Below are 72089 nucleotides of genomic sequence, written 5' to 3'. Positions count from 1 at the left end.
AGGAACATGTGAACTCTGAAGATTTTTTGGGCTGTGGTTGAAACTGCAATGGTGAAAATGTTCTTTTTGCAAATATGGCATGTGAGAATCACTGGTGCATGGTATAGGTGTTTTGGGGGATGTTAGGGATGGGGTTCAGCTGGAGTATACTTCTATGGGATATGGATGGAGACCCACACAGTAAACAAGAAAATATTATACTCTCATCCTGGGGAGTCCTGCTACATTCTCAAATAGAGGGGCAAGAATCTCTCAAGTACATGGGCAGTGCCTAATAAAAGAAAATAGACCAGTATGTTAAGTCCTCAATATTAATGCATGTGAAATGGACAAGATGAGTGAGTGCACCTCACAATCTCTGCTGCAAAGTAGCAGCTGAGTGGGGTTGGAGTCTTGCCAGAACAGGCTGTTTTGGGGGCTTGCAAGGCAGGAGGTGTGTGGATGTTGATTTGGAGAGACAGTGACAGAGGTAGTGCTTGCTAAATGTAGAATTGCAGGTTGCAAATACAGAGGTAGGAGGCTGTGGGGAGGTGGGACCCTTCCCCCACGGCTGGCTGCCACGGTGTTTCCTGAGAACTGTTGGTTGTGCGGCGGCATTCCTGGGCCCCATGATACCCAGATGCATGGTCCCCTGGTCTGTATCCCCTAAGTGCCCATAGCCCACATTCCACAGATGGACATACCGTGAGTCTGCAGTATTCTGGACTTCCTTTTCCTGAGTCCAGTACTCCTGGAGGTACAAGATTGCCTTAGCCCTCCAGTTTTGGACCAACTCTGTGAGTGGGAGGGATTCAGTGGGGGGTGCACCTGAGGGACTGGGCAAGTGCAAGTTCAATTTTCTGGTCCCCCCACCCACTTTTTTGCACTTGGAGGAGCATACCACCTGGTTTGGGAAGACCCTGGGAAGAGAGGAGTGGCGAAACTGCTGAGAAAGTCCAATTCACCTAAATACCCTGGGATAGGAAACTTGGTCTGGGAGGAAGTGGAATCAGAAAATCAACTAATCCTCCTGTAGCATACCTAAAGGAAAGGGACTGTAAGAGGTGCTTTTCAAGCTTCCAGTAACATGCTTGGAGTTCCCAGTGAGGTATAGGTGCTCTCTCACTGGAAATTAAGAGTCAGTGTTTTATGGTGGGGCTGGTTCAACAAGGACCCACTTGAATCACCTACTGGATCTCTCAGGCAGCTTTCCTGCTGCCTGGGAGATAGGGTAGTGAGGAAGGGAGAAAGGGGGAATGTCAGATCCGTAAGCATTTTATTTAACTACAAAGAGGATTCCTTACTTGAAACTTTGTCTAGTATTTTGTTGGTTTGTCTTCTTGTTTTTCCTTCCTCTTTATCCCCCCAAACTTTTTCTTTCTTCTTTCCTTCTTTCTCTTTTTCTTTGTCTTGCTTGCTTCCCCTTTTCTTTTGAACCTTTTCTTTCTTTCTTTCTTTTTCCTCTCTCTCTTATTTTTTATTCTTTTTACATTAGTAGCTGCAGGGAGCGCTTCACATACGCTGTATTTCCTCATCCTCCATTTCCTATTTTCTGTGTGTATTGATTTTGGCCACCAACACTATCCCCTTTTGTCTACATCTTTCTACCCTCCATCATTTATTGCTTCTCTTACATTACTCCTCTCTGTGTGTGCTCCCCTATTTTTCTGACTTTTTATTTCTAATACCTTTATTCTGTTTTCTGTCTTATATTCACTCTTTATATTATTGTCATTTCTCTTCTCTTTCCCTCTCTCCTGAACACACTGGCCTTTGAATTCACACTATATTCCTCCCCATATCCAGTTTACTGTCTAATTATATGTACTCTATTTTTCTTAATGCTATAATTCTACATATGTTACATGAGTCTAATATCCATTCTCCTAGATCTCACATGGTACTCTGTTAACATTTACTATCAATACTACTATTATACTTTTTTCTTTTCTTACTCATGTTGTTTTCTCTGGCTCTAATATTTTCTTTCAAGTGAAATAGCCAATAACAAGGAAATAGAATAAGAAGAATAAAGTGAAAAAGAGAAGACTGAACATGCAAGCAAAAACAACAAATAATTAAACCTCAAACTAGACAAAGAACCTAAGCAACTGATTAAACTGCTCAAGATAAAATAATGACCAGACAGCAACAAAAACTGCAAAGAAAACCAATAATCAGGAAAGCATGCCCCAAACTAATGAACAAATTAAAAACCAGGAAGAGGAGCAGAACATTGAACAAGTAATTAAAGCTCTCAAAACATATATTAGGGACAAATTTGATGAAGTGAAGGAAGAGATTAAGAATATGAAGAAAACACTTGGAGAGAGTACAGAAAAAAATTGTAATCATAAGCAAAAAGATAATGGACATGATAGTGATGAACAGCACAATTCAAGCAAAAAAACACACTCTCAGCAAATAACAGCAGACTCAAAGAGGCAGAGGAGAGAACTAGTGATTTGAACAACAGTACATATGAAATCAAACAGATAGTAGAAATGACTCATAAAAAGATAGAAAAAATCCAGCAGGTACTTGGGGACCTGAATGACAATAAAAACGCACATATTCATTATATGCATCCAAGAAAGAGAAGAGAGGGAAAGGGGACAGAAGAGGTATTGGAGGAAATAATGGATGAAAACTTCCCAAACTTATTAAGGGAGATGGATGTACATATCAAGGAAGCACAATGCATCCAAAGAGCATAAATCCCAAAAGGCCTACCCCAAGACATATACTTGTCAAATTACCCAATGATCAAGACAAAGAGAAAATTCTAAAAGCAGCAAGAGAAAAGAGAACCATCACATACAAAGGAGGCCCCATAAGATGAAGTGCTGATTTCTCATCTGAAACCATGGAGGCAAGAAGGCAGTGGTAGGACATATTTCAAGGTACTAAAAGAAAAACCTTCTTTCCAACCAAGAATATTCTATCCAGCAAAGTTAGCATTCAAAAATGATGGAGAGTTCAAAATAGTCACAGATAAACAGAAGCTAAGAGAGTATGCCAAAAAGAACTATGCCCTTCAAGAAATACTAAAAGGAGTTCTTCAGGAAGAAAGAAAAAAATGAGAGGCAGAGTTGGAGGAGAGTGTAAGTGCAACTACAAAGACAAAAAGAGAAAAAGAAAATCAAACAAAATATGACAAACACAAATCCCAAGAAATTATGGCTAATATAAGTAATTCCTTGGAAGTAATAACACTGAATGTCAATGGATTAAACTGTCAAGAGACTCAGACTGGAAGATTGAATAAGGAAATATGACTGATCTATATACTATCTGCCAGAAACACATCTTAGACCCAGGGATTCAAGGAGGTAAAATCTTATAAGCAAACAATAACCAAAAAAAAAAGCAGGAGTAGCTATATTAATACCAGGCAAAATAGACTTTAAATGCATAACAATTGTGAGAGACAAAGATGGACACTACATATTAGTGAAAGGGATGCTCTTTCAAAAAGAAAGAACAATCATAAACATTTATGCTCCTGACAATGGTGCCTCCAAATACGTGAGGCAAACACTGGAAAAAATAAGTGGGGGACTTTAATACACCACTATCATGTTTGGACAGAACATCTCAAAAGAGTATCAATAAAGAAACAAAGACTTTGAACAATATATTAGAGGAGCTGGACCTAATAGACATATACAGAAATTATACTCAAATACAGCAGGATGTACATTCTTCTCAAGTGCACATGGATCATTCTCCAAGATAGACGACATGTTAGGTCACAGAAAAAGTCTCAATGAGTTCAGAAAGATTGAAATCATACAAAACAATTTCTCTGACCACAGTGGAATGAGGCTGGAAATCTGCAAGGGCCAGAGAACCAGATTTGGCACCAAGATTTGGAAGTTAAACAGCACACTCTTAAAAAAACAGTGGGCCATGGAGGAAATCTCAAAAAAAAATTAATAACTACCTTGAAACTAGTGAAAATGATAACACAACATATACAAACATATGGGATGCATCAAAAGCAGTATGGAGAGGGAAATTTATAGCCATAAATTCAAACATTGAAAAAGAAGGAAGAGCTAAAATTGAAGAACTAATTGCACACTTGGAGGAATTAGTAAAAATCAATGAACTAAACTTAAAGGAAGAAGAAAGAAAGAAATAACAAAGATCAGAGAAGAACTAAATGAAATAGAAAATAAGAAAACACTTGAAAAAATAAACAAAACCAAAAGCTGGATCTTTCAGAAGATTGATAAAATTGACAAACCCTTTGCTAGACTAACAAAGAAAAAAGGAGAGAGATGCAAATACACACAATAATAAATAAGAAAGGAGATATCAACACTGACCTCACTGAAATAAGGACTATCATAAGAGGACAATTTGAAAAACTATATTCCAACAAAATGACAATTTAGAGGAAATGGAAAAATTCCTAGAAATACATAAGCAGCCTACATTGAAAAAAGAAGAAATTGATGATCTCAACAAACCAATCACAAACAAAGAGATAGACTCGGTCATTAAAAACCTCCAAAATATGAAGAGCCCTGGGTTGGACAGCTTCACAGGTACTAAACATTCTCGAAAGAGCTAACATGAACATTGCTTAAACTCTTCCAAAACATCGAAATGGATGGAACATTGCCTAAGACATTCTATGATGCCAAAATTACTCTAGTACCAGAACCAAACAAAGACACCAGAAGAAAGGAAAATTACAGACCAATCTCTCTAATGAATCTAGATGCAAAAAATCTTCAACAAAATACTTGTTAACTGTATTCAACAACACATTAAATGAATTATACACCATGACCAAGTGGGATTCATTCCTGGTATGCATGGATGGTTCAACATAAGAAAATCAGTTAATGTAATACACCATATAAAGAAATTGAAGGAAAAAATCAAATTGAGAGTTCTTATATACATCCTCCTATACACAGCCATATGATATTTGACAAGGCCACCAAACACTCTCAACTGGGAGAGTATGACCTCTTCAACAAATGGCACCTGGAGAACTGGATATCCATATGTAAAAGAATGAAAAAGGATTACCACCTCACACCCTATACAAAAATCAACTCAAGATGGATCAAAGACCTAAAGGTAAGAGCCAAGATTGTAAAGACCTTGGGAAGCCACATTGGGAAGCTTCTGTTGGACCTGGTAATAGGAAATGGAATCATGAACTTAACACCATGAAGACAAGCAGGAAAAGAACAAATAGAAAATTGGGACTTCCTCAAAATTAAAGCCTTTTGTACTTCAAAGGAGTTTGTCAAGAAAGTGAAAAGAGAGCCTACACAATGGGAGAAAATGTTTGGTAAACATATATCTGATAGGAGGCTTATATCTTGCATATATAAAGAACTCCTAGCTTGAAAATAAAAAGAAAAACAACCCATTTAAAAATGGGAAAATGATTTGAACAAACACTTCTCCAAAGAAGACATACAAATTGCTAAAAAACCCATGAATATATGCTCAAAATCACTAGCTATTAGGGAAATTCAAATCAAAACAACAATGAGATACCACCTTACTCCCATAAGACTGGCAGCTATCAATAAGTCAGAAGACTACAATATTTAGAGAGGATGTGGAGGAATGGGAACACTCATCCACTGCTGGTAGGAATGCAGAAGTATCCAGCCATTCTGGAGGACAGTTTGGCAGTTTCTCAAAAAACTAGCTATAGTTTTGCCATATGACCCAGCAATTCCTGTGCTAGTTATATGCCCAGAAGAACTGAAAACAAGGACAAAAAGTGATATATGCACCAATGTTCATAGCAGCAATATTCACTATTGCCAAAAGTTGGAATCAACCCAAATGCCCATCAACAGATGAATGGATAAATAAAATGTGGTATATACATGCAATGAAATACTACTCAGCTATAAGAACAAATATAGTACAAACACGTTGGATAACATGGATCAATCTTGAGAACCTTATGTTGAGTGAATCAAACCAGGCATTGAATGAATAATACTACATGACCTCTCTGATATGAAATAAGTAAACCAAGCTGTCTCAGAGCTAGGGAATGGAATGGATGATAAAACTAAAAGAATTTTTTTATTTTTATATTTTTATTTTTATTTTTTTATTATTTTTTTCAAGTGATTTTTTGTCTTTATTTGTTTTTTAATGCTACATTCAAAAAATATGAGATCCCCATATATCCCCCGTCCCCCTCACCCCACTCCTCCCCCCATAACAACAACCTCCTCCATCATTATCAGACATTCATTGCATTTGGTGAATACATCTCTGAGCACCGCTGCACCTCTTGATCGATGGTCCACACCATAGCCCACACTCTCCCACAGTCCACCCAGTGGGCCATGGGAGAACATACAATGTCCGGTAACTGTCCCTGTAGCACTACCAAGACAAATCCAACCCCCAAAAATGCCCCCACATCACATCTCTTCCTCCCACTCCCTACCCCAGCAGCCACCATGGCCACTTTCTCCACACCAATGCCTCATTTTCTTCAATTACTCCTTCACTTTTCATGGGAATATAGAATGGTGAAGCCACTGTGGAAATTTGGCAGTTCCTCAGGAAGCTAAATATAGAACTGTTGTATGATCCAGCAATCCCTCTAGTAGAAATATATCCAGGATTACTGAAAACAGTGATGCAGACATTTGAACACCGATGTTCATAGCAGCATTATTCACAATTGTCAAAATATGGAAACAACCCAAATGTACATAAACCAATGAATGGATAAACAAAATGTGGTATGTACATAGGATAGAAAACAATGCTGCTGTAAGAAAAAGTGAAATTTTTACACATATGATAACATGTATGAACCTTGAGGACATTATGCTAAGTGAAATAAGCCAGACACAAAAGGCAAATATTGTATAGTCTCATCAATATTTACTAAATACTAAGAGTAAACACATTTAGTTTAAACCTAGTCTACAGGTTACTAGGAGATAGGATGATGACTGAAAAGGTGTACTGATGCTTAGTGTATGTAGAATTTTCAAGTAGCTTGACTGTAAAAGTGTGGAAATGGATAGAGTTGATGGTAACACATAATAGTGAGTGCAACGAACACAGCTAGTTTTAAATGGGATTGTGGCTGAAAGATGTGGTCTAGCATGTAAATGTCAATTGAAAGAAAGCTAGAGAATAATCACGGGATTGAATAACATAATGAACCCAGAGGTGGATGAGATTTGTGATTAATAATACAAATGCAAAAATGTTCTTCTATAAACTAGAAAAAAAAACGTATGTCAGTATATTGCAGGGACTGAGGCAGGACATTATATATATACTGTGATAACCCACTAAATGGACTGGGAGAGAGTGTAAACTACAATATAAACTATAATCCATGCTGTGCAGCAGTTTCCAAAATGTGTTCATCAAGTGCAATGAATGTGCCACACTGATGAAAGAAGTTGTTGATGTGGGAGGAGTGGGGGGAAGAGGGAGTATACAGGAACCTGTTATATTTTTAATGTAACATTTTGTGTGATCTATGTATCTTTAAAAAAGATAATAAAGGCTGAGGGCTTGGCCCAGGGTTAGGGCGTCCGTCTACCACATGGGAGGTCCACAGTTCAAACCCCAGGCCTCCTTGACCCGTGTGGAGTTGGCCCATGCACAGTGCTGATGCGCACAAAGAGTGCCTTGCGACACAGGGGTGTCCCCTGCGTAGGGGAGCCCCATGCACAAGGACTGCACTCCATAAGGAGAGCTGCCCAGCACAAAAGAATGTGCAGCCTGCCCAAGAATGGTGCCACACACACGGAGAGCTGACACAAGATGACGCAACAAAAAGAGACAGATTCCCATGCCGCTGACAACAACAGAAGCAGATGAAGAAGACACAGCAAATAGACACAAAGAACAGACAACTGGGGTGGGTGGGGGGAGGGGAGAGAATAAATAAATAAATCTTTAAAAAATAAAAAAATAAAAAAGATAATAAAAATTTAAAAAAGAATGTAGTGAGGCATGGGAAAATACAATTAATGTAACTTATAAACTGTATTGAACAGAAATATTGTAATATTCTTGCATCAGTATCAAAGAAGTACTTTATCAATGCTAAGGGTCAATAAAGGTGCTATGCAATTTTTTAAAAATTTGAACTAAAGAAAACATTCATATGTTTACTAGGGTGATGACTGCACCAATCTTTGATCAATGTGAAAGCCCTGAGTACACACTTTGGATAGAATATACAAGGCATGGAACTGTATAACATGGATAGAATGCACAAAGCATGTGACTGTACAACACAGTGAACCATGTAATGGAAGATGACTGTAGTTAACAGTACAAAGATGAGAGTATTCTTTCATGGACTATAACAAATGTACAATACTAAACATAGTGTTAATAATTGGAGGAGTATGGAAAAAATATACCAAGGATATGCTATGGACCATAGTTAGTAGTAATAACCTTATCATATTCTTTCATAATCTGTAACAAAAGTTCCACAACAGTGTAATGTTTTGGTGAACACGTGATGTACAAGAATTTAGCACATTATGCATGATTTTTTGTAAGCTCACAAATACCTTAATAAAAAAAATAAGAAAACTACATATTAAAATGTTGGATTCCAAGGAGGTCTGAGTAAGATGGTGGACTGAATTCAGGAATTTAAATTTCATCTTTCCAAGAATACCACTAAGGTACAGGAAAATTATTTTTTAAAGGTATAATCCCAAAAGACTGGGAAGAACTTTAGAAAAAATAACAGCAATGCAATTTTATGAAATGAAAAGCAGATGGATCCTTGCTATTAGACTAAGCACACCTTAGATGGTGAAGCCATCAGCTAGCAGTGGGGAAACCCGAGGGGAAAAAAATCTAATTTATAATCCAGTATCCTCATAAATCTCAGGTATTGGCCACCGGGTAACTTAGGAAGGGAAAGTTAAGAGGAAGGGAATTAAAATTAGGAAGTTTGGGTGAAACTATTTGAAAAGCAATTTAATCCAGAAATATACCCTCCTTCATTCTAGAGCTGGGTGACTCTGTTTCCCCTACTTTCACAGAAGTCTGGATGTTTATTCTCCAGCTATGGGTAAAAGGTATATAGTTACATTGAATTACAAGACTTTAGGCACAGTGGACCTGAACACTTTAAAAAAAAAACAAGGGGAATAAGAAACCATATGCATACCAAAGTGAAGACTTCCCCGACTAAGCTTTCAGAACACTGGCTCCTAGTCTGCCATCCTCCAGGTAAGAGACTGAGAAAGTCTCTGGAGAACCTGATGAGCCCAAGAAGAAATATTGAAATATATGAACATCATGGTTATCAATTAACGTTCCACACACTCTTTAGAGAAGTCAGAATAAACAACCTACACCCATGGCTGTGAGCATACAATCAGCTTTTTTTTTTTTATTTTTATTTTTTTTTAAGATTTATTTTTATTTATTTAATTCCCCTCCCCTCCCCCGGTTGTCTGTTTTTTCTGTGTCTTTTTGCTGCGTCTTGTTTCTTTGTCCGCTTCTGTTGTCATCAGCTGCACGGGAAGTGTGGGCAGCGCCATTCCTCGGCAGGCTGCTCCCTCCTTTGCCCTGGGTGGCTCTCCTTATGGGTACACTCCTTGCGTGTGGGGCTCCCCTACGCAGGGGACACCCCTGTGTAGCAGGGCACTCCTTGCGCGCATCAGCTCTGCGCATGGGCCAGCTCCACACGGGTCAAGGAGGCCCGGGGCTTGAACCGCGGACCTCCCATGTGGTAGATGAACGCCCTAACCACTGGGCCAAAGTCCGTTTCCCACAATCAGCTTTTTAGTTTAGCACTCTCAAATACGAACAGAGAACCAGGGATTACCAACATATTAGAGAGAGAGAGAGAGAGAGAGAGAGAGAGAGAGAGAGAGAAAGGAAGGGAGGAAAGAAGGGAGGAAGGAAGAAACTTGAAGGAAATGGAGACTAGAGAGGGAAAAGACAATTTTTTAAAATTATAAATGATACACTCAGAAAGATAAGGTACTGCATATGCATGAAGAAAGAACAGTATGTTTTAGGAATATTCAGAGAACAAAATCAGAGAACTTTTGGAAATTAAACAAACAACAGCATATAGAGATGTTCTAGGTATTTTTCTGAATTTTGTGAAGGAGGTGGTATTTTTTTAGCTTTTTAATATTTGTAAATTTTGGGATTTATTCTCTCATTCTAAGTAAATATTCCCTTTTTACCTAGTATCCAATTTTTCTTTTATAATTTTGCCTTCATTTTCCTTAGGAGATTACCCAAATTCTATATAAGATGCAGACCCCTCCAAATCTGTCTACCCCTAATGGCAAGTCCATATTTCCAATTGCTCTCATCTAAACCATTGGAGTTATTCTTCACTCCTCTCTCTCTTTCATATCCTATGTCCAATCAGTCAGGAAATCATGTTTACTCTGCCTTCAAAATATATACATAGTCTGAATATTGTTGCCACCCCAGTCCAAACCACCATCATTGCTTGTCTGGATTCCTACAATAGCCACTTGACCAGTCTCCTTGCTTTTACCCTTGCCACCTACTGTGTATTCTCATCACAATAGCCAGAGAGTTATCTTCTTAAAACCTAAAGGCAGATGACATCACTCCTCTGCTCAAAGCCCTCCAATGCATCTCTATTTCACTTGCACTGGTTCCACATTTCTTCTCTGACCTCCTGCGAAGTGACATTCTCTTTGTTTCACTGTGACCCAGTCACACAGACCGTTTTGCCATTCCTACAAGATAGCAGGCATGCTCATACCTTTGGGCTTTTGGAGGGGCTCTCCCTTCTTGGAATTCTTCAGATATCTGAAAGACAATACTCCCAATCTTATCAAGGCTTTGCTTAAATGTTAGTTTCTCATGGAGACCTACCTTGACCATTCTATTTAAAATTCCATCTAAATCCACCCCTGCTACATGATCTAGCACTGTCGACCTGGCTTTGTGAATATTCTGTTTAAATAGAACTTTTCACCTCCTAACGTATTATACAATGTATTTGTTAGGCTTACAGTTTATTGTATGTCTACTCCCATTGGAATGATAGTTCCATAACAGTAGGAATTTTATTTGTTTGTTGATATATCCCAATCACTTAAAATAGTGCCTGGCATATACAAGGGGTTCAAGAAATATGTGATGAATTTGAATAAAATATACATATATTTTGAGATACATACATAAATAGATATACGCTGTGAAGGTATGTCCGCACAAGCACAGACACTCGCACACATGGTGTAAATGCATACAATATCTCTGAAAGGATATGTAAGAAAGAAAGAACATTATATCTGAAAGGAGGAGTGGGATAACAGGGGAAGAAGGTAGAAAGAATGTTTTTCATTGTATTCCCTTGTTCACAGTTTGAAATTTTTTATTATTATTATTTTTTTTAAGATTTATTTATTTTATTTAATTTCCCCCCCTCCCCTGGTTGTCTGTTCTTGGTGTCTGTTTGCTGCGTCTTGTTTCTTTGTCCGCTTCTGTTTGTCTGCTTCTGTTGTAGTCAGCGGCGTGGGAGGTGTGGGCGGTGCCATTCCTGGGCAGGCTGCACTTTCTTTTCACGCTGGGCGGCTTTCCTCATGGGCGCACTCCTTGTGCGTGGGGCTCCCCCACGCGGGGGACACCCTTTCGTGGCAAGGCACTCCTTGCGCACATCAGCACTGCACACGGCCAGCTCCACACGGGTCAAGGAGGCCCGGGGCTTGAACCGCGGACCTCCCATATGGTAGACGGACGCCCTAACCACTGGGCCAAAGTCCGTTTTCCCCAGTTTGAAATTTGAACTATATGAATGAAGCATTGGGAATGGAAGCACAAGTGAATAAATGAGTGGTGACAGTTCGAGATAATTTTTGTGAATTCCAAAAAAAGAAAGATTGTTTGTAAACTAATCTGCTCCTCTGGGAGTGATACCCTTTGATTGTATAAAATGCAGTGAGGGTTTTTTTTTATTGTTTACTTGATAAAATCAATTTAGGGCTTCTGATTGGATTACATCAGTAAGGCATAACTCAGGTTGAGTCCTGACCCTCTCAGTGGGCTGATATAAATGGATACTTACTCAAGAAGACACATGGGAAGAGACAAAACTCTGTCATTTTTGATCCTCAGGCCCCAGGGACAGATGAGCCACTCATCTGATATTCACAGCTGACTTTGGGAAGATAGCAGAGACTGATATAGGAAGTCAAGATTGTAAGGCTCAAACTTGGCAGAGATTTCCTGCCATCTTGTTTTAACACATGACTGATGGCTTTGTTGAGAAAGCACCTCATGTGGTACTTTGAATTCAACTTTCCAAGCCTTGGGACTGTAAGGTTTCACCTCAAATAAATATCCTTCATAGAACTATAGTAGTTTGGTATTATTTATTAGTTCCAAAAATAGATATTGGATTATGTTTGTAAACTGGTCTGTTCCTCTGGGCATATTTGATTGGATTGGGTTCAGAGGTTTCACTTTTACTTGAATAAATAATGATTAAGGCTTTAGTTGACCATATCATTAGCCCCAAGGGGTGGAGACACACAAAGAAAATTACATGGCATAGGAGAAAGTTAGAGTTTTGATATTGGCGCCCCAGGAAGTAAACACACAGAGAAGCAGATACGTGAGGAAGGAAAGAAGGCTCCATTAAATACAACAGAGGCCCCTGGAAGGGAGACAAGCCTTTAGCCTAATTGTCTACAAGTGGTCTTGTGGAGAGAGCAAAGCCTCCATGTGCATTGCCAAGTGACAGAAAAGTCAAGGACAAAGGACTGCAGACAGCCATCCCTAAAATGCCAGTCTTCAAGGAGAAGGCATTGGCTTGCTGACTCCTCAATCTTGGACTACTTCTAACCTCAAAACCATAAGCCAATAAATTCCTTTTGTGAAAACCAATCAATTCCAGGGTATTTGTTTTAGTAGCTGGGTAATATGCCTTAAAATAAATGCTTTTCTTAGGGTCACCATCTATATACGGGTCTTATACAGGACTGCTTAATTTCCCTCGAAAGCTTCTAGGTACTTAATATTACTGACAGAATACCATGCTGATTGATACAACATCCCAAGACAACCAGACATGTAAAGGGTCATAGACATGAAAGGTGCAATTTCTTTATCAGAAGATTCCACAATCTCTCAGCAAACTCAAAATGACTTAGTCAGGTCAGCAATAATCTATGAACATTTTTTTGCCTTTCACCAAAAATGTATAAAAGTCTACAGGCTAAAAGGTAAACCATAAGGTAAACCATTGTGTAACCAAGAACTTAAAAAAATATACAGTCTAAAATAGAAAATGTAACATAAACCAAAATGTAAACATGTTTGGTAGGTATGTTTCAATATCCATACATCAGCTGCAGCAAATAAAACATGAACGTGTAAAAATTTCTGGGAAAGGGGGAAAGGGTTTGGTATTGGATATATGGGAGCCCCCTATATTGTATATGTGAATTACTGTGATTTACAACTTTTTAAAAGACAGAATTAACAACTTTTTAAAAATGATCTAGACACTGAGGAAGAGTAAAAGAAATTGCCTTATCACTGTACATACAGGTCATCAACTATTACAGTGATGAAAGGCAAAATAATAAAAACGAAGTTTGGGAAGCAGACTTGGCCCAGTGGTTTGGGAATCTTTCTGCAACATTGGAGGTCTGCGGTTCAAACCCTGGGCCTCCTTGACCCATGTGGAGCTGGCCCACACTCAGTGCAGTGCTGACGCACACAAGGAGTGCCATGCCACACAGGGGTGTCACCATATTAGGGAGCCCCACACGCAAGAAGTGCACCCTGTAAGGAGAGCTGCCCAGCACAAAAGAAAGTTCAGCCTGCCCAGGAATGGCGCCGCACACACGGAGAGCTGAGACAAGATGACGCAACAAAAAGAGACACAGATTCCCATGCCACTGACAACAACAGAAGCGGACAAAGAATAACATGCAGCAAAAAGACACAGAGAACAGACAACTGGGGTGGGGAGGAGGTGAGAGATATAAATAAAGTAAATGAATCTTTTAAAAAATCAGAGTTCGATGATATTTCTTATTTTTTAAATCTCCAATTTATTTTTTACATTATTTTAGTTTTTCTAAATTAGTATGTTTCTATTCCTAAACTTTAAATCTAACATTACTATTTCATTTTCCTACTAATTGAATTTGGTAATATGTAAGACTTCATTTTTGAAGAAGTTTTGGACCACAGAGGGGTTCAGCTATGGCAGGGGAGGAGCAGTGGTATGGGGTGTTATTGATGAGGAACACATGGTTGGGAGGGAGTTCTCCAGGGAATGTATATAGTGTATATAAGAATGTTTGGATTTTTGTTGGATATTTTCAAAGTAATTACAGTTACAAATGACAACTAAGGAAGTGATGAGTTACTAGCCAGGGTAGTTCTGTCACATTCCCCAGTGGAACAGCAACAATCCTCCAAGTGCAAGGGAAGAGAAGATCAGTGAAGAAGGATGCTCCAGTGATGAGTCCTTGATACTGATGACTATGCTTATGAAACTGTGTGCCTGAAATTTCAACTAGACCTAGAGCTGCAGGGTGCTTAAGAGTTACCTCCTGAGAGCCTCCATGTTGCTCAAATGTGGCCACTCTGTAAACCAAACTCAGCATGTCCCAGTGTGGGACATAACTTTGAGGAATTAGCCTGCCAGGCACTGAAGCACAAATCACTAACTGGTGATGCAACTAGAAAAAAACCTTGACTGAAAGGCGGAAATGGAAGAGTGGGGGAAGGTGGTGTCTGAGTGAGTGCACCTCATAATCTCTCCTGCAAAGAAGCAGCTGAGTAGGGTCAGAGTCCTGCTGGAGTGGGCTGTTTTGGGGGCTTGCAGGGCAGGAGGTGTCTGGATGTCGATTTGGTGAGACAGTGACAGAAGAGATTCTTGCAAGAGGTAGAATTTTGGGTTTCTGACACGGAGGTCAGAAATTGTAGATGGGACCCTTCTCCCTAGGGCTGGTGGCTGTGGCCATCCCTGAAAACTGTTGGTTGTGCTGCAGAGTTCCCAAACCCCATGTTTGCCAGATGCATGGTTCCCAGGTCCATATACCCTAAACACCCATTGCCCATGCTCCACAGACACACATACCTTGAGTCTGCAATATCCTGGACTTCCCATTCCCAAATCCAGCATGCACCGAGGACTGTCTTAGGTCCATGATTACCCTAGCCCTCTGCTTTTTTTTTTTTTTTTTTTTTTTTTGAGTTTGGAGGAGCATACTAGTTGGCTTGGGGAGAGCTTGGGAAGAAAGGAGAGGCAAATCTGCTAAGAAACTCAATTTACCTAAATGCCCTGGGATAGGAAACTTGGTCTGGGAGAAGGTGGAGTCAGAATATCAATTAACTCTCCCCTAGCACACCTAAGGGGGAGGGACTGTAGGGCATACTCTACAAGCTTCCAGTAGCATATTTGGGGTTTCTGGTGAGGAGTAGGTGCTCTCTCACTGGAAATAAAGAGTCATTGTCTGCTGTGTTGAGTTGATTCACAAAGGGCCCCCTTGAATCTCCTAATGGACCATCATGCAGACTTTCTGCTGCCCTGGGATAGAGGGAAGTGAGGAAGGGAGAAAGTGGGAATGTCAGGTCCCTAAGCATTTTATTTAACTGCGAAGAGGATTCCTAGCTTGAAAATTTTTTTTATTGTTGTTGTTGTTGTTGTTATTGCTACGTTGTCTCCTGGTTTTTTCTTCCTCTTTATCACTCCAAGGCCCTTTTTCTTTTCTTTAGTTTTTTCTCTTTTTCTTTCTCTTGCTTTCTTCATCCTCTTTTTAGTCCCCCCTCCCCCATTTCTGTACTCTTTTTCTTTCTTTCTCTTCTTTTTTATTTTATTTTTTTATAGAATAGGTGCTGCAGGAAGCATGTCACATTTGCTGTGTTTCCTCATCCCCCATTTCCTCTTTTCTGTGTGTACTGATTTCGACCACCAACATTATCCTTTTCCTCTATATCTTTATATTCTCCATCATCTATTGTTTCTCTTATATTCCACCTCCCTTTCTTTGGCCCCTAAAGTGTCTGACTTTTTATTTCTATTACCTTTGTTCTGTTTTCTGTCTTTTATTCACTATTTTATATTATTGTCTTTCTTTTCTATTTCCCTCTCATGAAAACACTGGCCTTTTAATTCATACTATATTCCTCCCCATATTGAGTTGACTGTCAAATTATAGGTACTCTAATTACTGTTATAATTCTACACAGCTTACATGAGTCTAATATCCATTTTCCTAGATCTCACATGGTTCCTCTGTTAATATTTACTATAAATACTACTATTATACATTTTTTTCAAACTCCTTTTGGTTCCTTTGGCATAATATTTTCCTTCAAGTGAACTTAACAAACAACAAGGAAATAGAATAAGAAGAACAAAGTGAAAAAGAGAATACTTAGAATGCATGCAAAAATAACAACTAGTTAAACCCCAGGCCTAGAAAAAGAAGGTAAAGAATTGATTAAATGAGTCAAGATAAAATGAGACCATAGAGCAAAAAAACTACAAACCAATCGAATAATCAGGAAAACATGGCCCAATTAAATGAAAAAATAAAAAACCAGGAAGAGGACCAGAACATCGAACAAGTAAACAAGTAATTAAAGCTCTCAGAACATATATTAGGAAGCAATTTGATGAAGTGAAGGAAGAGGTTAATAATATGAAGAAAACACTTGGAGAGAATATAGAAGAAATTGCAATCATACACAAAAAGATAATGGAAACAATGGTAATGAACAGCACAATTCAAGAAATCAAAAAAAACTCTCAGCAAATAACAGCTGATTAGAAGAGGCAGAGGAGAGAATTAGTGATGTGGAAGAGTATATCTGAAAACAGGTAGTAGAACAAATAGATAAAAAGATTTTAAAAACCCAGCTCGGACTTAAGGATCTGAATGACAATAAAAATGCACAAACGGGGAGGGGGCAAGATGGCGGCTGAGTGAACATACCTGTTAGAGTCTTCTGCAGGGAATCGGCTGGGTGGCGTTGGAGACTCTTTGGGACCGGATTGTTTCGGGATTTTTGCTGGTCCGGAGGTGTCTGGACATCGATTTGGAGGGAAGGTAACAGAGAGGATTCGTCTGTGAAATATACACGGAGATCCGAGCTACCTGCAGAGGATTCCCTTCTTGGGTAGGCGGAGACGAGGCATCTAGCCCCGCTCGGTGGGGCTGAGCCAGGCCGGGCCGGGCCGCGGTAGCGCTTGGAGCCGGCGGGGCCGGTGCAGGCCCCGGCGGCGGGCCGCGGTAGCGCTTGGAGCCGGGCGGGGCCGGTGCAGGCCCCGGCGGCGGGCCGCGGTAGCGCTTGGAGCCGGGCGGGGCCGGAGCAGGCCCCGGCGGCGGGCCGCGGTAGCGCTTGGAGCCGGGCGGGGCCGGTGCAGGCCCCGGCGGCGGGCCGCGGTAGCGCTTGGAGCCGGGCGGGGCCGGTGCAGGCCCCGGCTGCGGGCCGCGGTAGCGCTTGGAGCCGGGCGGGGCCGGGTCAGGCCCCGGCTGCGGGCCGCGGTAGCGTTTGGAGCCGGGCGGGCCTGGGTCAGGCCGCGGCGGGTACGGAGCCGGGCAGGGCCGGTCCAGGCCGCGGTGGCGGGAGGTGGATGCCGGAGCCGGCTGGGCCGCTGTAGCGAGCGGAGCTGGGCGGAGCCAGGCCAGGCCAAGGCGGCGTGAGGAGCCGGGCAGAGCCGGTCCAAGCCTCCGCGGCGGGCGGAGCCGGGCCTGCGGAGGGGTTTCTGTTTTTTTTTGTTTTTTGTTTGTTTGTTTGTTTGTTTGTTTGTTTTTTTAATTTTACTTAAATTTTTTTTTTTTTTTTTTTTTTTTTTTTTGAGCATCTGCAGTACTGGGGAGTTCGTGGGCCCTGGGCGGCCTATTGGGGGTTTGTGGGAAGGGAGGTGCTTGCAGACCCATTTGGGCAGACAGACGGGGGGGTTTTAGGGCAAAGCGGGGGGAAGTTGTTGTTTTAGATAGTGTTGCAATTGTGACACGTGTGTACCTGTATCTCTCTTCTCCCTATCCGTTCCCCACCGTTTGCCCATCCTCTTTTTCTTTCTTCATTTCTTCTTGCCTTTCTTTTTTCTCTATTATAATTAGTTTGTTTTTTTTTTTTTGTTTTTTTTCGGTTTTCTCTTTCCCTCTTGTCCCTCATCTTCCACTTATTTTTACTTCAATTCAAGTATACAATAGGTGCTACAGGGAACACCTCACATTTGCTGGGTTTTCCCATCCTCCACTGCCTCATTTCTGTGTGAACTGATTTAGGCTACCTACACTATCCCCCTTCCCCTGCATCTTGATATCCACTATCATCTACTGTCTCTCCTATATTCCACCCCCCACCTCCCGTTCTTTGATCCACAAAGTGTCTAACTCTTAATTTCTAATACCTTTGTTCTGTTTTCTGTCTATTATCCACTCTTGAAACTATTACCTTTCTTTTCTTTTTCCCTCTCTCATGAAAACAATAGCTGTGTAGTTCATACCATATTCCTCCCAAATTCAGTCATCAACTTCATAAAAGGTACTCTACCTACAGCTATAACTCTATACAATCTACATGAATCTAACCTCCATCCTTCCAGATCTCATATTCCTGCTTTATTAACATACATCACCAATACAACTTTACACTTTTCCCTTGCTTACACAATTGCCTTTCCCCAACACTAATACTTTCCTCTAAAGTGAACTTAACCAACAACAAGTAACTAGAATAAGAAGATAAAAGTGACAAAGAGAAGATATAACACCTGTGCAAAAATAACAACTAATTAACCTCCAAGAGCAGACAAAGAAGCTAAGGAACTGATTAAATTCGTCAAAATAAAGAGATGACCAGAAAGCAACAAAAATCTACGAACCAAACCAATAATCAGGAAAACATGGCTGAATCCAATCAACAAACCAATAATCACGAAGGGGAGCAAAACTTGGCACAAGCAATGAAAGATCTCAGAACATTTATCACCGACAAAATTGATGCAGTAATGAAAGAGGTTAACAACATGAAGACATCACTTGGAGGGGAAATTGCAGACATACGCAAAAACATAACAGATATGATGGGAATGAACACCACAGTTCAAGAAATCAAAAATACACTTGCAGCAAATATCAGCAGACTAGAAGAGACAGAGCAGAGAATTAGTGATGTGGAACACAGTACATCAGAAATCAAACAGATAGTAGAAGGGGTCAATAAGAAGATAGAAAAAATCCAATTAGGATTTAGGGACCTGAATGACAATGCAAAACGCTCAAACATACGTATTATAGGCATTCCAGAAGGTGAAGAGAAGGGAAAGGGGTCAGAAAGAGTGTTGCAGGAAATAATGACTGAAAACTTCCCAAATCTACTGAAAGAGACAGATGTACATATCCAAGAAGCACAGCGCACTCCACAAGTCATAAACCCCAACAGGCCCACCCCAAGACATATACTTGTCAAATTATCCAATGCTCAAGACAAAGAGAAGATCCTAAAAGCAGCAAGAGAAAAGAAAACCATCACATACAAGGGAAGCTCGATTAGATTAAGTGCTGATTTTTCTTCTGAAACCATGGAGGCAAGAAGACAGTGGTATGATATAGTCAAGGTACTAAAGGAAAAAAATTTCCAACCAAGAATACTCTATCCAGCTAAACTAGCATTCAAACATGATGGAGAGTTCAAAATATTCGCAGACAAACAGAAACTGAAAGAGTATACCAACAAGAAACCTCCCCTTCAAGAAATTCTAAAGGGAGTTCTGCAGGAAGAAAGGAAAAAACAGGAAAGGCAAAGTTGGAGGAGAGTATAAGACCAACAACAACAACAAAAAAGACAAAAAAAAATATACAAACAAAATATGACAAACACAAATCCAATCAAAATATGGCTAACACAAATAATTCCTTGATAGTAATAACACTGAATGTCAATGGATTAAACTCACCTATCAAAAGATCCAGACTGGGACACTGGATAAGGAAATATGACCCATCCATATGCTGTCTACAAGAGACACATCTTAGACCCAGAGACGCATGGAGATTGAAAGTGAAAGGCTGGAAAACAATCATACAAGCTAACAATAACCAAAAAAAGGCAGGAGTAGCTATATTAATATCAGACAAAATAGACTTTAAATGTGAAACAATTGTGAGAGACAAAGAAGGATACTACATTTTAGTCAAAGGGAAAATCTGTCAAGAAGATCGAACAATCATAAATATCTATGCCCCTAACAAGGGTGCCTCTAAATACGTCAGGCAAACGCTGGAAAAACTAAGTGAAAGAATAGATACATCTACAATTATAGTGGGGGATTTTAATACACCACTATCAATTCTGGACAGAACATCTCAAAAGAGAATCACCAAAGACACAAAACATCTGAATAGTATATTAGAGGAGCTCGATCTAATAGACATATATAGATCGCTACACCCAAACACAGCAGGATATACATTTTTCTCAAGCGCACATGGATCATTCTCCAAGATAGATCATATGCTAGGCCACAAAGAAAGGCTGAACGAATTCAGAAAGATTGAAATCATACAAAACATTATCTCTGACCACAGTGGAGTCAAGCTGGAGATTTGCAAGGGAAAGAAGCCCAGATTTCACACCACGATTTGGAAATTAAACAACACACTCTTAGAAAAACAGTGGGTCAAAGAGGAAATCTCAAAAGAAATCAATGACTACCTTGAAACAAATGATAATGATAACACAACATACCAAAATTTATGGGATGCAGCAAAAGCAGTACTGAGAGGGAAGTTTATAGCCATAAATTCATATATCAAAAAAGAAGAAAGAGCAAAAATTGAAGAACTAACTGCACATTTGAAGGAATTAGAAAAACAACAACAAAGTAACCCAACAGGAAGAAGAAGGAAGGAAATAACAAAGATAAGAGCAGAACTAAATGAAATAGAAAATAAGAAAGCACTTGAACAGATAAACAAGACCAAGAGCTGGTTTTTTGAGAAGATTAACAAAATTGACAAACCTTTAGCAACACTAACAAAGAAAAAAAGAGAGAAGATGCAAATTCACAAAATAAGAAATGAGAAAGGCGATATCACCACTGACCCCACAGAAATAAAGACTATCATAAGAGGATATTTTGAAAAACTATATTCCAACAAAAATGACAATCTAGAGGAAATGGACAAATTCCTAGAAACACATAAACAGCCCATATTGACAAAAGAAGAAATTGATGATCTTAACAAACCAATCACAAGCAGAGAGATAGAATCAGTTATTAAAAATCTCCCAACTAAGAAGAGCCCAGGGCCAGATGGCTTCACAGGTGAATTCTATAAAACATTCCGGAAAGAACTGACACCAATCCTGCTGAAACTATTCCAAACCATCGAAACAGAAAGAACATTACCCAACTCCTTCTATGATGCCAACATTACCCTAGTACCAAAGCCAAACAAAGACATCACAAGAAAGGAAAATTACAGACCAATTTCTCTAATGAACCTAGACGCAAAAATACTTAACAAAATACTTGCTAATCGTATTCAACAACACATTAAACGAATTATACACAACGACCAAGTGGGATTCATCCCAGGTATGCAAGGATGGTTCAACATAAGAAAATCAATCAACGTAATACACCATATAAACAGATTGAAGGAAAAAAATCACATGATTATATCTATTGATGCAGAAAAAGCATTTGACAAAATACAGCACCCTTTCTTGATAAAAACACTCCAAATGATTGGAATACAAGGAAATTTTTTGAACATGATAAAGAGTATATATGAAAAACCTAAAGCCAATATTGTTTACAATGGAGAAATCCTAGACTCCTTCCCTCTAAACTCAGGAACAAGACAAGGATGCCCACTGTCGCCGCTCCTATTTAACATTGTCTTAGAAGTACTTGCTCGAGCACTGAGGCAAGAACCAGAAATAAAAGGCATTCAAATTGGAAAGGAAGAAGTCAAAATTTCATTATTTGCAGATGACATGATCCTATACATAGAAAACCCTGAGAGATCTACAACGAAGATTCTAGAACTCATAAATGAGTTTAGTAAAGTCGCAGGTTATAAGATCAATGCGCAAAAATCAGTAGCATTTCTGTACACCAATAATGAGCAAGATCAGGAGGAAATCAAGAAACAAATACCATTCACAATAGTAAATAAAAAAATCAAATACTTAGGAATAAATTTAACTAAAGAGGTAAAGAACTTATACACTGAGAACTATACAAGATTGTTCAAGGAAATCAAAGAAGACCTAAATAAATGGAAGACTATTCCTTGTTCATGGATAGGAAGACTGAACATTATTAAGATGTCTATCCTACCAAAATTGATCTACACATTCAATGCAATCCCAATAAAAATCAATGCAGCCTTCTTTAAGGAACTAGAAAAACTAACTATGAAATTTATTTGGAAAGGAAAGAGACCCCGAATAGCCAAAGACATACTGAAAAAGAAAAACGAAATTGGAGGAATCACACTACCTGACTTCAAAACATACTATAAAGCTACGGTGGTGAAAACAGCATGGTATTGGCATAAGGAGAGACATATAGACCAATGGAATCGAATTGAAAGCTCTGATATAGAACCTCACATATACAACCACATAATATTCGATAAAGCCACCAAACCCTCTCAACTGGGAGAGAGTGGCCTATTCAACAAATGGTGTCTGGAGAACTGGATAGCCATATGTAGAAGAATGAAAGAGGATTACCATCTCACACCTTATACAAAGATCAACTCAAGATGGATCAAAGACCTAAATATAAGAGCCAAGACCATAAAAACCTTAGAAAGCAGTGTAGGGAAACATCTACAGGACCTTGTAATAGGTAATGGATTTATGAATATCTCACCAAAAGCACGAGCAGCAAAAGAACTAATAGATAAATGGGACTTCCTCAAAATTAAAGCCTTCTGCACCTCAAAGGAGTTTGTCAAGAAAGTAAAAAGGGAGCCCACACAGTGGGAGAAAATATTTGGCAATCATATATCTGATAAGAAACTTATAACTTGCATATATAAAGAACTCCTACATCTTGAAAATAAAAAGATAAACAATCCATTTAAAAAATGGGAAAAAGACTTAAACAGACACTTCTCCGAAGAAGAAATACAAATGGCAAGAAAGCACATGAAAAAATGCTCCAAATCTCTAGCTATCAGGGAAATGCAAATCAAAACCACAATGAGATACCATCTTACACCCATAAGATTGGCAGCTATGAAAAAAACAGAAGAATACAAGTGCTGGAGAGGATGTGAAGGAAGGGGAACACTCATCCACTGCTGGTGGGAATGCAGAAGGATCCAACCATTCTGGAGAACAGTATGGCGGTTTCTCAAACAAGTAGCCATAGATTTGCCATATGACCCAGCAATACCACTGCTGGGAATATACCCAGCAGAACTGAAAACAAGAACACAAACCAATATATGTACACCAATGTTCATAGCAGCATTGTTCACTATTGCCAAAAGTTGGAATCAACCCAAATGCCCATCAACAGACGAGTGGATCAATAAAATGTGGTATATACACACAATGGAATACTACTCGGCTGTAAGAACAAACACACTACAAACACATGTGATAACATGGATGAATCTTGAGAACCTTATGTTGAGTGAAGCAACCCAGACATTGAAGGACAAATACTACATGACCTCAATGATATGAAACAAACAAGCTGCCCTAGATAGCAAGAGACTGAACGATAGGCTTGCAGGAAATCGGAGGGTGGAGGAAGGATATGAGCCGATGTCTGCAGGGGTGGAATTTAAGACGAGATGGTGGTAAGTATGAACACAAAGAAGAGATAAAAGGGGGGCAAGGGGTTGCCTTTGCTTGGGGCTTTGCGGGTTTGAGGGTGGCTGGGGAGGGACGGGTGGGTAACGTTGCCCAAAAGTGGGGGGAGGGAGGGGTAGCATACGAACCAGGAGAGGGTCAGGTGTTGGTGGAGAGTAAAATGCCGAGAAAATCATATCAAAATATAATAAAGAGGGTTACCTGTTTAGAATGCTCGGAGGGGAGGGTCTGATGCAGGACGGGCTCCTGGGGAATGTCTAAATGCTCATTCTGCCAGAGTGGGTGACACCATGGGGTAGAAACCCAAGTAGTGAGAGTGGGGGTGGACCCACATCCTGGGGAGGACTAATGCCATCCAATAGAGGGAACTGTATCCCTCGAGAGAAAGGGTGGATCCCAGGGCATTGGGGCAGTTGAGCAAGTTAGGCCCTGAACACTATTCCATCTATCTCTGGAAGTGGCTCCTCAGGAAACGGAGGTTGGCTATCACTGAGGGCACTAAGGTGGAAGGGAAAATGGACGTTAAATGTGTGGAACCAAAGTAAATGGGGGGTAAGAGAGGAGTTTCTTGAGAGTACACAAGGATGGATATAAAACATGTAATATTACACCATAACATATAGGAGATGACAGACTGATAATGTAAACCATAATGTAAAACATAGGATAACTAAAAATGTAAAGAACTGTGTATCCTAAAGTATGCACCATAATGTAAATACAGATGTCACCTTGTTAGAAAGCTAATGTCTCAGACTCTGTACATCACTTTAAGTAAATATGATATGAATAGGGCGTAAGAGTATCACTGTGGAAGGGAAAAGGTTTTCTGGTGGATGTGTGGGAGTGCTGTATATTATATATATACATTGCTGTGGTCTAGGACTCCTGTGAAGAAAAGCTGAATAATTAGGGGGGGGGGGGGAAATAGGATGTGGAATTTTTTCAAGTCAACATTCTTTATCTAAGTTCTTTATCTAACTTTATCCAAGTTCTTTATCTATCCTTTAAACTCATCGCTATATGCCATTCCCTAGTAAGGGACCATGACATTATATTGGGCTTCAAATTTCGGGGAGTTCTGGATCACAGAGTGTTTCAACAATGGCAATGGAGGGATACTGGTATGGGATACCAATGACAGATGATATATGACTGACAGGGAGCTGTACAGAACATATGTCCAGGGTGCATGGTAATGTTTGGATATACTCATAGTGGCAACAATTAAAAACCACAGTAGGGGGGGTACTGGGTTCCCGGCCAGTGGTGCTCTGTCGTGGTCCCTAGGGGAGCAGCGACAGTCTCCCAGGTACAGTGGTGGGGACCGGGAGGGAGTGAGGGTTCAACAGTGAGCCCCTGATACTAATGACTATGCTTGTGAGCTGATAAACCCAAAATAATAACAAGGCCTAGAGCAACTTTGTGCCTGGGAATTCCCTTCTGTCAGCCTTCATGTTACTCAAATGTGGCCAGTCTCGAAGCCAAACTCAGCATGTAAATGCAATGCCTTCCCCCCAGCGTGGGACATGACACCCGGGGATGAGCCTCCCTGGCAACGAGGGACCACTATCAACTACCAACTGATGATGCAACTGGAAAAGGACCTTATATGGAAGGTTCAATGCGGATCAGCAGAATATCCATGTCTACATAAAATACCATGACTTTAAAATGCTGTTTGACCTAAAGTAAGGGGGAAATGGAAAGGAGAAATGAGTTTATATGGCTACGAGTTTCTAAAAAAGAGTCTGGAGGCTGGCAGAAGGTTTGCCCTCATGCACAACTGAGCAGAGTCAGAGAGACAGATAAAGCAGATACAACCCCCAGATATTGGTTCCTTTGAGGGCTAAAGAGACCCATGGGAGTTATGGTCATGGCCGATGGGGTTAACTACCAGGGCAGATGGCCCCTCTTTGGAAATGGTGTTTATGTGTGATGAATCTGGACTCAGATGGGATCTCCCTTCATAAGACTTTCATGCTAATGTGCTGGAGGTGCAGTTAATGTTGGGGTTTAAGATATATTTAGGGGATTTGAATCTCTGGACTGACAATGTGATAGCCAGATCCTGAGCCTCAACAGACTCCAGCACCTACAATCTGATTTATTGGACTTACCACACTCAGCTAAGATGGAGGTGAAGAAGGACAACCACCACACCATGGAGCCTAGAGTGATTACAACTGAAAATGGGAGGATTGCATCCAGCATCCAGGTGGAATCTGAGCCTCCTCTTGACATAAAGGTGCAATGGACACAACCAATCCAGTGTCCACATAGAAGAGGTGGCATTGGATTGGGAAAAGTGGACATAATGGACAAAGGGTATGGGGAAAGGCAGGAAGAGATGAGAGGTGGAGGCGTCTTAGGGACATGGAGCTGCCCTGGATGGTGCTTCAGAGGTAATCACCGGACATTGTAAATCCTCACAGGGCCTACATGATGGAATAGAGGAGAGTATGGGCCATGATGTGAACCAATGTATATGAGGTGCAGAGGTGCCCAAAGATGTACTTACCAAATCCAATGGATGTGTCATGATGATGGGAACGAGTGTTGTTGGGGGGGGGGGGGGGAGAGGGGGGGTGGGGGGGTGGGGTTGAATGGGACCTCACATATATATTTTTAATGTAATATTATTACAAATTCAATAAAAAATAAAAAAATTAAAAAAAAAATGCACAAACATAAGCATTACACACATTCAAGAAGGAGAAGAGAAGGGAAAGGGGACAGAAGGTGTTTTGGAGGAAATAATGGCTGAAAACTTCCCAAATCTACTGAGGGAGATGGATGTACACGTCCAGGAAGCAAAAGGCACCCCAAATACCATAAATCCCAAAAGGCCAACCCCAAGACATATTCTTGTCAAATTATCCAATGTTCAAGACAAAAAGAAAATTCTAAAAGCAGCAACAGAAAAAAGAACCATCACATATAAAGAAAGCTCCATTTGAGCCATGGAGGCAAGAAGGCAGAGGTAGGACATAATCAAGGTACTAAAAGAAAAAAAAATTTCAACCAAGAATAATCTATCCAGATAAGATAGAATTCAAAAATGATGGAGAGATCAAAATATTCACAAACAGAAACTAAGAGAGTATGCCAACAAGAACCCTGCCCTTCAAGAAATACTGAAGAGAGTTCTGCAGGAAGAAAGAAAAAAAAACGGAGAGGCAGAGTTAGAGGAGAGTGTAAGAGCAACTACAAAGACAAAAAGAGAAGAAAAAAACAAACAAAATATTACAAACAAAAGTCCAAAAAAATACGGCTAACATAAATAATTCCTTGAAAGTGATAATACTGAATGTCAATGGATTAACTCACCTGTCAAAAGATTCAGACTGGAAGATTGGCTAAGGAAATATGACCCATCTTTATGCTGTGTACAAGAAATACACCTTAATCCCAGGGATTTAAGGAGGTTGAAAGTGAAAGGCTGGAAAAAAATCTTACAAGCAAACAACTAAAAAAAAGGGCAGGTAAAATCAGGTAATATCAGGTAAAATAGACTTTAAATGCAAAATAATTGTGAGAGACAAAGATGGACACTATATATTACTGAAAGGGATGATCATTCAAGAGGAAGGAACAATCATAAGCATTTATGCTCCTAACAAGGGCACCTCCAAATACGTGAGGCAAACACTGGAAAAACTAAGTGAAAGAATAGATGCCTCTACAATTATAGTGGGAGACTTTAATACACCACTATCAACTTTGGACATAACATCTCAAAAGAGAATCAATAAAGAAACAAAAACTTTGAACAGTATATTAGAGGATTTGGACCTAATAGACATATACACAATATTACACGTGAATGCAGCAGGATATACATTTTTCTCAAGTGCACATGGATCATTTCCTGAGACAGACCATATGTTAGGCCTCAAAGAAAGTCTCAATGAATTCAGAAAGATCAAAATCATACAAAATAATTTCTATGACCAGAGTGGAGTGTAGCTGGAAATCTGCAAAGGCCAGAGGCTCAGATTTCACACCAAGATATGGAAATTAAAAGGCACAGTATTAGAAACACAGTGGGTCAAAGAGGAAATCGCAAAAGAAATTAATAACTACCTTGAAACTAATGAAAATGATAACACAACAAAGCTTGTGGGATGCAGCAAAAGCAGCACTGAGAGAGAAATTTATAGTTACAAATTCATACATCAAAAAAGAAGAAAGACACTAATGTTAATAAGTTCTGATAGGGTGAATGGGGACCTCATATTTTTTGAATGTAATATTTTATAAAAAATGAATTTAAAAATGATACTGTAAAAAAAAGAGCTAAAATTGAAGAACTAACTGCATATTTGGAGGAATTAGTAAAAAAACAACAAAATAACCCCAAAGGAAGAAGAAAGAAAGATAAGAGAACAAAATGAAATAGAAAATAAGAAAGCACTTTAAAAGATAAACAGAATCAAGAGCTGGTTCTTTGAGAATATCAATAAAATTGACAAACCCATAGATAGACTAACAAAGAAAAAAAGAGAGAAGTTGCAAATACACAAAATAAGAAATGAGAAAGGAGATATCACGACTGACCCCAAAGAAATAAAGACTATCATAAGAGGATAATTTGAAAAACTATATTCCAACAAGAAGGACAATGTAGAGGAAATGGACAAATTCCTAGAAACACGTAAGTAGCCTACTTTGAGAAAAGAAGAAATTGATGATCTCAACAAGCTTATCACAAGTAAAGAGATAGAATCAGTCATTAAAAACCTCCCAACTAAGAAGAGCCCAGGGCCAGACAGCTTCACAAATGAATTCTACAAAACATTCCGGAAAGAACTAACGCCAATATTGCTAAAACTTCCAAAAATTGAAACAGAAGGAACATTACCTAACACATTCTATGATGCCAACATTACCCTAGTACCAAAGCCAAGCAATGACACCACAAGAGAGGAAAATTATACCCTAATTTCTCTAATGAATATAAACACAAAAATCCTCAACAAAATACTTCCTAATCCTATTCAACAACACATTAAATGAATTATACACCATAACCAAGTGGGATTCACTCTGGTATGCAAGGATGGTTCAACATAAGAAAATCAATCAATGTAATACACCATATACACAGATTGAAGGAAAAAATCACATGATTGTATCTATAGATGCAGAAAAAGCATTTGACAAAGTACATTACCCTTTCTTGATAAAAGCACTGCAAAAGATGAGAATACAAGGAAATTTTCTGAACATGATAAAGGTTATATATGAAAAACCCACAGCCAACATCATTTACAATGGTGAAATCCTAAAACCTTTCCCTCTAAGATCAGGAACAAGACAAGGATGCCCACTATCACCTCTTCTATTTATCATTCCCTTAGATGTACTTGCTCGAGCACTGAGTCAAGAACCAGGTATAAAAGGCATCTAAATTGAAAAGGAAGAAATCAAAATTTCCTTATTTTCAGATGACATGATCCTATACATAGAAAACTCTGAGAGGTCTATCCCAAAGTTTCTAGAACTTATAAATGAGTTCAGTAAAGTCACAAGATATAAGATCAATGCACAAAAATCAGTAGCAGTTCTGTACACGAATAATGAGAAATCTCAAGAGGAAATCAAAAAACAAATAACATTTACAATAGTAATTTAAAAAATCAAATACCTAGGAAGAAATTTAACTAAAGATGTAAAAAACTTATACACAGAAAACTACCCAACGCTGCTCAAGGAAATCAAAAAGGACCTAAATAAATTGAAGAATATTCCCTGTTCATGGATAGGAAAATTAAATATTATTAAGATGTCTATCCTACCAAAACTGATCAACACATTCAATGCAATCCCAATAAAAACCCACACAGCATTCTTTAAGGAACTAGAAAAACTAGCTATGAAATTTATTTGGAAAGGAAAGAGCCCCTGAATAGCCAAAGACATATGGAAAAAGAAAAATGAAACTGGAGGAATCACGCTACCTGACTTCAAAACATACTACAAAGCTACAGTAGTGAAAACAGCATGGTATTGGCACAAGGATAGATACACTGACCAATGGAACAGAATTGAGAGTTCTGTTATAGATCCTCAAATATGCAGTCATACAATATTCGATAAGGCCACCAAACCCTCTCAATTGGGGGAGAAAGGACTCTTCAACAAAAGGTTCCTGGAGAACTGGATATCCATATATAAAAGAATGAAAGAGAATTAACAACTCACATCTTATACAAAAATCAACACAACATGGATCAAAGATCTAAATATAAGAGCCAAGACCATAAAGACTTTTGAAAGCAATGTAGGGAACCATCTAGAGCACCCTGTAATAGGAAATAGCTTCATGAACTTCACACCCAAAGCAGGAGCAGCAAAAGAACAAATAGAAAAATGTGACTTCCTCAAAATTAAAGCCTTCTGCAACTCAAGGGAGTTTGGCAAAAAAGTGAAAAGAGACCCTACACAATGGGAGAAAATATTTGGTAACCATTTATCTGATAGGAGACTTCTATCCTGCATATATAAAGAGCTCCTATGTCTTGAAAATAAAAAGACAAACAACCTATTTAAAAATGGACAAGAGATTTGAGCAGATGCTTCTACAAAGAAGCAATACAAATCACTAAAAAGCACATGAAAAAATGCCCCAAATATCTAGCTATTAGGGAAATGCAAATCAAAACTACAATGAAATGCCATTTTATTCCCATAATATTGGCAGGTATGAAAAAAACAGAAGACTAGAAGTCTTGGAGAAGATGTGGACAAATGGGAACATTCATCCACTGCTGGTGGGAATGCAGAATGATACAGCCATTATGAAGGGCAGTTTGGTGGTTTAAAAAAAACTAGCTATAGATTTGCCATGTGACCCAGCAATTCCACTGCTGGGTATATACACAGTAGAACTGAAAACAATGACACAAACTGACATATGTACACCAATGTTCATCACAGCATTGTTCCCTATTGCCAAAAGTTGGAATCAACCCAAATGCCCATCAACTGATGAATGGATGAATAAAATGTGGTATCTACATACAATGGAATACTACTCAGCTTTAAGAATGAATACACTACAAACACATGTGATAACATGGATGAATCTTGAGAGCCTTATGTTGGGTGAAGCAAACCCAGACATTGAAGGACAAATGCTACATGACCTCAATGATATGAAATAAGTAAACCAAGCTGCCTCAGAGAGCTAGAGACTGGATAATAGGCTTACAGGAATTTGGGGTGTAGAGGAAGGTTGCGAGTTGACACCTACCTGGGTGTAATCTATGATAAGCTGGAGGTAAGTATTCGTACAGGGAAGGGATAATATGGGGGCATAGGAATCCCTTTGGGTGGGGTTTTGCTGGCTTGAGGGGGGCTAGGGATGGGAGGATGGGTAATATGGCCAAAGAAATTTGGGGGGAGGGTGGCAGAACATATGAACATTGAGAATGTCAAGTATGTGGTTGAGAGTATAAAGTTGAGAAAAATTTTACAAAAATATAATAAGGAAGCTTACCTGTTTAAGATGCTATCTTAAAGGGATAATCTGACACAGGACAGGCTTCTAGGGAATGTGTGAGTGCTCATTTTGCAATAGTGGGTTATATACTATATATAGTATGTATATATATATGTATATATATACTATATATATAGTACAGAGACCCATACAATGAGAGTGAAGGTATACCCACATCCTGGGGAGGACTTATGTACTCAAATAGAGAGAATTTTATCTCTCAAGAGCAATGGTGACTCCCAATGTGTTAGAGTAGTCGAGCATGTCACGCCCTCAACATTGTTTCAAGCATCTCTGAACATGGCCCTTCAAGCAATGAAGACTGATTGTCACTGAGGGCCCTGAAGGGGGCGGGGAAAAGGTATTGATTAGATGGAATCAGTGTAATGCGGGGCAATGGAAGTGTTCCACATGATTATTCAAGGTTGGATATAGGACATGTTAAAATGCACCAAAAATGTATAGAGGCCTATAGGCTAAAATGTAAATCATAATGTAAATCATAAGATACCTAAAAATTTAGAAAATTGTAGAGTCTAAAACATAAACTATAATGTAAACCCAAGTGTAACCTTGTTTGAAAGCTATTGTCACAATATCTAACATCAACTGCAGTAAATATTGTATGAACATGTATAAAGATTATTGCTGGGGAAGGGAAAAAGTGTCTTATATTGGATATGGGAGTACCGTATATTGTATATATGAATTACTGTGATCTAAAACTTTTGTGAAGACAAAGTTTAATAATTAGGGGAAAAAAGGAAAAAATAAGACATACACACTGAGGAAGAGATGGAAGAAGTTGCCTTGCCAATGTGCATACAGGCATACAGGACAACACTTGTTGCAGTGATGGAAGGCAAAACATCAAAAACAAAGCTTTTTCATTTTTAAATTTTTTGATACCCCAATTTATTTTTACTTTAATTTTTCTTAATTAATATGTTTCCTATATCTAACCTTTAAACCATTCACTATATTCCATTATACTATTAATGGAATCTGACAATATATTAGGCTTCATTTTTGAAGAACTTTTGGATCACAGGAGGTTCAACAATGGCAGGGGAGGAATATGGGATGTTATTGATAGGGGGCAAATGGTTGGGAGGGATTTCTCCAGGGCATATATAGAGGGTATATAAAAATGTTTGGATATTTTCATTGTGGTTACAGTTAAAAATGACAACCGATTTCCTAGCCAGGGGAACTCTATCACATTCCCTAATGGAACAGCAACAATCCCCAAATGTGCAATGGCAAAGACCATAAAAGAAGGATGGTCCAACAATGAGCTTGCTACTAATGACTATGCTCCTGAACCTGTGTGCCTGAAATAAGAACTAGGCCTAGAGCTGTAGGGTGCCTAAGAGTTACCTCCTGAGACCCTCCATGTTGCTCAAATGTGGCCACTGTCTAAGCCAAACTCAGCATGTAAATGCATTGCCTTCCCCCCAGTGTGGGACATGACTCCCGGGGATGAGCATCCCTGGTCTTGAGGGATTACTACCAAGCACCAGCTGATGATGTAACTAGAAAATGACCTTGAATAAAAGGGTCAGCTCACACCAGCAGAATATCTCAGCCTCCATATAATATCAGGAATTAAAAATGCTTTCTGACCTTGAATAAAAGGGGGAAATGGAAAGGACAAATGAGTTTATAGGGCTATGAGTCTCCAAAAAAGACCTGGGAGGTCCTCAGAAGGGTCCCCCTATGCACACCTCAGCAGAGTCCTGGAGACACCTAAAGTAGATGCAACCCCAGGTACTGGTTCTTCTGAGGGCTACAGAGACACACCGGTTCTATGGTCATGGCAGATGGAGTTCAGTGCCATGTCAGTTGGCTCTACTTTGGAGTTTGTGTTTCTGTGTGATGGAGATGGACTCAGATGTGATCTTTGTCCACAAGCCTCTTCTGTTAACTTTTACCAGAACTGTGGTTGGCACTGGGGTTTAATGTATACCCAGGGGACCTGAATCTCTGGCCTGACAATATGATAGCCAGGCCCTGAGCCTCAACAGACTTGCAATTCCTACACTCTGGGATATTGGACTTACCCCACTCAGATAACATGGAGGTGAAGAAGGTCAACCACCACACCAGGGAGCCAAGAGTGCCTACAACTGAAAGCAGGAGAATTGCATCCAGCGTCCATGTGGAATCTAAGCCCCCTCTTGATATAGACATGGAGTGGACACAACCATTCTAAGGTCCATTGGATGGAGAAATAGAGTACAGATTAGAGTGGACTTACTGATATTCTATTCATGAACTATTGTGATTATTAATCGAAGAAGATGTGGCATTGATGTGGAGAAAGTGGCCATGGTGGCTGCTGGAGGTAGGGAGTGGGAGGAAGAGATGTGATGTGGGGGCATTTTCTGGACTTGGAGTTGTCCAGGGTGGTGCTGCACAGACAGTTACCAGACATTGTATGTCCTCCCATGGCCCACTGGGTGGAATATGGGAGAGTGTGGGCTATGATGTGGACCTCTGACCATGAGGTGCAGTGGTGCTCAGAGATATATTCACCAAATGCAATGAATGTATCATGATGATGGAGGAGGTTGTTGTTATGGGGAGAGAAGTGGGGTGAAGCGGGTAGGGGGTATATGGGGACCTCATATTTTTTTAATGTAACATTAAAAAAATAAAGACAAACAAAAATTAAAAAATAAATAAATAAAAGTTATAAGTAAAAAATGTTTCAAATAATACAAAAGAAGATAGGATGGAAAAACAGAATGAAAAAAATATGAGAGGACAAGCAAAAACCAAATACCAAAATAGCAGATCGAAAGACACTTATAGCAATAATTAATTTTGATGATAGCGGACCATGAGAAGCAGATGTAGCTCAAGTGTTTGAGCACCTGCTTCTGATGTTAGGTCCTAGGTTTGATGCCTGGTATTTCCTAAAATCAAACAAATGAAAAAACAACTCTCACTGGGGAGTGGATGTAGTTCAGTGGTTGAGAGCCTGCTTCCCACATCCACGGTCCTGGATCTATCCCTGGTACCTCTTTTTAAAAAAGTTAATGGACCAAACAATCCAATTAAAAAGGCAGAGAACATCAAAAATTGTAAAATTCAATATCCTACTAAATGCTAACTATACTAGATATACTTTATATTTAAGACATAGATATATGAAAAGAAAATAGATTGATAAAGATATATCATACAAACAATAAACATAAATAGGCCACAGTAGCTACATTAATATCAGATAAAAGAAATTTTGAAATGAAAATATTAACAAAGGTAAAGGGGAACATTTCATAATGATAATATTATTCATTTGTCAGAAAGAATAACAGAACTTCAAAATTCATGAAGCAAAACTGATGAAATTAAAGGGAGTGATAGACATTTCCAAAACCATAGTAGGAGATTGTAACACCCATCTTTCAGTAATTCATAGATTATCTAGACAAAAATTAAGTAAAACATAGATGATCTAAACAACCAGGCTTACTTAATTGAGATTTATGAATTAAAATACCCAATAACTAAAGAATAAACATTCTTTTCACATATACATGGTACACTCACCAAGATAGACCATATGTACAGCCATAATACAGGTCTCAGTGTACGTAAAAAGGACTGAAATCATAAAGAATATATTTTCTGAGCACACCAGAATACACTAGAAATAATTATCAATAAGAATCTAGGAAATTCCCAAATACTTGGAACTTAAGCAAGACACTTCTAAATAAACATGAGTCAAAGAAGGAAAAGCAAAAATTAAGAAAATGAATATTATAAAGGAATGATAATGAAAGTAATATGTGTCAAATGCAGTGCTTAGATGAAGATATGAAAATGGCCAATAAGCACACAAAAATAAGTGCAACAACATTATACATTAGGGAAAGACATGAAAATAATGGGAGACAAGCACATTTTATTTAATGAATCTCCCCTCCACTAATGACCAGTCCAAGCTATCATTGGCTGATGAGGTTCCAGACAAAAACTTGGAGGGTGGGTTCTCTGGGGTTTGTTGTAGGCTAGTTTATCCTTGGTTACATGGCAGAGTCCTGTGGTAGCTTCAGTAATATGAGGGACTGCTACACTCTGGAATTTGGATTTGAGTTGATCCTTAGGAAGTTGCAAGAGGTGATGATGGAGTTTCTGCTTGATCACCTGAGTCCAGGCCTCAAAAGCAATGAAAAGTGGCTTTGCAAATAACACTGGCCACAATGACTGACAAAAAATGTCAACTTCTTGACAAAATTAGTGCTATTTGCAAGGGGCATGCAGAGACTGAGTCATCTTTAGAGAATACCAAGCTAGAGAAAGTTTTTACAATTAACAATTCCTATAGATACCTACAGAATGGTGAAAAAAATGAAAATACTGCTGATGGAGGAATTAACTTCGCCCATCCAATAACTAAAGGAAGAGGGATCCAAATGCTCCAAAGAAGAAGAAACAATGGCAGAGATGCTAAAAACACTGGAATCCCTAGAAGAGGTGATGAGGTCCACCATAGCACAAGGAACTATTCGAAATGCAGCACTTTACCCCAATCTACTCCTTAATGGCCCCTCCCCTAGGAGTGGACCTGGGTCTTACAGCAGAGATGTTCCCTCTCCTCAACTCAGTTCTCCTGTACTGCCAGGCTATGTTCACCTACCCTGACCTCCATCTGAGGGTCACTGAGAATAGCTGATCCGAGGGACTCTTTCCATGGGCTGGAGTTCCTCCACTTTTACATCAGTGAGACTGAAGTGAGCACCTCCATAGCCAATTCCTTCTTCAGTCAGACTATTGCACTTCCAGTAGCACACACAGAAATATGGGTTTTCTTTTCACAAAAAGGTTTGAAATATCACTCAATATGAAACATACTGCTTCTACTTAAGCAGCTGTATGATCAAACTATATTTCCCAAGTGTGTGTTTATTTATATATTAGTCTTATATGTGAATTATTTCTCTTTTGCTTTCTCTGCATATCATATATATATTATTGTTATTTGAAAATATATGCAGTTTAGCATAAAACACTTTTAAAAGTCAACAGTAATATTCCTTTGCCTGAGTATATTCCCAGCAGTCATAAGTTATAACTAATATTAACATTTTGCCTAAGTATGTATTTGTTACAATATAAAAAATTAAACTAGAGAATAGATATCTTTTGGATGCAAATAAACATACTTATTGAGACATATGATTTAATATTATGTTCTAAAATAATAAAGGCTAATTAAAAGATACAGTGCTTAGAAAGAAATACACAGATTTAAATACTTCCCGTTGAAGCAGAAGATCTGAATCAATCATCATGTGGAATCTAAGCCTCCTCTTGATCTAGAGAACGAAGTGGACATCATCATCCCAGGGTGATGGGAATGGAGGAATAAAATATGGATTAGAGTGGACTTACTGATATTCTACTATAAAACTCTTGTCACTAATAATAGAAGAAATTGTAGCATTGAGGTGGAGACAGTGGCCACAGTGTTGCTGAGGGCAGGGAGAGGGAAGAAGAGATGTGATATGGGAGCATTTGGGGGACTTGGATTTGTCCTAAATAATATTGCAGGGTCAGATGCAGGACTTTATGTATCCTGCCATAACCCACTGAATGTACTGGGGGAGACTGTGAACTACAGGGTAAACTATTATCTATGTGGTGTAGCAGTGTGCCAAAATGTGTTCACTGAGTGCAATGAGTATGCCACAATGATGGAGGAGGTTGTCAGTGTGGGAGAAGTGGGGTGGGGAGGTGGGGTTTATATGGGAGCCTCTTATGTTTTTTAATGTAACCTTTTTTTGCGATGTATATATCTTCAAAAAAATGAAATTTACAAAAATGGTGGGGATGCGAGGTGGGGAGTGGAGTATATGAAAACCTCATGTTTTTCATGGTTTTTTAATGTTTTTAATGTAACATTCTTTGTGATCTATTAACTTTAATTAAAATGTGTAAAAAAATTAAAAGTCTAATAAGCAATAAATAAATAAATACTTGTCTTTGTAAAAGAAGAAAGGATTAATGACAGTGATCTAAATTTCTGACTCAGGGAATTTATTTTCTTAATATAATAAGAAAATCAGCAAAAAGTAAGTTGAAGGGGAAGCGGTTATGACTCAACCAATAGAGCATCCACCTACCATATGGAGCGTCCAGGGTTTGATTCCCAGGGCCTCCTGATCCATGTGGTAAGCTGGTCCATGCACAGTACTGCCACATGCAAGGAATGGTGTGCCACACAGGGGTGCCCCCACATAGGGGTGCCCCATGTGCAAGGAGTACACCCAGCAAGGAAAGCTGCCCCACCTGAAAAAAGTGAAGCCCTCCCAGGAGTGGCGCTGCATGCATGGAGAGCTGATGCAGCAAGATGACATAACAAAAAAAGAGATGCAGTTTCCTGGTGCCAACTGACAATACAAGCAGATGCAGAAGAGAACACAGCGAATGGACACAGAAAGCAGACAATGGGGGGGAAGGGGAGAGAAATAAATAAAAATAAATTTTAGAAAAGTAAGTTGAAGGAAGAAAATAAAGATAAGAGCAAAAATCAACAAATCAAATACCTGATAATACAGAAAATTAACAAAGCCAAAAGGTGGCATTAGGAAAACATCAGGAAAATTGATAAAAACTTAACTATGCTTATGCAAGGAAGTGAGAGAGAAAGCAAATCAACATTCTCAGGAATTAAAAAAAGGTTAGCACATCAGATCATAAAGACATTGAAACTATAATATAAAAATCAAATAATATTTTAAACAGCTTTATGTTAACAAGTTCAGTAATTTACATGAAATAGACAAATCCTTGAGATTGTCAACTTACCAAATTTGATACAAGATGACTCTATTTCTCAGTTGTATCAGAATTCCTCATTTCTGTTAGTTTTTTTAAAATTTCCAACATTTCCTTTTGATTCTTTCTTAAGATTCCATCTCTTTGCTTACACTTCCATCTGTTCTTGTATGTTATCCATTTTTTTCATTAGCACACTTAGCATATTAATCATAGTATTTTCAATTTCCAGTCTGATTATTCCAAATACTCTGCCATAGCTAAGTCTCATTCTGAAGTTTCACTGTCTCTTCAGTCTGTATATTTTGCCTTTTAGCATGTTTTGTAATTTTTTGTTGAAAGTCAGATATGATGTACATGGTGAAAGGAACTTGTTTAATTCAAGTTAGGCTGTGTTTATTATTTGCTGAATCAGTAGGTATCAGAGGCTAAAAAATCCTCAGGTGGCCTTGTTTTAGTCTCCCTTACTGTGTTTGGGTTTTCTTAAAGACTCCAAGACTCCTTCTTAAACAGGATCTGAGCTTTGCAGTTCTCTTCAAATGCATATTTTTAAAATATCCTGTTGATATTTTAAATCAACCCTATTGATGTGGTAGTGAGCTATAGTGGGAGGGGAAGTATTTTATAATCCTATAGCAGGATCTTAATCTTTTAGTCATCCTGTGTCCCTGGGCCATGACCTTCATAAGTGTTTCTCAGATTTTTTGTTTCACCATTTAAATAAAGGCAAGAGAGTCTGGAGTTGTGTATTTTATTTTCCTCATGTCAAAGTTTAGGGGGAGTTGAAGTTGTGCATTTTCCTTCCTGGGTGGTTAGTTTCTTGTAAAATAGTTTCCCTTGAGTGCAGAACTTTTGTTACAGATAACAGCAAATTCTGGTCATATTTCAAAATGGTTACTTTTCCTTTCTCACTGCCTAAAGCACAAGGAATGTTTCTTTGATTTTCACATTCATAAATCTGGTAGGGCTCCTGGAGGTAAAACTCACATCACGAAAGTATGGGGTTCCCCTAAGGCTGGGCTTCCAGGATGTCTTATCTCTCAATCTAGCCCACACTTATGAAGCTAGATAGGAAATCAATAGATGGATCTGGAATCTGGCAGAGTCCACATGGACATCAATATCCCCAAGATGACTTCTGGAAGATCCACACACGAAAGATTCTGCCATTCAGAACAAGATTTCCTCCAGAAGCCAGGAGAAGCCCCAGATATTTCCCAAGGACTATATAATTGGCCTCCTGGGGGATTGATGTGTGGGGTAATTAATCAAAACAACAAACAGCTGGAACTTCTCCCCCACCATTAGCTTTGGGGCAGAATAATTAGTGGTTTAAAAAGCAAGCACAAAGCCTTGCTTGCTCTCTTACCTTTGCCCTGTCCCAGTGCCTGTCCTGGTGCCAGTCCATGTGCCTGTTCCTGCCTTCTGTACCCTAATCTTACCATTTTTCCCCTGCCATGATTACCACACAAGTAAAACCTGGGCTTTTACAATATATAATGGTGAATTGTAGTCTATAAATCAGCCTACTTTATCACTCTTCACTCCTTCCTCTCTACCTGGGACCCATATCTGTTACTTTCTCCCATTTATCTTCCCACCCTACCTTAATAAATTATTGGTTTAACTAACCTGACATGCTCTTGAAATTCATTTCTGCAGCATAGTCAAGAATTTAGACAAAATCTGGTTACATATTTGATGAGCCAGCCAAGATGTTACTGGTGAGTGAAACTATGGCCCACAGCCTCTTTAATACCCTTTTTTGGTTATCCATTTTAAACATATTCACCTACAAACCCCCACAGGACATAAACCTTGGAGGGAAGAGGCCAGGACCTGAGGACTCTCTGCATCCATGCTCAGGCTTGTTAGGCCTCACCCTAGCTGGGAGGGTAGGGGCACAAGGCATTAGTTCAAAACGGGAACACCAAGACAAAGGTTCCCTGTCCAAGTACTAGACACTGCAAATTCATTTTTTTCATTAGCAGCCATTGCCTCTGCCATCAGGTCTGGCTGCCATTGCCTTCTTCTGCCCTCTCCCCACAGTAGCAGTAAGGCAAAGACTGAGAGCCAGGGACTTGCCCCTCCCTGTGGGTCCATGTCTTTGCAAGCCCACCTTCCTATAATCACACCCAGATACTTGGTCTGGGACATGGTGGGAAGGTGACAGTGGTGGGGAGGGCGGAAGATGCATGCCCCCCTCCCAGGGGAGTAACAGGCCAGGACACCCTTGCATAATTAAACTTTATCCATGTTTTTATCTTCCTACTTCCTACTACAGAATTTCTAATTACAGGTTTGTGTTAAAGTGCTTTGGAATATCTTAACTGTAAAAGTGAAAATATATTTGCTGGCAAGTAAGTTATTGCCTCAGGGTCCCAAGGCCCGTTAGATAAGATAATTGATCTCTAATCTCTTAGTGGCCTTTTGATGGCTGGTCTAACTGGGAAACTCCTAGACAGTAAAGTCATAAAATGAGGACAGCATTTACAACCTCTGGAAGAATAAGAAGAAGCTTTTTTCTCTTTCTCCAAGAAGGAGCAATATTCAGCTTGGCAGCTTCAGTCCAAAATCTATTTGACCCTGAAATCTGTTTGGTCTGTCTGCCAAGTCCACAACAGCCCCAGAAATGCCTGGTGGCAGAGGCTCTGTGATTCCTCGGGTGGTGGAAAAAAGAGAGCAGTCAAACTTTCCCTGAGATTTAGCTCAGGCACTTCTGTTTAGGTAACAGTGCAGTCAGTCTCAGACCCTGGAATGTCAGGGGTTCTGAGAACTATACTGTGCATTCCATTAGGGACATTAGGGGCAGGGCTTCTCTAGACACCTTATCTCCATATCTAGCAGCTTCCCAGGGATTTTCCTGGAGGAGCAAAGCTGGAGGGTCCTGCATGAAGTTGCTGCCATGGACAGATACGGAGAGATTTATGTCCAGGTGATTCTAAAGTCAAGACTTTCCCTAAGTTAACCTAAGTGTGTAAAATTCACTTCTGTTCTAATCTGTGTTTACTTTGTCACTTTGATTGTGCATAGGAAATCAGACTGGGTTTCACCTTTTATAAATTGGATAATGGTGAAAGGCAACATAAAATTGAGTATATATTAGACAGCCAAAAGGGTGCTAATGCAAAATACCAGAAGCCTGCTGGCTATTAGAAAGGGTATTTATTTGGGGTAGAAGTGTACAGATACCACCAGGCCATAAAGCATAAGTTACCTCCCTCACCAAAGTCTATTTTCACATATTAGGGCAACATTGTTGCCAATGTCTGCAAGGGTACAGGCTTCTTGGCTTCCTCTATTCCTAGGTCTTACATCTCTCTGAGCTCAGGTTTCCTCTCATCCAAGGGCTTGATTCTTTCTGAGCTCAGTATTCCCCTTCTCCTGGAGCTTGCTCTTTTCTGGGCTCAGGGCTCTTCTCTTCCAAGGGCTTCCTTCTTTCCTCTGTGTGTTTACTTCCTGGAGCTCCAACTTAAGACTTCAGCATCAAACTCCAACATCAAAATGCCAACATTAAAAACCCTTCCAACACTGTCCTTAGCAATGCATTTTATCTGTGATTCCCCACTCACCGAGGGGTGGTGACTCAACACCCTACTGTTGTGGCCCAATCAAAGTCCTAATCATAATTTAATCATGCACAGGTACTTTACACTTTACAAACATAACCCAATATCTATTTTTGGAGTTCATAACTATATCAAACTGCTACACTCCACCCTCTAAATTCCAAAAAGACATTATAATATTCATGAAAACCTTAAATCAGTAACAATGTAAGCACTAAATCATATCACAATCAATTTAAAGAAATACAGTTTGTCTTGGGACAAAGTCCAACCTGAATGTAGACCTCTGAAATTACAAAACAATTTATCTGCTTCCAATAGACAAATAGACAGAAAAAAGATAAATGTTCCCATTACAATAAGGAGAAATTGGAAGGGAAACATGAGTCATGGGACCTCTATAGTTCAGTAAACTTTCAGGATAAGCTTCATTAGATGTCAAAGTCTTAGAGGCATTCTTAAGATGGTGGTTTCTTTTCCTTGGTGCATTATGGGAACTCACTCTTTCCACAGGCTTGCCCAATGGCAGTTTTCTTGTTTATACCCTTATCAAGCATCTGGGTGTTGACCAAGCTCCAAACCTCACCCTCTGAAAGCATTGGGGTGATTGCCACACCTTGCCCAACCTTTCTGTTATATCTTAACCCACCTAGTACACTGATGTAAAGACAACATTCCCTTAATCTTTGACATACGGGATCAACCCTCTCAGAGCAAAAAGTTGACCACCTGACCTTCCCTAATCCATGGGGGACAAGTCCTTACCTCTCAGACCTGTGGGGTACCGAACTTAACTGCCCTAATCCTTGGGGAATGTGCTCCACTGTCTCTGTATCCTGGGGCAACAAAACTCCCAGAACATTGGGCAGGAACGTCCAACCTCTTCAAATGCTGGGGGAAACTCACCCTCTCTGTACACACTGGTGGGATTCCTCTCTTGGCCCAAGGTGATGTCTAAATTCCAGAACTCAGTTTCCATGGTTTTCCTCTTGAAGTCATTTTCTCTTCAACCTCTCCTTTCCATTTTCCTTTTCATCCAGGCTGACAGTGGTTTTGTTCATACAGCTCTCTCAAAAAGTTTGTTGGTTTAGCATGTAGGAAGTGGGGGTCCAAGCCATCACACAATAAAACTTTCCCCAAGGCTTTCTAAGATAACTGCATCTTCAACCCTGATTTATAACTTCCAAGTTTAGTTAAGTCTTCCAATGGGGGGACTTTCATTTAGGAGCTCTTTCATTTGGGAGCTTGATTTCCAGAGGCTTGGAATTTCCAGAATTAGTTTGTTTTCTTTGTGCCTGACAGTTCAGTAATCAGCATATCTCTCTCATCTAGCATTTTGCTATAAGCTGCAAGCAGAAGCCAAGCAAAATTCTCTGGGTTTACTTCGGAAATTTCTTCAGCTAAATGCCCAGGTTCACCATTTTCTAATTCTGCCTTCCACAAAAGACCAGGAGCTAATCTTGCTAAGTTCTCTGCAACTTTAAAACATGGATTGCCTTTCTTCCAGTTTCCAATAACAGTTTCATCATTTACTTCTAAGGCACCATAAAAAGTCCCTTTAGCATCCATATTGCTATCTACAGTCTCTTTAAAGCACTGCAGGCTTTTTCTTCCAAGCATCTCACAATTCCTCCAAAATATACCTGTTACATTTTACAAAACCATTCCAGCATTTTGGTAATTGCAAAAACACTACCCCACTCCTGGTACCAAATTCTTTATTAGTCAGCAAAGGGGGTGCTGGTGTAAAATGCCAGATACAAGGCCATAAAGCATAAGTTACTTTCCTCACCAAAGTCTATTTTCACTTGTTGGAGAAAGAATGCTGCCAAAGTCTGTGCGGACTCAGGCTTCCTGGGTTCCTCTATTACCAGGTCTTGCTTTTCTCTTGGCTCAGGGTTCCTCTCTTCCCAGGACTTGTTTCTTTCCAGACTCAGTGTTTCTTTCTTCCAATGGCTTCCTTCTTCCTGGGTTCAGGATTCCTCTCTTCCCAGGACTTGCTTCTCTTTCCTCTGTGTGCTTAATTCCTGGGGCTCCAGCTTAGGACTTCAGCATCAAACTCCAACATCAAAATCCCTTCAAACTCTATCCTTTTCCATGCCTTTTTTCTGTTAGTCCCCACCCACCAAGGGATGGGAACTCAACACCCTACTGACATGTACCAATCAAAGCCCTAATCATACTTTAATCATGCCCAGGTACAGACCACTTTACAAACATAATCCAATTTCTATTTTTGGAGTTCATAACTATATCAGTCTGCTGCAGAGTCTTTAAATGTCAATACTGTCTTTCTAGTGGATTTAATTTATAAAGCACAAGTGGAATTGATTCAACTGCTAGAAAAGCAGAGAAACTTCACGAAGTTGTTACTAATAAAATTTTTGTGGTGTAGTTGATAAAGGTACCCAACTCACCTTAAAGTAAAACATATTAGAAACTGTAACTAAGAGTTAAGGTCATTTATAGATGCCTTTATATTATAAAACAGCAGAAGGATAGTAACTGAAAATATAACAGGCTAGATTTAGCTAAAACCTACCATTGTAAATGTATATTCTAAACTGATCTTACTTTTGTTTATGGTCACATCAAGCCTAGCCTCACCCCTTGCTTTTGCTTACGGTTATTTCATAACCACTTCTGCCCCCATGTTTCAGGGGAAAGCAAACTTGAGACATCCGTATCTCCTGTCCTACTGGTATTAGTGACCCTGCTTTCCTGCATGGCTCCAAATGTGGACTAAATTGCTCCCTGGTGGAATTCTCAACCTTCAGGGTTGAACATCCACTCTTTCAGTCTAGCAGCCATGAAAGTCTTTTTATCTCTGGGGACTGGGAAGTGAAGTAGACCTCCAGCCTTGACTGTTGAGGGTTCCTGAAAGTGGTAATTCATGAGAGAAACCAGTTTCCCTGTGGCTTCTATAGCTTCAGTGAGTATACATAAAATTATTCTTGCTCACCCAAGTTCTGCCAAAGTCAAAGAGAAATATAAACTTCTGAAGCAAAGGAAAATTGTATTAAAGCATTAAGGAAATTTGGTTATAAGCCAAAATGAAAGAAATTCTTATTCAAAACTGCATAGTCACAGTGCAAATTAGAGTAATTACAAGGAGACTTCAAAGATATCTTTTAAATGTTATCTTACCTTTAAACTTATTTTGTAAGAGTGAAAATTATAACAATGACTCCTATATTTCTGTGTTAAACTATTTGTTTCTGCTTATTTTTTTCAATATATAACTTCATACATTGGGATGATAATACAAAATCAACAAATGAAAATTCTTAAATGAGCTAAAATCAAATATGCTGATATACATGTGAATAAGTATTCCTAGAGCACAAATTGGGCTGAGCAAAATGGAAAAATTATATAGAAATCTAAATATGGAAACTTGGGGAAGGAAAAATTTTTCCTAAGCTCTTTAACTTGCCCTACCCCCAAGGTCTTCTCTTTGCAAGAGCTGTGGTGGAAAAAAGAGGTGTGACAGATTAAAACTATCTTCTAAGATGGAGAATTAAAAATCATAGTTTGTATTATAATCAATCAATTTAATCTTTTTACAGCCTTAAAATAAGTGTGGTTAATAATCCTATTCCCAAATATCAACACATAAAGAAAAAGTCCTTACTAACAACTTTGGAAATATCTTTAAAAAAAAAAACAGAACAGTTTTCCAGAACCTAGTGGTCAGTGTACTTTTAAGATAATTTTATTAAAGAAGTTTTAGCCCTCTTTAAAATTAAGAAAAAATCTTCCTTGCATAAACTATAACAGTTTTTATTTTATTTAGCTTAGGTATTATCTCCCTATGTTTAAGAAATACCAAGTATACAAGTTTGTTAAATCTTTAAGGTGATGAAAGTTAAGTTCATATCCAATGAAATTAAGTTAAAGAAATGTAGATTTGACCTCTTTTAAATGCATAAAGTAAATTCCATTGGTTGCTAATTGTAATCTAAGGTAAATTACCCAATCTATGTGGTTGTGATCAATTACAAAGAGTTTGTAAAAGCATCTTCTAAACTGATGCATTTAAATGGCTATTCCAAGAAGCCATTCCTAATTAGAAACCTAAATTGATATTAATGACAAAAAGTAACTTCATAACAAAGAAATCTGTTGGAAGCCACCTCAATCTGCATATTCATGTGGTATAAATGAAAAATTATCTTGATTCCCTTGGTAATTTTCAGTTTTCATAAAAAGATGGCAAAAGTAATTTTTCCTATACTGCTAATATTAAGTACCTGTTAATGTCTTCATGGTAAAAGTGTAGAAGTAAGAAATGTATTAAAAAGTTAAGTTCATTTGATATGTTATGCATTGCATTGGAAGTGTTTAAAAAGTGTATAAAAATCAAGAGCTAGACATTCAGCATTGTCAAACTCTCTCATGCATTCAAAACAGGCCTTCAATACATGGCAGGTTACCTCTCCATTTGAGTTATTGGCTAGGTTGGTCACTATAGCAGTTTTATATGGTTATGAATTCCAAAAATAGATGTTGGATTATGTTTGTAATCTGGTCTGTAAGTGGGCATGATTAAGTTATGATTAGGGCTTGACTGGGCCATGTCATTAGGGCACTGAGTCCCCACCCCTTGGGGACTTTTAACACAGATGAAAGGCATGGCAAAGGACAGAGTGGAGGGTTTTTGATGTTGGAGTTTGATGCTGAAGCCTTAGGCTGGAGCCCATGGAATTAAGCTCCCAGAGTAAAGAGAAGCAAGCCCCAGGAAGAGAGGAACTCTGAGCCCAGGAAGACGCAAGCCCTGGGAAGAGAGGAACCCTGAAACCAAAGAGAAGCAAGACCCTGGAAAGGAGGAACCAAGTAAGCCTGAATCCTTGCAAACCTCGACAGCCATCTTGCTTCAACACGTTAAAATAGAGTTTGGTGAGGAAAGTAACTTATGCTTTGTGGCCTGGTATCTGTAAGCTTCTACCCCAAATAAATAGTCTTTATAGAAACCAACCCATTTCTGGTATTTTGCATCAGCACCCCTTTGGCTGACTAATACAGTCACTAACCCCCAAAACAATAAATATATCTACTACATCTCTGGTTGTGCTCCTGAAGTCAGTGGAGACTATGTTCCAGTATCAAACTCCTGCAGCACTAATGATGGCTCAATATAGACAAATGTACAATGAATTTCACCTCCAGACTAGCTACTGTTTCATAGTGCCAAAGTGTGATATGCACCAGGCTGGTGGAATAATGGAACTTACCATCCTATCTTCTCTCTAGGTTCAATGGTGCTGCAGCATGCTGGCTGTGTGAAGGACATACCAAGTGGAACAATGAGTACCAGAGTACTGTGAGAATAACTTAAACACAATTGGTATTATGGCCTGTTCCCATGGAGATATTACATGTAAGGTATTGCAAACCTGGAACTTAAATCTATTAATTGCCACTCAAAGAAAAACTTATGCATTGGATAGTACATTAATTAGTATGAAGTATTATACCTATATCTCTTACTCTAGATGTATGCCTGCTGATTATGGTGGCATCTTTTCTATTCTATATCAAATGCAGAGGGATATTGAACATGTTAAATGTCCTGGTAAACTTCATTTTCTAAGTAGTTTATAAATGTGCCTGTAAAATAAAATAAATGGCCACCTCACCTGAGAGCAGTGGGAGCAACAGCCCTTTTAATTTAAAAAGCTATCTAATTAACTTGAGGGCAGCCTCTCAGTCTTCACCCCACAACAGGTGGAAGACTGTTAGCCCAGGTCTCTGTCCTAGCTCTTATTCCCGAACCTGTCCCACTCATACTGTAGGGAGAACTGGCAAACCCACATGCTATCCAGTTGGGCTAAGTATTTTCCCACCAGAAGGGAGACAACAAATGAAGTGGTTAAGACCCACTTCAGCTTAGCCCCTTTGAGATGGTCCATGGACAACCTTTCCTCACTCGGGACTTGGAAACCAGGTTCTGATCAAAACTTGGCAAAAAAACAAACCTCGCTCTCAGTTGAGCCAAATAGTAAAGAACCTTGATCTGTAGTTCTGAACTCTCCAACAGCTATTACATTTGAAAGGAATTTCCAGCTTGGAGCACTTATCCTGAGTGAAGCCAGGTGCCCAAGAAAGATTCAACTCACCAGGAGCATCTGATGGAACATATGATGGAACATAGTGCCAGTCATTAGATGTCCTGAAATACATCTTCAACAAATATGTCTGTGTCAAAGCCAGCTGTTCCCTCTAACTGTAGCCCAAATGCCTATTGCTAGGGGGAGAACAGACACCCCTTAAGAAATTCTTTCACTTCCTGTAATTTCTCCATATATTATAACTAAAAAGGCAATGCCTCTTCTCATTCATCTCCTCTACCATAGGAACTGGGAGTGGCAATTTATACCTAACCCCATTGTCTATTGAATTCTCTTCCTAGAGTTAACCAACAACATAAAATGACTCAAGGAAAAATGACTCAAGGAAGAATGCTATTTCCCACCAACTTCTGGTAGATGCAGCCTTTGCAGGGACCTGGCCTTTTCTACTTTTGTGGCCCAGTATCCTCTTAGTGGGATCATATATTCTCAAAATTTGAATCAAGTTTATTTCTTCCAGAATCAAAACCGTGTTAACCATATGGGGACTTCATCCAGCTTCACCCAGGATTCCAGATCGATTTTCCTCCAACTAAGATAAAATAGCAGGAGGATTTTACACCTTTTTAAATAGGGCCTAATCAGCCCCTATCAGCAGGAAGTAGCTACTGAAGAATTACCATCTCCCTTCAGCACCCCTTTAAGAATATAGGTGTAAACACTCTGAGGGGGGAATGAAGTAGACTAGATTGGAAATCAATAGATGGATTGGAACATAGCAAAGAGTCCACATGAGCATCAATATCGCCAAGATGGCTGCTGGAAGACCCCCCACACACACACAAAAGATTCTACCATTCAGAACAAGATTTCCTCCAGAAGCCAGGAGAAGCTGCAGATACTCTTCAAAGACTTTATAGTTGGGCCCTCCTGGGGGATTGATGGGTGAGTTAATCAATCAAGACAGCAAACATCTGGAACTCCTCCCCTGCCACTAGCAAAGGGGCAGAATAATTACTGGTTTAAAAAGCAAGCACAGTCTTGCTTGCTCTCTCTGTCTTGCTCTCTTCCCTTTCTCTGTCCTGTTGCCTCTCCCAGTGTCAGCCCATGTGCCTGCTCCTGCCTTCTGTGCCCTGTTTTTGCTGTTTTTCCCCTGCTATGGTTTTCACACAATTAAAACCTGGGCATTCATAATCTATAATGGGGCATTGTAGTCTGTAAATCAGCCCAATTTATCACTCTTGAGCCTTTCCTCTCTACCTGGGACCCATGACCTGTTATTTTCTCCCATTTCTCTTCCTTCCCTTTCTTAAATTACTGGCATAACTATCCCAATGTGCTCCTGAAATTCATTTCTGCAACATAATCAAGAGGTTGTTGATGTGGGAGGAGTGGGGTGAGGGAGGTGGGGGGTATATGGGGTCCTCTTCTATTTTTTTAATGTGACATTAAAAAAATAAAGAGAGAAAAACAAAAGAACTTAGACAAAATCCAGTACACTTAGTCTCCAGAAATTAGTCAATTATACTTTAAATATTCCTACCTAAGGCTGGGTCCAGCAGGAGTTTCTGCTCCAGATAAGCTATGATTCTGATTCTGCCCTTTCTGCCATCTTTTGCCATCTCCCCAGTTTTCAAGTCTATGGTTTTCTCTGTCACCTCAATTCTCTGATGGACCTAAGAAGATTTCTAGATTTTCAATATTTCAGCTTTTGTCTTGTTGTGAGGACAGGAATGATGACTTATAAACACTTGACATGTGGACCAAAAACTAGAAGTCAAATTTGATACAAAACAAAACTTTTTCACAACATAATGAAGGAAGATGCACATCCAACATGTTTTTGTTTTTGTTTTTGTTTTTAGGAGATACCAGGGATTGAACCCAAGACCTCATACATGGGAAGCAGGCACTCAACTACTGAGCTACATCCACTCCCCCCAAATGGTTTTGAGAAGCCAGCATAACATTGATAACAAAACTGATGTTCTAACACAAGTCCTGTTCTCACGAGTTGGGGCAGCTGTGAGACCAAAGAATGCACCTGGCACTGAGACAGACATAAATTTATTTGGGCATATGAACAGGAGAGAGTATCCAGATTGATGGTCTAGAGAATGAAGGCAGCACTCCTCAGAGAGATGGAAAAATGTGTTATAATGTAAGTGGTTTCAGGACAAAGACATTCCATAGGGTATGAGAACAGAGTTCCTGCTATGGTCCTGTGATGGTACATATAGGGGTTTGGTGATGTTATCACAGGAATGAAGGCTTACTGCTCTGAGGAGATTATGGTTTATGATTTCATCTATATATCCTTTTCCTTCTAGGGAGGGTTGTTAACCTTTAACTTATGTCTAGATTATGCAGGCAGCTGTGTGTTGAGGATCTAGGTGGAGCCCAGGTCCTGGGTACCCACACCTGACAATGTTATTATAAAATAAGAAAATTACAAATCAACGTCTCCCATCAATATAGATGCAAAATTCCATTATAAACTATTAGCAAATCAAATCCAACCATATAGTAAAATGATAATACAATGAGTATTTTCCCCCAAGGATGAAAGATTATTTTAATATTCAAAAATAAATCAATACTGGACTATTGTTAACAGTACAAATATAAAAATGAATTTTAACAAATATACCACATTATGACAAGAGGATAATAACTAAGGTGTTATATGGGGTCTGTATTTTATGCATGATTTTTCTGTAAACCTATAACTGCTCTAATAAAAACAAATCAATAGAATTCACCACATTAACAGAAAAAAGGAGAAAAGCCATGTTTCCATTTCAGTAGATGCAGTAAAAGGATTTGAGAAAATTCAATACTCATTGATGATTTAAATAATAATAAACTCACAGAAAATTAGGAATAGAAAAGAAAATCTTCAATCTGATTAATGGCATTTATAGAATTACAAACAAAACTACAATGAACATCACACTTAATAATGAAATAGTAAACACCTTCCCTCTAAGTGTTGTATTGATAGCCCCATCTAATGCAAAAAGTCGAGAAAAAGAAATAAAAGACATAAACATTGGAAAGAAAAAGGTAAAACAGTCTATTTCAAGATGTCAAAATTGTTTCCATATTAAATTCTACAAAACAACTAATAGAACTAATAAATGAATTTAGTAAGGTTACAGGATACAAAGTTAATATCCAAAAGTCTACTGTTTTTTTTTTTTTAGGTACCTGGAGCTGGAGAATGAACCCAGGAACTCGTATATGGGAAGCTGGTGCTCCACCACTGAGCCATATTGGCTTCCCTGAGTTGGTTTTGCATTTATAATGCTTGTTGTCAATTTGTTGTGTTGTTTTTTTTTTTTTCAGGAGGCACAGGGAACCAAACCTGGAACCTCCCATGTGGGAAGCAAGAGCTCAGCCACTGCTTGAGTCACATCTGCTCCCCTATCATATTTTGCATACTAACAAATGATATGAACATAAAATTTTTAAAAAACTGAAATTTTAAAAATTTCTATTTGATGGGCAAAAAACTTGAAAAGACAATTGTCCAGAGAAGAAATACAAATGGTGAAGCAACACATGAAAAAAACGTTCAACTTCACTCGCGATTATGACAATGCAAATCAAAACTACAATGAGATATCATTTCACACCTATTAGACTGGCAACTATTGAAAGGTCAGAAAACTGTAAATTTTGGAGAGAATGTTGATAGATAGGAATGCCTGTTCACTGTTGGTGGGAATGTAGAATGTTACAGCCACTGTGGAGGACTGTTGGGTTGGGTAGTTCCTGAGGAGGTTGAATATAGACTTGACATGGAACCCGGCAATAACATTACTAGGTATATACCCAGAAGAACAGAGAGCAGAGACACGAATAGGCATCTGCACATAAATATTTGTAGCAGCATTAGTTGCAATTGCCAGAAGTTGGAAACAAACCAGGTGTCCATCAACTGATAAATGGATAAAGAAATGTGGTGAATACACATGAGAGAATATTATGCAGCTGCAAGAAAAAATGAAGTCATGGATGAACCTGAAGGACATTATGCTGAGTGAAGCAAGCCAGCCACAAAAGGACCAATACTGTACGATAGTGTTATTATGAACTAAATATATTGTGTAAACTCATGGAACTAGTAATTAGAATATAGGTCAACAGGAAATAGAATAAGGGTAAAGAATGGAAAGCTGAGGGTTAATCTGTGCAGAATTGTTCAAATGGTTGTAAATCTTTGGAAATGAATAGAAATGGTGAACACATATTATGGTGCTTGTAACCAGCAAAGCTATTGTATGGGTAAGACAGTGGTTGAAAAGAAAAGTCTTAAGTTATGCATATTACTAGAAGGAAAGATAAAAATTGTAATATGTGACTGTATAAGAGAGTAAGACCTCATGTAAAATAAGAATGTCAGTGATATTGCATCTATAAGACTGTTTTTAGAAGACATAAATACAAATATACTAGAGAGAAGGAAAAAAGAAAAGCAGCTATCTATGCCAGGCAAGTCATAGAGAAATTGAGAGTGATGAGCTTTGTTTGCTGGTTTGTTTGTTTTGTTTATTATTGTTATTGGAATAATGAAAGTTTCTGGGAGTGACTGGGGTGATGAATGAATGCACAAATGTAATTACATCAAATATCATTGATTGTACTCTTTGGATTGGTTTATGCTTTATTAACATGTATCAATAAATTTGAAAATAATGCTAAAAAATTTCCATTTGAAATTTCAAAACAAGTCCTCCCCTTAAGTAAATATTTAAGAATAAATTTAACAAAATATGTGAAAGGTCTACTCACAGAAAACTATAAAACATTGCTGTGAGAGATATGCCATGGTCATGAATTGGAAAATTCAATATTGTTAAGAAGCCAATTCTCCCCAAGTTAATTTATAGATTCAACAAAATTCTAATAAAAATTCCAACTGGGTTTTTTTTTAAAAAGAGAATTTGCCACACTGATTCTTAAATGTATATGGAAAAAGCAGGCGATCTAAAATAGCCTAAGAAATTTTTAAAAAGAAGAACAAAGTTGGAGAACTTATACTACTGAATTTCAAGACTTATTGTAAAGAAAGTGTAATCAAGTATGATGTGGATAGACAAATGAATCAAAGAAAACAGAGCCTAGAAATAGGCCTCTACATAGATAGATAGATAGATAGATAGATAGATAGATAGATAGATAGATAGATAGATAGATAGTAGATAGATAGAATGATGGATGGATGGATGATAAAGATAGTCAAACTAGTTTTCAACAAAATATGAAGACAATTCAATGGAAAAGGAGAGATTTTTCAAGAATGGTGTTGGAACAACTGGATATCTCTATGGGGAAAAAAATGAATGTCAATCCATACCCAAGAATTCACACAAAATGGATAATAGACCTAAATATAAAAGGCTAAATCTCTAAAACTTCTAGACAAAAGCATTTATATGAAACTCTGGAAAATGTAAACTAGTCTGGAATGGCAGAATGCAGATCTTTGATTCTTCGGACCAGAGACAGAGTAAGGGTTCGATTGCAAAGAGAAATGAATAATCTTTAGTGGTGATGGAAATGGTCTGTATCTTGATTGTGCTAGTGGTTTCACAGGTGTATGAAACTGTCAAAACTCATCAAATTGTATCTTTAATGAATCTTTTTTGTACATACATTATGCCGCAATACAGTTGGTTTTTAAAAAACCATGATAATGGCTCCATAAGATTTTATCACTTTTATGTATCACAATTTTGTTCAGTCAAAAATCTATTATTGGATATCAGCAAAACATTTTAAATAAAGAAAAAGAGTGGAAAATATGACAATTCAAATTAAAAAGTCTAAATACTATTTGTCATCCAGGTATCCACCAAAAAAAAATAAACTGAGTTAGAAGACTGAAAGACAGATATAACATTGGAGAACTAAATGGGGTAGGAAACAATGTTTTGGCCAAGATAGTGACTGCCAACAAAAAAGAGCAAAGCTCCTATTTTCTCAGCAGCAATGAAGAACATTCTAGCTTGTATTTTACTCTGACATTGGTATGCCTCAGGTGTAGAGTAGGTTAGAAAGGTTATTTGGTAGTTCATGTAGCCCTGGTCATGGTAGGGTAGCAAATAGAGTACTTGACAACAGTCAATGAAATAGTCAATGAAACAAATTGCCCTGGGGAGAATTTATAAAAGAGATTGTGGTAGTGAGTGTGCCTATAGCAGCATGGAGCTAACAACCTACTTTATAAGACTTGGATTCAACAAATCTCTTTAGCCAAGTCCCTGATAACACCTAAACTTCTTGTTAAAGGCTGTTCACTATTTGAGATTAATTTTGAACCAAAATGTCTTCTTCCTGAGCTCTTTGGAAAGGAAGACTATAAATCCAAGGAATTACTGTTTGTAGTTCACTGGGAATAGGCAGATCTATTTACTCTTTCCTGGCACTTGTGGAAACTTTGCTAATCTATAAATTATTCAGTTACATCACAGAGGAACAAATGGACTGAAGAAGAATATCGAGGCCATAAATCAGTGCTCTGAAAGTTATTTTCTTGTGGCAAAGTTAAGCACCAGTGAAAGTTTTGCCTTTTCCTCACCTTTTTCTCCCTTATTCTTCTCTTCTATACTGGATATACATCTGATGCTTCTTTATTTGAAACAAAGTATTTCAAAACAGCTTGCTCAGTTCCTTACTGTAAATGAATATTTAATTCTATTTTATTTTTAATAGTACTCAATATATATGGATAAATACTCATCATTTGAGGTTCTCTACTCATCCTTTATTGAAACACTATATTGATAAAATGATTCTTATGAAGAAAGGAAAAAAGGCTGATTCAACTATTTTTATTTGTTCTATGTAAAGAAGCTGCCCACAGCCATGGCAGTAAAAATATGCAAGAACTGTCCATCTAATAGGGTATGATTACTTGAAATTCCAAATTGCTAAATGGTTGGATTTGGAATAGCCAAAAAATTGCCTAAACTTGAATGCTATTTCTTTAAGTGATTTAGCTTAAGTGTTGTTTTTGGAATAATAAATTGTTTAATTTTTCAAATTAAAGAGGAGTGATTTTATCAAGGAATGATAACCATCCTAAATGTGTTGAATTTCCACTCCACTGTTTGCTATTATATTATAACAGTGTTAGTATTTAGTTTCCAAATTAATGTTGAAGATCTTCAATAGTAATCAAACACTTGAGAAACTCTTATAGAGTCTTACAATTTGATGGAAGTAGAGAACTTACATTTTTTTTGTTTCTGCTTAGATACAGAAGCATGAAAGATCTTTAAAAATGAAGTCTACCAGGATTAACAAATCCTTTTAGTTTCATTGCTAATATTATCAGTCTACTCTTGCAGAACATCAACTGCTAAACATCCCTAGACTGGCACAGTACTAAGAAATTGACTTTACCATTTGTTTTTCTAGTATTTTTATCCAATCTTTTTAATTAGGTTCAAATAAGTGATCTCTACTTTTCCTTGCTTCTACTTTTTCAGTGCCATTAAGAATAAACTCATTTCTAGTGCACTGCAGTGTGCTCAAGTGGAACTTTAAGTTGAATAGTATTTTCCCCCAGGTTTTCACCTTTACATATACTAGCAAAAGCCATGTCATGCTTGCCCAATAGTGCATATAATTCAATTTTTGTTTTATTAAGATATGAATTAGACCATTACATTAAAAAAAAAACAGGCAGTCTTAAGATACTTAAATGAAAAAATGGGATGATAGAGAAGTCAAAGATCTCTGCAAGGTAAGGAAAAAGGAATGGAGAGCACTGATTTTGCTCTTGAACTTAAGCTGCTAAAGCATTGTACATAATTGAAAAATTAAAATATTTTCAATTTAAACTTAGAGTTGCAATTCCTTACAAAAATCCTTCCACAGAGTTTGTGAGAAGATGAAAAACTGGTTAAATTTGCTTATTTCAAATTTCTCTTGTTAATTTAAAATGATCCTAATTCAACAAAATCTAACCTTTGCAACAGAAAATGGGTCAAGTAATGGGAGCTCATTTTTCTCTCTGTCTATGACAGCAGAGCTGACTGGAGGCTCTATTATAGTTAGTATGTTTTTTTTCTTGAATGGTATTGCAGCTATGTCAATATAGTAAGTTTACCACCTTGATAATATTTATCTCAAGATGGTACCATATTCAAATAAAAATTGATTTTCAGGGAAGCAAATGGGTAGTTTTCAAAACTGGAGGCAGAAAGTAGATTTACAGAGTGAGTACTCAATTTATTTCTAAGAAATATCCAAAGCATTAAGGAGCCTTATTCACTCTTTGTTCAAGCAAATGCAAATATTTTCTATGCTTATAGATAGACATGCACAATAAGCTCAGGACCAGAAAGCCTGACTCTTCCTAGTCCTGGGAAGAGCAAGTTGCGGATTCCTGAGTCCTTGCCACACCAAGCTGTCATATTAGCAGCCCAGAACAAATTGAGCAGACCAGAACTTTCATTCCCATATAATGTGGTGTGCATAAATAGATTAAATTCTAATATTGAATTCAAACTGCTGGTTATGGATTTCAAAAGATGATGCACTTGACAGCTCTGCACCAGTAGTAATATACTACAGTACACCAAGGTTTAGGCTAAGAAAGTCTGACCAACAGAGCTACTATCCAGGAATTCTATGAACCTTTTCTTCTCTAAGTGATACTTAAATAGTGCCTAGGATTCTCCCAAGTGTACCTGCAAGATTGAATTTCCCATTCCTCTTTAAAATACCCTACTGACCCCCTAGCACAAATAATATGGTTTTGAGAAACTATGTGTTGCAACACCTGTTCACAGTGACTTCAGAAGTTTATGGGGGGATAGGCACATTCAGGTTCAAACAATACAAAGGGGAAATTCTATTGCCTAAGAAAATCATTTTTTACTAAATTTTGCTCACTAGAGTGTAACAGCCCACTGTTTCTGGATATTATGCTTTCTAAGCATTTTATAAATAAATGTATGCTGTAGGAACTGCAAACTTACCTTTTCACACTTTCTCAGGGTGAGGGGTTTGTGTCATTTTGGGCTACCAACAACCTTCATTACTCTAATCAATAGCTACAGTCTTTGCTAGCAGTTTAAGTAACCCTGAAATAATTTATATATTTTTAGAATCTTCTCCTAAGGCAATGGAACCAACCACAGATTATTAAATTCATTGAGTTTTTCCTTTTTACACATTTTCTTACCTGCAGATGTGCTAAACCATCCAGCAAAAATGCAGGATACTGAAGAACAAGTAGAGACCTGCAGAGATGTAATAAAAGGATAATGTAGAACTAACATAATTCTTCTGAATGTTGAGGTTTAATATCCTCCACATTTCCAGTGGAAAAATTGACTCAATTTCTCCAGGCACAAAACTTCATATCCTTTTCTTAAATTTCTGAGCTCTTCTACTAGCAGGACTGTATATTACAGCATGTATCTCTCCGACAACTGAAATAGTCAATCACATATATTTATTTTTGTCAACATTTATTTATTTTTATTGTATTTTTTTGAAGATGCATAGATCACAAAAAAATGTTACATTTAAAAATATAAGAGGCTTCCACATACCCCACACACCCCCACCCCCACTCTTCCCACATCAACAACCTCTTTCATCATTGTGGCACATTCACTGCATTTGGTGAAGACATTTTGGAGCACTGCTGCACCACATGGATTATAGTTTACATTGTTGTTTACACTCTTCCCCTGTCCATTCAGTGGATTATGGCAGGATCTTTAATGTCCCGAGCATCTGTCCCTGCAATATCATTTAGGACAGCTCCAAGTCCCAAAAATGCCCCCATATCACATCTCTTCTTCCCTCTCCCTACCCTCAGCAACTACCATGGCCTCTTTTTCCACATCAATGCTAAATTTCTTCCATTACTAGTCAAAATAGTTGCATAGTAGAATATCAGTAAGTTCACTCTAATCCATATTTTATTCCTCCATCCTATGGTGATGTCCACTCCACCTCTATATTGAGAGAGGGCTTAGATTCCATATGGATGATGGATGCAATTCTCTTGCTTACAGTTGTAGGCACTCTCAGTTCCCTGGTGTGGTGGCTGATCATCTTCACCTCCATATTAGCTGACCTGAGTCAGTCCAATGAACCAGAGGGTAGGAGTTGCAACTCTGCTGAGGCTCAAGTCCCAGCTGGCACATGGACAGTCCAGAGATTCCAGAAGGATAGCTTAACAATCTAAGTAATAAAATTTGACAAACTTTCCTTTCCCTGATTCACAAATTCAAATTCCTCCAGGGTTGATTTCTTAGTAGATAAATGAGTTCAAAGAGTAGATCTTCAGAAGCTGAATAGAACATCACCTAACCTCTAGAGATCAGCGTCACCTCCCTAAAAGTAATGCTCTTGAACAGCATTTGTAAGACCTGGCTAAAAATCAAACAGGTTAACCTTTTAACTCAGACACATAGAAAACAATAAATATGCACAACGTAACCTTAACAAGAAAGTCAAACACTTGTCCATGAGTTTGCTGTCTGTTTCACTTGGCATAAACTGCCATTCATCCCTGGCAACTAGGAAATTGCAAGGCTTTTGTTTCATTGCTAGCTATGGCCTAATTATATTTCAGTAAAAACTTTCAGGTGAACAAGTTTTATTGTGATTTGTATCCATGCTAGCCATAAATCTTGATCATAGTTTAGGAATAGACTAACTAATTTAACTACTGGAAAATTTTTCAGTAACTCATGTTATGCTAAGATAGCTCATTTAGTTACAAGACAATAAAGTGTGAGAGCTGCAGAATATGACAAATAATGGCCAAATACTGAAATCATTCTATGTAGAAATCATGATTTCAGAGAGTCAACCATATGAGGAGGAGCTGCTTTACCTACTGAACAAAGTTTAGTTGCACATCCAGTTTGCGCCTTTTTTTTTTTCAAGTAACATTTTATTAAAGCAAAGAAAACAAAAAATTGATAAATAGCTCAAATATTGACATATAAGATAAACCTTTTTTTTTTAAGTAAAACAAAACAACTTTTTATTTTTTTCAGTCATGATTTGAATAAGATTGCTGAGAGTAAGTGAAAAGTTGACAGTCATAAAACTGAAGTTTCTTCTCAATTTTTATTACTAAAATTTTAAAAGATTACTTTTAGTTTTGTAAATTCTATTTTCTAGCTTCTTTGTGGAATTATATCCAAAATTATCTCATGGTATTCTTAACAGAGCAATATCAGGCTGCATTCATGATATTTTTTTTTAATTTTTTTTATTTTTTATTGACTTTGTAATAATATTACATTAAAAATATATATGTGAGGTCCCATTCAACCCCACCCCCCCACCCCCCCTCTCCCTCCCCCAACAACACTCGTTCCCATCATCATGACACATCCATTGGATTTGGTAAGTACATCTTTGGGCACCTCTGCACCTCATAGACAATGGTTCACATCATGGCCCATACTCTCCTCCATTCCATCCAGTGGGCCCTGTGAGGATTTACAATGTCCGGTGATTACCTCTGAAGCACCATCCAGGACAGCTCCATGTCCCAAAGACGCCTCCACCTCTCATCTCTTCCTGCCTTTCCCCATACCCATCGTCCACCATGTCCACTTTTCCCAATCCAATGCCACCTCTTCTATGTGGACATTGGATTGGTTGTGTCCATTGCACATCTATGTCAAGAGGAGGCTCAGATTCCACATGGATGCTGGATGCAATCCTCTCATTTTCAGTTGTAATCACTCTAGGCTCCATGGTGTGGTGGTTGTCCTTCTTCAACTCCATCTTAGCTGAGTGTGGTAAGTCCAATAGATCAGATTGTAGGTGCTGGAGTCTGTTGAGGCTCAGGACCTGGCTATCACATTGTCAGTCCAGAGATTCAAATCCCCTAAATATATCTTAAACCCCAACATTAACTGCACCTCCAGCACATTAGCATGAAAGTCTTATGAAGGGAGATCCCATCTGGGTCCAGATTCATCACACATAAACACCATTTCCAAAGAGGGGCCATCTGCCCTGGTAGTTAACCCCATCGGCCATGACCATAACTCCCATGGGTCTCTTTAGCCCTCAAAGGAACCAATATCTGGGGGTTGTATCTGCTTTATCTGTCTCTCTGACTCTGCTCAGTTGTGCATGAGGGCAATCCTTCTGCCAGCCTCCAGACTCTTTTTTAGAAACTCGTAGCCATATAGACTCATTTCTCCTTTCCATTTCCCCCTTACTTTAGGTCAAACAGCATTTTAAAGTCATGGTATTTTATGTAGACATGGATATTCTGCTGATCCGCATTGAACCTTCCGTATAAGGTCATTTTCCAGTTGCATCATCAGTTGGTAGTTGATAGTGGTCCCTCGTTGCCAGGGAGGCTCATCCCCGGGTGTCATGTCCCACGCTGGGGGGAAGGCATTGCATTTACATGCTGAGTTTGGCTTCGAGACTGGCCACATTTGAGTAACATGAAGGCTGACAGGAGGAAATTCCCAGGCACAATGTTGCTCTAGGCCTTGTTCTTATTTTAGGTTTATCAGCTCGCAAGCATAGTCATTAGCATCAGGGGCTCACTGTTGAACCCTCACTCCCTCCCGGTCCCCGCCACTGTACCTGGGAGACTGTCGCTGCTCCCCTAGGGACCACGACAGAGCACCACTGGCCAGGAACCCAGTACCCCCCCTACTGTGGTTTTTAATTGTTGCCACTATGAGTATATCCAAACATTACCATGCACCCTGGACATATGTTCTGTACAGCTCCCTGTCAGTCATATATCACCTGTCATTGGTATCCCATACCAGTATCCCTCCATTGCCATTGTTGAAACACTCTGTGATCCAGAACTCCCCGAAATTTGAAGCCCAATATAATGTCATGGTCCCTTACTAGGGAATGGCATATAGCGATGGGTTTAAAGGATAGATAAAGAACTTGGATAAAGTTAGATAAAGAGCTTAGATAAAGAATGTTGACTTGAAAAAATTCCACATCCTATCTTTTTCTTTTTCTTTTCTTTCCACCCCCCCAATTATTCAGCTTTTCTTCACAGGAGTTCTAGACCACAGCAATGTATATATATAATATACAGCACTCCCATACATCCACCAGAAAACCTTTTCCTTTCCACAGTGATACTCTTACGCCCTATTCATATCATATTTACTTAAAGTGATGTACAGAGTCTGACACATTAGCTTTCTAACAAGGTGACATCTGCGCTTACATTATGGTGCATACTTTAGGATACACAGTTCTTTACATTTTTAGTTATCCTATGTTTTACATTATGGTTTACATTATCAGTCTGTCATCTCCTGTATGTTATGGTGTAATATTACATGTTTTATAACCATCCTTGTGTACTCTCAAGAAACTCCTCTCTTACCCCCTATTTACTTTGGTTCCACACATTTAACGTCCATTTTCCCTTCCACCTTGGTGCCCACAGTGACAGCCAACCTCCGTTTCCTGAGGAGCCACTTCCAGAGATAGATGGAAGAGTGTTCAGGGCCTAACTTGCTCAACTGCCCCAATGCCCTGGGAGCCACCCTTTCTCTCGAGGGATACCGTTCCCTCTATTTGATGGCATTAGTCCTCCCCAGGATGTGGGTCCACCCCCACTCTTACTACATGGGTTTCTACCCCATGGTGTCACCCACTCTGGCAGAATGAGCATTTAGACATTCCCCAGGAGCCCGTCCTGCATCAGACCCTCCCCTCCGAGCATTCTAAACAGGTAACCCTCTTTATTATATTTTGATATGATTTTCTCGGCATTTTACTCTCCACCAACACCTGACCCTCTCCTGTGTTCGTATGCTACCCCTCCCTCCCCCCACTTTTGGGCAACGTTACCCATCCGTCCCTCCCCAGCCACCCTCAAACCCGCAAAGCCCCAACCAAAGGCAACCCCTTGCCCCCCTTTGATCTCTTCTTTGTGTTCATACTTACCACCATCTCGTCTTAAATTCCACCCCTGCAGACATCGGCTCATATCCTTCCTCCACCCTCCGATTTCCTGTAAGCCTATCGTTCAGTCTCTTGCTATCTAGGGCAGCTTGTTTATTTCATATCATTGAGGTCATGTAGTATTTGTCCTTCAATATCTGGGTTGCTTCACTCAACATAAGGTTCTCAAGATTCATCCATGTTATCACATGTGTTTGTAGTGTGTTTGTTCTTACAGCCGAGTAGTATTCCATTGTGTGTATATACCACATTTTATTGATCCACTCATCTGTTGATGGGCATTTGGGTTGATTCCAACTTTTGGCAATAGTGAACAATGCTGCTATGAACATTGGTGTACATATATCGGTTTGTGTCCTTGTTTTCAGTTCTGCTGGGTATATACCCAGCAGTGGTATTGCTGGGTCATATGGCAAATCAATGGCTAGTTTTTTGAGAAACCGCCATACTGTCCTCCAGAATGGTTGGATCCTTCTGCATTCCCACCAGCAGTGGATGAGTGTTCCCCTTCCTTCGCATCCTCTCCAGCACTTGTATTCTTCTGTTTTTTTCATAGCTGCCAATCTTATGGGTGTAAGATGGTATCTCATTGTAGTTTTGATTTGCATTTCCCTGATAGCTAGAGATTTGGAACATTTTTTCATGTGCTTTCTTGCCATTTGTATTTCTTCTTCGGAGAAGTGTCTGTTTAAGTCTTTTTCCCATTTTTTAAATGGGTTGTTTATCTTTTTATTTTCAAGATATAGGAGTTCTTTATATATGCAAGTTATAAGTTTCTTATCAGATATATGATTGCCAAATATTTTCTCCCACTGTGTGGGCTCCCTTTTTACTTTCTTGATAAACTCCTTTGAGGTGCAGAAGGCTTTAATTTTGAGGAAGTCCCATTTATCTATTAGTTCTTTTGCTGCTCGTGCTTTTGGTGAGATATTCATAAATCCATTTCCTATTACAAGGTCCTGTAGATGTTTCCCTACACTGCTTTCTAAGGTTTTTATGGTCTTGGCTCTTATATTTAGGTCTTTGATCCATCTTGAGTTGATCTTTGTATAAGGTGTGAGATGGTAATCCTCTTTCATTCTTCTACATATGGCTATCCAGTTCTCCAGACACCATTTGTTGAATAGGCTACTCTCTCCCAGTTGAGAGGGTTTGGTGGCTTTATCGAATATTATGTGGTTGTATATGTGAGGTTCTATATCAGAGCTTTCAATTCGATTCCATTGGTCTATGTGTCTCTCCTTATGCCAATACCATGCTGTTTTCACCACCGTAGCTTTATAGTATGTTTTGAAGTCAGGTAGTGTGATTTCTCCAATTTCGTTTTTCTTTTTCAGTATGTCTTTGGCTATTCGGGGTCTCTTTCCTTTCCAAATAAATTTCATAGTTAGTTTTTCTAGTTCCTTAAAGAAGGCTGCGTTGATTTTTATTGAGATTGCATTGAATGTGTAGATCAGTTTTGGTAGGATAGACATCTTAATAATGTTCAGTCTTCCTATCCATGAACAAGGAATAGTCTTCCATTTATTTAGGTCTTCTTTGATTTCCTTGAACAATCTTGTATAGTTCTCGGTGTATAAGTTCTTTACCTCTTTAGTTAAATTTATTCCTAAGTATTTGATTTTTTTATTTACTATTGTGAATGGTATTTGTTTCTTGATTTCCTCCTGATCTTGCTCATTATTGGTGTACAGAAATGCTACTGATTTTTGCGCATTGATCTTATAACCTGCGACTTTACTAAACTCATTTATGAGTTCTAGAATCTTCGTTGTAGATCTCTCAGGGTTTTCTATGTATAGGATCATGTCATCTGCAAATAATGAAATTTTGACTTCTTCCTTTCCAATTTGAATGCCTTTTATTTCTGGTTCTTGCCTCAGTGCTCGAGCAAGTACTTCTAAGACAATGTTAAATAGGAGCGGAGACAGTGGGCATCCCTGTCTTGTTCCTGAGTTTAGAGGGAAGGAGTCTAGGATTTCTCCATTGTAAACCATATTGGCTTTAGGTTTTTCATATATACTCTTTATCATGTTCAAAAAATTCCCTTGTATTCCAATCTTTTGGAGTGTTTTTATCAAGAAAGGGTGCTGTATTTTGTCAAATGCTTTTTCTGCATCAATAGATATAATCATGTGATTTTTTTCCTTCAATCTGTTTATATGGTGTATTACGTTGATTGATTTTCTTATGTTGAACCATCCTTGCAAAGCTGGGATGAATCCCACTTGGTCGTGGTGTATAATACGTTTAATGTGTTGTTGAATACGATTAGCAAGTATTTTGTTAAGTATTTTTGCGTCTAGGTTCATTAGAGAAATTGGTCTGTAATTTTCCTTTCTTGTGATGTCTTTGTTTGGCTTTGGTACTAGGGTAATGTTGGCATCATAGAAGGAGTTGGGTAATGTTCTTTCTGTTTCGATGTTTTGGAATAGTTTCAGCAGGATTGGTGTCAGTTCTTTCCGGAATGTTTTGTAGAATTCACCTGTGAAGCCATCTGGCCCTGGGCTCTTCTTAGTTGGGAGATTTTTGATAACTGATTCTATCTCTCTGCTTGTGATTGGTTTGTAAGATCATCAATTTCTTCTTTTGTCAATATGGGCTGCTTATGTGTTTCTAGGAATTTGTCCATTTCCTCTAGATTGTCATTTTTGTTGGAATATAGTTTTTCAAAATATCCTCTTATGATAGTCTTTATTTCTGTGGGGTCAGTGGTGATATCGCCTTTCTCATTTCTTATTTTGTGTATTTGCATCGTCTCTCTTTTTTTCTTTGTTAGTCTCGCTAAAGGTTTGTCAATTTTGTTAATCTTCTCAAAAAACCAGCTCTTGGTCTTGTTTATCTGTTCAAGTGCTTTCTTATTTTCTATTTCATTTAGTTCTGCTCTTATCTTTGTTATTTCCTTCCTTCTTCTTCCTGTTGGGTTACTTTGTTGTTGTTTTTCTAATTCCTTCAAATGTGCAGTTAGCTCTTCAATTTTTGCTCTTTCTTCTTTTTTGATATATGAATTTATGGCTATAAACTTCCCTCTCAGTACTGCTTTTGCTGCATCCCATAAATTTTGGTATGTTGTGTTATCATTATCATTTGTTTCAAGGTAGTCATTGATTTCGTTTGAGATTTCCTCTTTGACCCACTGTTTTTCTAAGAGTGTGCTGTTTAATTTCCAAATCGTGGTGTGAAATCTGGGCTTCTGTCCCTTGCAAATCTCCAGCTTGACTCCACTGTGGTCAGAGATAATGTTTTGTATGATTTCAATCTTTCTGAATTCGTTCAGCCTTTCTTTGTGGCCTAGCATATGATCTATCTTGGAGAATGATCCATGTGCGCTTGAGAAAAATGTATATCCTGCTGTGTTTGGGTGTAGCGATCTATATATGTCTATTAGTTCCAGCTCCTCTAATTTACTATTCAGATGTTTTGTTTCTTTGGTGATTCTCTTTTGAGATGTTCTGTCCAGAGTTGATAGTGGTGTATTAAAATTCCCCACTATAATTGTAGATGTATCTATTCTTTCACTTAATTTTTCCAGCGTTTGCCTGACGTATTTAGAGGCACCCTTGTTAGGGGCAAAGATATTTATGATTGTTCGATCTTCTTGACAGATTTTCCCTTTCACTAAAATGTAGTATCCTTCTTTGTCTCTCACAATTGTTTCACATTTAAAGTCTATTTTGTCTGATATTAATATAGCTACTCCTGCCTTTTTTTGGTTATTGTTAGCTTGTATGATTGTTTTCCAGCCATTCACTTTCAATCTCCACGTGTCTCTGGGTCTAAGATGTGTCTCTTGTAGACAGCATATGGATGGGTCATATTTCCTTATCCAGTGTCCCAGTCTGAATCTTTTGATAGGTGAGTTTAATCCGTTGACATTCAGTGTTATTACTATCAAGGAATTATTTGTGTTAGCCATATTTTGATTGGATTTGTGTTTGTCATATTTTGTTAGTATATTTTTTTTTGTCTTTTTTGTTGTTGTTGTTGGTCTTATACTCTCCTCCAACTTTGCGTTTCCTGTTTTTTCCTTTCTTCCTGCAGAACTCCCTTTAGAATTTCTTGAAGGGGAGGTTTCTTGTTGGTATACTCTTTCAGTTTCTGTTTGTCTGCGAATATTTTGAACTCTCCATCATGTTTGAATGCTAGTTTAGCTGGGTAGAGTATTCTTGGTTGGAAATTTTTTTCCTTTAGTACCTTGACTATATCATACCACTGTCTTCTTGCCTCCATGGTTTCAGAAGAGAAATCAGCACTTAATCTAATTGAGCTTCCCTTGTATGTGATGGTTTTCTTTTCTCTTGCTGCTTTTAGGATTTTCTCTTTGTCTTGAGCATTGGATAATTTGACAAGTATATGTCTTGGGGTGGGCCTGTTGGGGTTTATGACTTGTGGAGTGCGCTGTGCTTCTTGGATATGTACATCTGTCTCTTTCAGTAGATTTGGGAAGTTTTCAGCCATTATTTCCTGCAACACTCCTTCTGAACCCTTTCCCTTCTCTTCACCTTCTGGAATGCCTATAATACGTATGTTTGAGTGTTTTGCATTGTCATTCAAGTCCCTAAATCCTAATTGGATTTTTTCTATCTTCTTATTGACCCCTTCTACTATCTGTTTGATTTCTGATGTACTGTCTTCCACATCACTAATTCTCTGCTCTGTCTCTTCTAGTCTGCTGATATTTGCTGCAAGTGTATTTTTGATTTCTTGAACTGTGGTGTTCATTCCCATCATATCTGTTATGTTTTTGCGTATGTCTGCAATTTCCCCTCCAAGTGATGTCTTCATGTTTTTAACCTCTTTCATTACTGCATCAAATTTGTCGGTGATAAATGTTCTGAGATCTTTCATTGCTTGTGCCAAGTTTTGCTCCCCTTCGTGATTATTGGTTTGTTGATTGGATTCAGCCATGTTTTCCTGATTATTGGTTTGGTTTGTAGATTTTTGTTGCTTTCTGGTCATCTCTTTATTTTGATGAATTTAATCAGTTCCTTAGCTTCTTTGTCTGCTCTTGGAGGTTAATTAGTTGTTATTTTTGCATAGGTGTTATATCTTCTCTTTTTCACTTTTTTCTTCTTATTCTTGTTACTTGTTGTTGGTTAAGTTCACTTTAGAGGAAAGTATTAGTGTTGGGGAAAGGCAATTGTGTAAGCAAGGGAAAAGTGTAAGGTAGTATTGGTGATGTATTTTAACAAAGCAAGAATATGAGATCTGGGAGGATGGAGGTTAGATTTATGTAGATTGTAGAGTTATAGCTGTAGGTAGAGTACCTTTTATGAAGTAGATGACTGAATATGGGGGGAATATGGTATGAACTACAAAGCTATTGTTTTCATGAGAGAGGGAAAAAGAAAAGAAAGGTAATAGTTTCAAGAGTGGATACCAGACAGAAAACAGAACAAAGGTATTAGAAATTAAGAGTTAGACACTTTGTGGATCACAGAACGGGAGGTGGGGGTGGAATATAGGAGAGACAGTAGATGATAGTGGATATCAAGATGCAGGGGAAGGGGGATAGTGTAGGTAGCCTAAATCAGTTCAAACAGAAATGAGGCAGTGGAGGATGGGAAAACCTAGCAAATGTGAGGTGTTCCCTGTAGCACCTATTGTATACTTGAATTAAAATAAAATAAGTGGAAGATGAGGGACAAGAGGGAAAGAGAAAACCGAAAAAAAAACTAATTATAATAAAGAAAAAAAGAAAGACAAGAAGAAAGGAAGAAAGAAAAAGCGGATGGGCAAACGGTGGGGGACGGATAGGGGGAAGAGAGATACAGGTATACACGTGTCACAATTGCAGCACTATCTAAAACAACAACTTCCCCCCGCTTTGCCCTAAAACCCCCCCGTCTGTCTGCCCAAATGGGTCTGCAAGCACCTCCCTTCCCACAAACCCCCAATAGGCCGCCCAGGGCCCACGAACTCCCCAGTACTGCAGATGCGCCAAAAAACAAAACAAAAGAAAACAAAAAACAAAAAAAAAACAAAAAACAGAAACCCCTCCACAGGCCCGGCTCCGCCCGCCGCCACCCGTCACGGAGGCCTGGACCGGCTCCGCCCGGCTCGGTACGCCCCCGCGGCCCGGCCCGGCTCCGCCCGGCTCCGCTCGCTACAGCGGCCCAGCCTGGCTCCGGCGTCCGCCTCTCGCCGCCGTGGCCTGCACCGGCCCCGCCCGGCTCCGTACGCCCCCGCGGCCCGGCTCGGCCCGGCTACGCCCGGCTCCGCTCGCTACAGCGGCCCAGCCCGGCTCCGGCGTCCGCCCGTCGCCGCCGCGTCCTGGACCGGCCCCACCCGGCTCCGTAAGCCGCTGCGGCCCGGCCCGGCTACGCCCGGCTCCGCTCGCTACAGCGGCCCGGCCCGGCTCCGGCGTCCGCCTCTCGCCACCTCGGCCTCCACCAGCCCCGCCCGGCTCCGTACGCCGCCGCGGCCCGTTTCGGCTACGCCTGGCTCCGCTCGCTACAGCGGCCCGGCCCGGCTCCGGCGTCCGCCCGTCGCCGCCGCGTCCTGGACCGGCCCCGCCCGGCTCCGTAAGCCGCCGCGGCCCGGCCCGGCTACGCCCGGCTCCACTCACTACAGCGGCCCGGCCCGGCTCCGGCGTCCGCCTCTCGCCGCCTCGGCCTGCACCGGCCCCGCCCGGCTCCGTACACCCCCGTGGCCCGGCCCGGCTACGCCTGGCTCCGCTCGCTACAGCGGCCCGGCCCGGCTCCGGCGTCCGCCCGTCGCCACCGCGTCCTGGACCGGCCCTGCCCCAAGTCATGTTTTTTGTTAATGATCACAATAATACTCTGAACCAACTATGAAGTCAAGCTAAAATCAAAAGATATGTTTTCACGGTGTTTGGTATATGAGTCTGATATGAGTTTCAGATTTTTAGAATTATGCACACATGCACACATTACATGAAGCACTCATATGCTCCCTTCTTAGAAATGTTTATCATGTTTAATCCAAGGTGAAGCAAAGTAATATTGCTTCTGCTCCTTAGGAATATATAGTTTAAAACAGAGCAATTCAAACAGATATTCAAGCATATAAAAAATAGAAAGAAGAATTAAACATGTTCAAAAGTTAAATACATGAAAACCAAGTTGGAGTCTTAGAAATTACATATGGGCATATTTCTGAGAGAGGTGGAATTTGCAGATTCTTTTTACTAAAGATTGTTAATTGGGAATGGAATTATATTCCAAACAGCCATTAGGAAAAAAGAAGAGAAACTTTAGAAGGTAGAGGCAGATAACTGGTAGAAATGCACACACAACAAAGAGTAGCCTGTTAACAGTACAGGAGACACTCAAGATGGTAAGGAGGCAGATTAAATGAAGATGAAAAACATCTAAATAACTCAATTGGTCAACTTCTTTTCCTCTGGTCAAGATGAAACCTAAGCTATCCCTCAAAAAAAAAATGACAACTGCACGAGTTCTAAACCGGTTTCTTCATTTAGCAAGTAATTTTAATGGTCTCACAGTTTTCAGTCTTTTCTGACTTGTTTTTTACCAACCTAAATTCTCCTATTATATCATGAGATTAATATAGGTGGCCAATGGAAATTTAAAAATTAGTACAAAAATCCTATGAATTTTCAGCTATGAGAAAACATGCACCTCCAATTTCTTTAAAATATGGACTTTATTTCTTTAAAATAAAATCAGGATTTTATTTGGTTTCAACTAATGTGAAATTCTTATTTAGACCAGAAAACCAGTGGTCAGGTATTACATCTGTCTATCTTGTTTATCACTGCTCTGCTGTTATTCTTCCTTTTCTAAGACCTTATTTATTGGCATAACTATTTTACTGTTGGTTTGGGTGTGACCAAAATTATTAAGATGAGACACAATTCTTTCTTCGTTTTGCCCATGTAAAATGCAAACTTAATGTATTTGCCTGCATCACATAAATCCTGAGAGATGCTTTTGCTTTTTATAACTCTGCTTTCACTTTTTCCCTCTAAGCAACAAACACATTGACCTTATTTCTGTTCATATTGCTTCATCTAGGTACTGTACTTAAATATATAAGAACTCTGGTCCAACCCATTATCTTTCATCTGGACAATGGCAAAAGCCTTCTAACTCATTTCTTTGGCTTCAGAATAGCTTTCCTCCAATCTTGTCTCCACTCTGCAACTAACATGAGTTTTCCAAAGCAAAAAATTAATTTGCCACTCTGCTGCTTAAAATCCTTCAAATGGCTTCATTCTGGAGGCTCAAAGATAAAATCCCATAACTTTAACTCAGTTTCTATGACACAGCACAAACTCCATCTTCATCCTGCACTATTGCACACTTAAATTCCAGCCACACTAATTTTTTTAACCTCCTCAGAAATTCTACATGGTATCATTGACTTTGGAAATGCTACCTCCTTTGCCTGCTTATTCCTCCCTTGCTAGGCTAACTTTTAGTCATCCTCATGTCTCAGTTTCTAGGTCAACTCAGGGTAGTGTCACTTCAGGGATACAATACCAGTTGCAAATATCCTGTTAGGTTCCACTGCTTAATGCCTGCATAAGACTACAATACACCCCAGTGTAGCATTCATTACATTTTATCATTTTATTAGTCAGCCAAAGGGGTGCTAATGAAAAACACCAGAAATTGGTTGGTTTTTATAAAGAGTATATATTTGGGGTAGGAGCTTACAGACACCAGGCCACAAGCATAAATTACTGCCCTCATTAAAGTTTATTTTCACATGTTGGAGCAAGATGGCTGCCAATGTCTGTGAGGGTTCAGGCTTCCTGCGTTCCTGTCTTCCTGGGACTTGCTTCTGTTTCCTCTGTGAGCTTACTTTCCCGGGCTCAAGCTTAAAGCTCCAGCATCAAACTCCAGCATCAAACTTCCAACATCAAAAACCCTCCACTCTGTCCTTTGCCATGCCTTCTATCTGTGAGTCCCCACCCACCAAGGGATGGGGACTCAGTGCCCTAATGATGTGGGCCAATTAAGCCCTAATCATAACTTAATCATGCCCAGGTACAGACCAGATTACAAACATACTCCAATATCTATTTTTGGAATTCATAACTATATCAAACTGCTACAATCATTAAAGCAAGTTTAAGATCAGTTTTGCCTACTAGTCCATAAGCTCTGACATGGTAAAAATTCAATGACTATTTCTGAATGGATAAAGGAAAATAATGCCACAATGTCTATCCTCAAAAAGCAACCAAACTAGCCTGCTAATTAGGCATAAATACAACTGTTTATAACATAGTATAATAAACTTGAGAATGATAATGTAAGTGATGGACTATAGAAGAAAATTATTAATTTATTAATTGTACTCTGGGTGAGGGTGAATGTAGGGGGGGATCAAATTCAATGAAGACTTAACAAAGGATGTATATTTAAACTGGGCCTTAAGAGAAGACTGTTCTATTTCTTTGACTACTATTATTCATTAAGTTTGCTTCCCCCCCCAAAAAAATCTATGACAGCTCTCTGTTTTATTTCCAATGAGGCTCTTGTGTTATATTACATAGCGGTTTCCTTGAGCTTACATAAACTCACACTGTAGATTATGGTAGCCACTGAGAACATGGGATTATTTAAATTTAAATTTAAATTAAATAAAAATAAACACTTAGTCACTCAGTTGCTCAACATTCTCTTGAGTAATGTTCAGTTACTCAAGGGCTCAGTAGCCACATATTGGACAGCACAAATTATAGAACATTTCTATCACTGCAGAAAACATGCTATAAGAAATGCATACATTCATACATTTAATAAAGTTTTATTGTGCATATATTATTTTCCTGATGGTGTGCTGGATGGTAATGTGTACAAGGATGAAGATAGCAATGTTCCTATTCTCCCAAAGCTCACTTTAATGAATTGGACCTCCTCAGTTTCTTCAAATTAGTTCATGATGAATTGCATTTAGTTATTTTTGCAAACTTTAAGATTACTATCCTTAGATGTGTCCATATGTTGTTTGTAGCTTGTTGAATTGGAAGTTCCTCAGATATTCAGAAACCAGAAGAAATTGTCTCTATGTCATTTCTTGTTACACCTCAAGAATTGCTACAAGTGGTTGTTTGATTAAATATTTTTTGTTAGGCACCAATTATGTGACTAGCCCTGTGCTGACTACTATGAAAAATACAAATGAAATATAAGACAAAATATCTCCCTCTATGAGTTTATAAATTAAATGAGATATTGGCTGTGGCCATGGTAACTGCGGAGGGTAGGGAGTGGGAAGAAGAGATGTGATGTGGGGGCATTTTCAGGACTTGTATTTGTCCTGGGTGCTACTGCAGTGACAGTTATTGGACATTGTATGTCCTCCCATGGCCCACTGGGTGGACTGGGGGAGAGTGTAAACTATAATGTGGACCATTGACCGTGTGGTACAGCAGTGCTCAGAGATGTA

Source organism: Dasypus novemcinctus, chromosome X (genome assembly GCF_030445035.2).
Source record: "Dasypus novemcinctus isolate mDasNov1 chromosome X, mDasNov1.1.hap2, whole genome shotgun sequence".
Lineage (NCBI taxonomy): Eukaryota > Metazoa > Chordata > Mammalia > Cingulata > Dasypodidae > Dasypus > Dasypus novemcinctus.
This window is presented reverse-complemented; position numbering follows the sequence as displayed.